Source organism: Gavia stellata, chromosome 23, assembly GCF_030936135.1.
Source record: "Gavia stellata isolate bGavSte3 chromosome 23, bGavSte3.hap2, whole genome shotgun sequence".
NCBI lineage: Eukaryota > Metazoa > Chordata > Aves > Gaviiformes > Gaviidae > Gavia > Gavia stellata.
In genome coordinates, this window is record NC_082616.1 from 8650881 (window position 1) to 8708182 (window position 57302).

The following is a 57302-nucleotide window of genomic DNA, read 5'->3' on the forward strand; positions in this document are numbered from 1 at the left end:
GCACAACAGCAGCTGCCGACTCTTCAGTTTAAGCAGTCTAGACTGCCCTCTTTCTTCCTTGGGCATCGCAGCTTTGGGCAAGTGCTAAAAGCAAACCTGAAAAAACAGTGCTGGGGAACACGTCGCTTTTTCCCCAACTGCCAGGCCCTGAGGTTCAGCTGAGGAGGCCACACATACTAGCATGTCTTTCCCTCTCCCGCAGATGTTACAGCGTTTCTGAATAAATAGGAAGCTGACTACCCAGCAGTGGAAGGAATTACTTCAGAGGATGCCAAGACTCATGGGACTTTCACACTTCCCAATATAAACTTTCATTTTGCTATTTTTATTGAAAAGGGGGTGCTCAGCAAAGGGGGTAGTGCTTCCTCCTTACACTTCCTATTGCTGTATGCAATATTAATACTTTAACCTTATAATTAAGGGTGGTCATATTTTGTGGAACCTGAGGTTTTGCAGACCTCTTGAACTTCGGGGGCGGGGGGGAGTAGGAAAGGGAAGTTACAAAGCATGAAGCTCACCACATCTTTCCTTATAAGCCTGTGACTTTCTTTTCCCCTGTAAAAGTAGATACAGGTTTTTTCTTTTTAGCCATCATATTTTTCTGCTTAAAGACCTATCTCCAACACTTGATCTAGATATACTTCTGAGGCCAAGTCCGAAATTGCTGCAAACTGTCAGTGTGCCTGACACCAGTGCTACCAGTCTATACCAGCCATCAGCCCCGGTGTGCCTGCTCCGTGCTTGGCAGGGTACGGGGAAGATCAGTCTGCACTGATGGATTCACCCATCATTCTGCAGAGATCAACAACTACTTCTTAAAAAAAAAAAGCAAACAATTGGCTTTGGCAGCGTTCAGGAGGCATCTGGCCACAAAATCCCAAAAGAGAACTAATCCATCAGAAGAGCAACATCCAGTCAGTTATACTCCTTATTTAAAAGCGGATTCCATGCAAATTAAAAAAATGGCATCACAGCTGAGAAACTTAGGTTTCCTGACTTAACCAACAACTGAAATCAAAACCCAAAGCCACATCCTCAGCTAATATAAATATGGTGCAACTGAAGCTGATAGAGCAAGGCCTGTCAAACACATCCCAGTCCTGCTGTAATCCTTTTTAACAGTCTTGAGGCAGAACAACTTTCCTAAAGTACAAGAGAAGGGAACAGTATTTCTCTGTTTGCATGCTTGGGATAGGAGGCCACAGTTTGGGGTTTGCAGTGGCATCAGGGCATTTTCATCCAAGTACTCATTAGAAGCAAAGTAATAGCCGATGGTAGGCTGTGCTAGAAGTGCTGAAGGAGAAGCAGGACAAAGAATATGTTCGTTGGCTCGCTATCAAAGAGTTGAATCCTCCCTGTTGGCCCAATGGTCTCAGAAGTCAAAAAACGTTTCAGCTGAAGTCAGCTTAAAACCTTCCCTCCCATCTTACCTTTAAAACTTAACACTGAATTAAAGGATTGTTCTACTATAGTGAACACTAGAAACATTTTTAAAGCATCAAGTATTTAGCTTTCCCATTACTTTTATTTAGCAAATAATTTAACAAAATTGAGGTGAAATCTCAAAAAAAAAAAAAAAAAAAAAATCGCTAAATGTCTACTTTTGCCCTCAGAGTGGGGTGGGATTTTTTAGGTTGGCTTGTTTGGTTTTGGCAAACAAGATATTTATGCTCTTCAGGAGTCTTCTAAATTATGGGGCCCACCTCCTACAGAAGACACTTGACTGGACATACACTCTCAGTTCAGGGTACAGCTAATTGCACATAAACAAGGATGCTTTCCAGGTTCCTCAACACCTCGGAGCACCTACCCTGTTACGTACATGACTTAAAGCTGCTCTGTGTCTGCAGGGACTCCCATTTCTCTTGTTGGCCCAATAAAGATTGCTTTATATAAATAGGCTGATTTTTTTCTCAATTGTTCTTCAGCCCCCACCTCCACACCAGCTAACAGGGAATGGCTGAACAAACACAATTTTTCCCCCCCTGAACTTTCTGTGGCAGCATTAGCCCACTGCTGCCATCGAGAGGTACCCTTGCACAAGGCACTTACAAATTCACTCTTCTCAAAGCCATCAGTTTTAAATCCCTCCTTAATGTCAACCTCTGCCATGACACCTGCTTATCCCTCACATGCAGGTGAAGGTTTCACTAATAATAGATGCACAATGTTTCCCTAGATTTCAATTCCTCCTGCTGATTGCTTATCCGACACACGTAATCTTTGCAGTACTGGTGCCAATCAACGGCACTTCTATAAGCAGTGCTTTACTGGCTGAAAACTGGCATGACAAAAAGCACTCTGCTTTCAGGACCTGGGAGATAGTTCAGTTGCAGTTTGTTTTCTAAAGTCTCAGAAGTCTTCACTCTTCAACAAGAATGAGCTCTTTCCTAAGTGTAAGAAATTGTCCAAGTATATCAAAACTCTATGAACCATCAGGCTAAAGATCCACAGCAAATGCCACATGACATTCTCTTGGAGAAATTCATTGAACAACAATGTCCTCTGCTGGCAGGAACTAGACTCAGCTTATAAGGCTGAATTGCAGTAGCTTCCCCATGATTCTGGGGACATCATCATGAATACGTCATTAAATGGTCTGAACAGGAAGCCAAGAACAGAACAAAATCAACACTACGATAAAGTCCTATTTGGATAGTCTTGTCTGGTTTACCTCAGATGAGGACAGAGGTCAGGGTATATGCAACGCATAAGCCTCTGATGATAGGAAATAAATTTGAATATTACTCAAGATTAGACTATGTGACTTCATGCCCCGGTGAACAGGGCAGCAATATGAAAATGGAATCCAGATTCTCCTCTCAACCTTACCACTTGTCCTCCACATGTCTTCAGGCAAATCAGGTCTCTTCCATCTATTTAGATTTTGAAAGCGTCAGAACAGTGAAGACATTATTTGTCCAACTAGACCTTACCACAAAAAGGAGCTGAGGTACTTTCAAGAGCAGATAAATGACATAGCAGTCTGGGATTTGTGTTACACATGTACTGAAGACTAGATTTTCAGAGTACTCGGGTTCCAAAAGAGGCATACAGGCCCTTACCTGACCTGGGTGCTCCCAGGAACTCTGGTAACAACCTAACTCCCGTTCATCCTCTTCAAACACAGCAGAGTTGACAGCTGCTTTGTCGGGTTCCTCCACGTCCCTAAGTGCCGATTCTGAAGAGCGTATGTTTTGGTAACACTTCCCTAAATACCTGCTCCAATTCTTGAAATAAAAACCAGCGTAGCTGAAACCCAAGTTTAGGTCTACCGCACCAGATTGTTTCTGCGAACAGATTAAAAAGCAGCTAAAAGGGAAATCCTCCATTTTCATTCTTGGCAGGCAGCTGTCTGGTGTTCCTCATCCTCCTTCCATGCCTCAGAGGGGCAGCTGCACAATCATACGTGAAAAAAGCTCACGTATCCCAATTATCAAAAACAAGCATTGTTATAGTTCTAGTTAATTCTAGGACCTAACCATAAACCTAAAAGCACAATGACATGCTTTTCCCATCCACAGAGCTTGAAAGTTCTGTTGAAATTCAGGAAGGTTCTGTTGAAATTCAGGAAGGTAAACAAGAATTATCCAACATATTTAGAAAGACCGAACAAACTCTTGGGCTCAGATTCACTTTATCGGATCCCTTGAGGTTCTGAGTTTGTTTGCTCTTTCCAACTACACAAGCTGGTCTAAGAAAAGCCATTACCTCTCCCAATAAACTTTGTTTCCTTGATATCCTTAGAGTTCTGCAGCTACACCACCACTACAACAAGAGTTTTTCCAACTTTCTTCAGCAGCCAATAGAAGTCGTCAGTGGAAGAAACCTCCAACACCTGCAAAATGACTACATTGTTGCTTAAGAAAGCAGAAGCTGGGCTCAGGATAAGAGGATTGTGAATCAGCGCAACGGCTCAGAATTGGCAGATTTTAAGTGTCACAATGACGGTATTTTGGCGAGAAACAGTGAAAACCGCACTGTAAGGTTGTATGAGACAAGGTGATCAAAATAAAGCGAGCAGATTTAATGGTGGAAAAAAAGCGGAACTATTTCTAATGATCCTTTAGCTTAGTCACCAATTCTATTTATATGTTTTAAGGGACCATAAATATTTTTATCTGCGCTCAGGACACAAGGAGAGTTTTCCAGTTTCTATATAAAGAAATCATTTTGGACAGATCAAAACAATGAAGGCCCAGGACTCCTGGATGACAGATGCCAGGATGTTAGTAACCATAAATGGTTTTCAAATATGGCCCCATCACCATCCCCCACAGTAGCCCTTTCAAGTGGGAATTACAAATTGCTTACTTGGAGAGGAAATTTCAAACAGGCCACTTATCAAAAAGTGCCAAATAAACCTGTCATTGGGATAGAAGTTACAAACCATTCCTAAACTCTGCAGACATTTCCTGAGCCTGTGAACTCTGATCTTGGCTTCTAATAAACATGACATCAGCTCCCCAGTACTGCAGACACAAGACACATGACCCACCACTATGTTATCGCTTCCTCTGCAGTTTCTTCTAGGATCTGTTCTAAAGCACAACATCAATGCAAGACTTTCCGCTTATTTCAAAATTGGTTTTGGATCAGGTCCTTAAAGGGAGGTCAGAACAAGCACAGCATGGTATCAGCGTGTGAGCTACAAATATTATTGCAAGTATCCACTTAAAAGCAATACTGAATCCGAGACCTTTGAGGAGTTTTCCAGGTATGGAATTAGTAAGTGGGTTAAGACAAGACTCCTGTTGCTGTCAAAGACTTATTAACTGCTAACCTCTCATCCTAGAAACGTAACTGAGCCTTTAAAAACTCTGATTAAACATGTGTATACTGGATGGCTACTGAATAACATCTCCAAACATGTTAAGAATGATTACAATGGGCTAGAAGACTTCAAACACTGGAATGACAGTCACCTTAATTTCCAGAGAAATTCTAGGGAAAGATTAAGACAGCTAAAGCTCTACGGTTTGCTTTTTCCATGTAGGCACTTCCTTTGCAGCTAAGTTTTTTTGTTTTGAAGCTAAAGTTGGAAAAGTGGATTTAAAAGAAAAGTTCCCGTTCATCTCTGGGCTGGAAATTTGACCAAGAACCCTACCTGATACACCAGACCAAATGGGCCATCAACTCAATAAGCTAAGATATCAACAAGCACAGAACTAGGGCTCTGGGGAAAGTAACTCAAAAAACATTATCAAAATAAGGTATTTATAAAGATTATGGAATATTCACCTAGAAATGGAGCCTCTACCCCTGCCTGAAGGACAGGCATTTCCTTCATACTTGGATATTCCCAAAACAATTCCAGATCAAACACGGGTCAGAGCTGGCAGGTTACGATATGCAATGAGTAAGAAATTTTGTTTAAAAGCTTCACGATTAACACATGAATCTTGCTGGAAAGGACATCTCCAAAAGCCACCATAAATCCTCACAGATGGTAAGTTATAGCAGATGCAGATCTAGAAAGCTGTCCAGAGTCCTGGGAGCATGACTGCCCGTTTTTCATTTCTGTGTTTCCCTCTTCCATCCTCAGCAGTTCAGAACCTGCAATTTGTAAAACCAGGAAAGTCCTGTTGGACCGTATAGGTCAGAAAGGAGAGCTAGCTGCTCCACGGTGAAAACTGACCACCGACATCTCTAGTCTAGTTTAAAGCAGTTGCACATAAATAGCATTCTAGCACAAAGCTGCTAAGACATCCTCAAGTCACGGCAGCCTTGGCACGTGGCTAGCCTGGCAGCTATAATGCAAACGTTTCACCCTCCTCATGGCAGGATACCACCTGCAGTTCACTGGGATAGGAAGAGAAGGTCGCTCTGTGGAACAGATACTCAAGGAGACAAACATATTTACCACTATCACAAGATTGAGCTGGTCCTTGGGAACCTGCAAAGCTCAAAGCCCCTCCATGCCCTGCTGCGGGGAAGGGGAAACGCCTCCGTGCTCCTGAAAGGGACAAGAAATGCACGAGTTTCACTTGGTGGATTTCCCTCCCAAGGACTTTTCTTCAGAAGGGAAAAGAAACTCACAGAAGGCAGGAGATCCCTGGCCTGTGTACCTGATGATCAAAAGGAGTTACCCAGTTTACATCATCTGATTATTTAGCCTTCTAGTTTCAGAGCTGTAAAAACACATAGATGTCCCCAGTACTAAAAAGGACCAGCTATTCCATACCAACATCACAAATCCACAGCACTTTAGCAGGAACGCAAAGAGCAAATGGTGAAACCGGACTGCCAGGGAGGGGACTGCACGGGGAGGCAGCTTACTGGAGTCAGGGGTTAGTCAGAATAGCCAGGCAAAGCCACGCTCTTGCTAGGGGAGCCAAGTGATCTTTAATGACCAGGAAAAAGTCAGTGCTTCGGACTGAATGACTCACGGAGCAGCGCAGTACCTCCTACCAACGTGCTGTGGCATTCATACCCAGAAGGAAGTGTGTCAGCTACTGAGTCATGCAGCTCTGAAGGATTGGCTCTCGCCAATCTAAATACAAACTGTGCCCAGCCCTGTTCAGTCCTGACATTACCGTAGCCCAAGGTTAAGCTCATCTCCCAAGAGCTTTCGAAAATAAAAACCTTTCTGGTTATAAACAAAGTATAATTTCCAAACCCAGGCTACCGGGACCGTGCTTGAAAGCCCAGCAATTTCCCTGCACACACATTTAGCCTTCTAACATCAAAGCGCCTGCAACGCAACCTGCCAAAGGGACTGGAAGCAAAACTGATGGGCCACTTAGGAGCAAATTTTAATATAGGAGTGGGACTTGTGTTTTTACACTACTGACCTACATTTGCAAATCCCTGGAGGTAATTTTGTCCAGCCTATAAAAAGGAAGAGCTATAAAGCCAGCTATATTAAGTTGTTATGCAATAGAAAGCACAGCTGCGCTGAACAAAAACAGCCTACGACAAGAGAAGCAAACAAAAGCCATGAAGTTCCACGTAGGAAAAACTAATACATTTCAGCTAACAAAAGAAGAGACTTTTAATTAACTTCTTCTCATTGAGCGCAGACATAATTAAATTACAGAAACAACCACATTAGTGTAATCAGTTTAGAAGAACCCACATACAGAGACAAAGGATTTTTCAAGATCCATCTATTAAAAAAAGAAGCTCCATTTAAACTGCTTTCACTCTTCCTTTGTTAAACGCATTCATGTGCTTTCTTTTAGAAGAAAAGAGATCCTAACGCCAATTCAGTTTAATCAAATCCTTGAAGGACCACCACAACTTCTGATCCAATTCTTCAGGTATTTTGTATTTTTAAGATTATTTCTTTCTTCTATTCACACAGTTACTCAGGAATCTCACCTTCCACTTCATCAAGGTGTATCTTTCTTCCTTCCTTTCAGCTGCTCAGTGAAGACCGACAATATGACATGCATGCATCATAAGGGCTCAAAATGACAAATAAAAAGTGACAAAAAAATGAAACTGGGCAGAGCTAGTTTGATAAAGCCAAAATATTAGGGTGGGATTTAATTTTTGGGAAGGTGCAGCTCACGACTTGAGACCTTCAAGGCTTGATAATGGAAGCTTGCTTAATTGCTTTGAAAGTGAGTGTATTTGTTAGGATGAGCGTACCTGTATCAAATCATGAAGGATCTGCACTGCTTGAACTGCAGTATTCCTTAGCCAAAACAACAGCCCACCTGGTCCAGTGCCAGCCACAGTAAGAGTCACTCATGATTTGATCCCGAAGGTCCAGCAAAGAGTTCATACCAGGCCAAGGCACAAAGGAACTCCTTCAACCGGACTGTTCATATCCTGAAGTTAAGCATCTGCTGAAGCGCTTTGCAGAACTGATCCAGAATACATAATCTTACCCTTAGGAAAAAGGGCTCATGTTAAGATGAACTCGGGCTAGGAAAAGAGCATCCACGGATGGTGTGCTGCTTGAGGTCTACCCAAGCGTGTTACAGGTGCTCAGAGCAGAGCTCCTCTAAGAGCAGCCACAAAACCCCTGCCCACACCTGCCTGCTCGGGATGGTAAGATGCGACAGGAAGGAGGCATGTTCCATCTGAAGCAAATTGGCTGGAATAGCATCTGCAAGCTTGGAATACCCCAACTAGAGATCGGTACAACAGCCAACTCCTTTTGCCCTTAATAAATTCCACACGAAAGTATGAATGACGTAGACCCAACCCCACCACATCCTCAAGTTCTCCTGCCATCTGTACAGTACAGCTGCACTGGTTCTAATCCCAGACACCCTCACCGCAGCATCTTCTCCTAGCAATTCAAGGCCTCTTATAGGGATATGTTTTGTATGAGCAGCAAGTTCTACACCTTGGCTTAAGAGATACTTTTTAAATGGATAATGCTTCAGGCAGACTTTATAGTCAGCTGAGTTAAAAATATATATTTATATACACACAAAAATTAGAACTACAGAAGAAGCTGTATGGCTTCCACTATTTGCTTTTCTTTTAAAAAAAAAGAAAACATGTATATAAAAATATTATCATAACCTATTTTTTTATTTAATAACATTTCAATAGAAGATCTTTTCTCCCAAATATCATCTTTCTACTTAAAAAAAAAAAAGCCAAATACAGGTGGCTCACACTATTTCATGAACATGCAATAGTCAGTGTTTATCAAATCCTGAATGTGATGCCAAGCACATCTACCATGGCAGAAACCTTCAGTGCCTGCTGGGGCCAAAGCAATGGTAACTTGGAAAGAAATATAAATTGCACTTCTTGGTGCAGGGGCAGAGATACCATCACGGATCTCACTTCTATCATAAGACAAGGGCAAGCAGGAAACTCAGGACTCTGGAAAGCTCGCTTTTCCTGTCTAAATAGGAAGTGTGTCATTTGCCCTAAGAATTAAGCATGCAGACGTGTACTTAAGGTGTGTTTACCCCATGTCTATCCTGTACACCCCTAGCATCGGGTGGTGTGGCACACGCTATCATCAGCTAACCTCATCGAGAAGACCACCAGATACCCCCTTCCCACGCCGCAGTTATATTGGGTTATAGTCGTGTTCCGGTGGCCCCCATTAATAAGGCTGCAGTGGCATCTACTGGTCACAGCCAGTGAGGCAGACAGTATTTTTGCCATCTTCAAGAGTTTCTCACATGACAGAAGAGCTTTTCAGACTTCTTGCACAATTTTTTTTTTTCTCCACTGCTATTCTTTATTGTTGTCATTTATTATTGTTGCTGTTAAGTTGCATTGGAGATGTTACGGCAACAGATATATTACAGCTGGGTGTCATTAATGGAGAGAAGTAAAAACCTCAGGATACTAACCCATAGTTAGGCTGTATCCTACCAGCAGTACAACAAAAAGTCAGTGCCATTTTATGCCTAGATTAGCTGGGTTTCTGAGCAGGCCTACAAGGCCAATTATTTCCATTGACTGAGCTGGGACACTTGGGCCTCCCTTGATATTTCTGTTTACCACATCATGCAATATTTCTATTTCTTCAGGTACTCCAAAGGATCTGCATGGGTGAGAGACAGGATGCGATTCAGTTACAAGCAGAGAAAAAAAAGCTGAACTCAGACTGGCACGAATGATTAAATGAGACTTGTGTACATGCGTGTGTGTCAGTGCAACAGATTAGTTTGCCATTACAGAGCTTCTCTTTTATCAGTGCTCAGCTTTAACTGCAAAGCAAAACTAAACGAGGGCCAAGTTTTAAGAATGCCGTTAAGCATCGTAGTATAGCTCTCAGTTTGTGGAAATTCAAGTATCCAACACTCACTTGATCTTACAAAGAAATCAAAGTTTTCTTCTGTCACAGGGAATAAAATAATAACTGGTCCAACCCCAAGTGCAAGCACAGGCAAGAAGCCCAACATTGGGCCAGGGCCAGAAAAAGAGATGCAAGTAACCCCACTATTATGACAACTGCTGTTTTAGTCTTCTTCAAAGATGAGTCCTTTTTAAAGAAATATTTAAAGCAGTACTTCAGGCTTGAAAACTTTGCCAGTTTTCAAAGAGCCATGCCCTGATGAGATTTTTTTCTTCCTTAAATTAGTTTTTAAATAAGCAATACTTGCTAAATCGCTTTGGAACATACTTGAATCATAGTCTCAAATTTTCTTCACTGTTCTCAAAGTCTAGCCTTGCTCTTAGAGGTGAAGCTCTGAGAAACATGAGTTAACACGAGAGTAACAATAAAATCATGAGAGTTGGTAATCCAGCCAGAGACTGGAGGGGGGAGCACAGGGAGGAGGGGGAAAGAAAAACCTGCCCTTAGGCACATGAATCCACAACATGATTTTTCAGAGTGTTAACTATGCTACAGCTTTCACTGGTCAGTCACAACCCTCACGGGGAACTCCAGGTGCTGCTCCGCCCTTTGGAAAATGCTGACGCTGATTTAGGTGCCAGAATAGAGACAGGGAAGTCTTAAACTTTCTATTTTTAAAAGGCTCGGTTAAAAAAAAAAAAAAAAAAAAAAAAAAGAGTTGCATGTTTGGATGACAGACCCAAGTTTAGCAACACAGCATTTGCATTGCTTTCATCAGAAATTATTCATTCAGTGAGCTGCACAACTCACTTTTGCAGAAGCATCATTTAAAAAAAAAGTCTGCCAATGCATTGCTTCATAGACAGATGTAGCCTTCCATTCCACACCAAGCTGTATGGACCAGGGAAGATCTCTTCACTTGAGGTCTTCTAACTCAGGCCCATGAGCCTAATCCAGCCAACAGGGCACAGTTACGTGACCCCCACAGGGGTAGAGCTGTTGCAGCTCTGCTCTCCCTAGGACTGTGGCCCAAAGGCCAGGAAACAGGCAGAAGCAGCTCACAGGGCAGGAGCTCCTTGGAAGCCAGCACAGATCCCACCACCACCACGAGTCCTCTGTGAGCCTCAGGGCTGACTGCCCAAACCCAGCCCATGAAGCAGCAGCACTTGGCTCCTGCCAGCACGACCCAGAGCTGGGGGCTCTGCAAGACCTCCCAAACTGGAGCGGGGGAAACACCTGTACAACTCTGCCTCCACCACTTGTGGCTCAGAAACACCCGATTTGCAACTGAACCACTTTGCAACCTCCAGTCATTCTTTTTGTGCGAATGGAATAAGGACACTGTTACCCTGAGGTCCCCTTCTTGCAGCTCCGGTCTCCTTGGGGGAAAAGACTGTCTTCAGTCAATCTGCACAGATGTATAACATTCAGTTTCATTTAGATCTTGTAGGTACAGCTGTAATATGTGTCTAAAAAGGATGAAGAATGACTTAGGGTAGTATTAATATGAACAATTTTAAACTGAAAAGGTCAAACAAAGGTGAGTCTATTTATCTTAAAAGCTTCCATCCAAATAGCCCCAGTCCAGCTTCAGATAATATCTCAGAATGTCAGTCCAACTGAGAAATAGTATCCTAAGGAAAACAGTTATAATAAGAGCATGTAATCAAACAATTATTTTGAACACAGTCTTTTGCATTCCAGTTTTGGAAGGAATAGTACCAAATCCTATGTTTGCCTTTGGGACTTTTTCTTCACCTGTTCCTACAGCTAAGAGTACAACTGCAAGGCATCCCCATCAAACACGATCCAGTACCTTAATAAGAGACACAGTCCAGCACACCACAGGATAACACTGTATCGTTTTGCTCACTTCAGAGATCTCAGAATAAATTTTTAAACATAAAGGAACACTATTATGAAAATTTGCAGGATGGAAAACAGAGGCTCAGTTATTTGTTTGGTAAGCAGCAGGCTCCAGATCAGCATGTGTAAGCCAAACCCATGCACAGTTCTGTAAGATGCAGCTACTTTTTATTGCTAATAAGTTGTCCTATTACCAAAAGGCTGTTACAAACAAAAGATCTTCAAGTATGAGTTTTACATACAAGAAGTACAATGTGCATGGCCTTCCAGCTAAAGCTCCAGACTTGATGTCAGGATTTTAGCCTTAGTTCCATTCTCTGAAAGGCGTGTAACTTTGCACACACCTGTAGCCACTCCAGTCCCTGTGTTTCCTACTTGCAGAATGAGAACTGCTACTTCTTTTCTCACATCTGCAACAAAGCTGTCATGAACACATTAAACTTTGACTTGGGATCTACAAGAAACACAACACTATGAGTGCAGACTAGCTCCACTGGCCAACATTTTATATAATGCTCTATCTGGTAGGCTGTAACTTTTATGTACACAGTCAGGCATAATAACTTTTAACTCATAACTTTTACAAGTCCACAGCAGGTGTTTGGACTGCAAGGGTGGAGAAGGAAAAGGTATTTCTTTTAATTAACCATGCACATACGTATTTAAGGGCAGAATTTTCAAAATTGGCCAACATTCACTTGGTACCACCCCCCTGCAGCCCTGACTTGACAGGAGCACAGAAAGGGTAACACCAAGAATTTCTGGAAGCCTTATACCATCTAGCACAATTGACAACCAAGACATAATTTTTATCTTTTTTTTTTAAAAAAAGTCTGAAAGACAGTCCAAACCACCATATTTTTCCTCTGTGTTGCAATCACTGGACTGAAGGAAGGTAAAAGGCTGAATGGTAGGATGAGTTCATCCTTGGTCATGAAAAAGCAGTTCTGCTTGCAACTGAAGCTTTGCAGAGCTTTGTTGCTTCAGCTGAAAGCAGTATGACAGAGGTCTGAGTCATTAAATCAGCTGTCTGGGGAACATACGCATTGTTGTGGTCCATTTTGGGCACTATTGTTCTTGGTCTGTTCTGTGTAACAAGACCTCTCCCACTCACCCTTCTCTGTTCTTCATATTGAGGGGGTTTCTGATAACACTGTTCAATGACTCAGACTTTGCGCTAGACATGTCAGTGTTTCATCATGAGCTGCTTTTCAAGCATGAGACAGCCAGCAACAGAGGGTCAACTTTCAAAATCCTCCAGAAGCACCTGTGCCCGGAGGGTAGATACACTCTTGGCAAGCTTGACTCATTTATGGATCATTGCTGTCTGCTCTGCACTGGAGGAAACCCAGTCACATCAACATCAGACCCCAGTCCAGATCTGCAATAGAAGCTCGAACTCTCCTAAACCAAGAGTAAGATTGGGGGATTTATTTATTGATCCTCTTAATCTGAGTACCGCTTACAGGACTTAGATTCAGAGCTGAATTTTTCAGCTTCAAATATTTAGACCATGGCTACTGGCTTCATCAACTAGCAGTACAGCCAAGGGGTACCAAAAGATAAAGTATTACCACCTCTCATCTTGGCCATTTATTACCGAGTAGATTTTTAAACACGGAGACCTACAGATCCACTGTGGTAAAGATCAGCTTTTCTCAACAGCTTTGTCAGTATTGCCTGCTACTCATTCCAGGGTTTGCATTGATTTCTTTTTGTCAGTAATGGGGGGATACAAGAGATACATGCATTACTTCTTTGCCTAGAGGAAGTGCACAATACTTTTATTTAGCACAACAAAAATCATCTGCCTACCCAGTGTGTCTCAAAGGCAGACTTCAGAAAGCACATTACAAAATAACACAAATTCTCCACGGGGAAAGAAGGCACCATTCTTTTACATCTCTGCGCTTTGGTCTTGATGCTGTTATGTGAAGAACAGGTTTCCGATGACCAGCTATAGGTCATGGGGACATGACACTGACATTCTCTTCTCAGCTTTATCAGATTCTTCACCTGGAATCTAAGCCAAGATACTCAGTGCAGTAACTTCTTACCTTCAAGGCTTTAGTAAATCCAAAGATGCCAGATACTTGCAGGGGCTTCTGCAAGTATTTTACAAATGTTTTTATGTAACTTGCACCTCAAAGGCTACACTCAGAGCTCACCTACTGCCCTCCAAACTCAGGGCACTCTCATGAGTCGCTACTTGGAAAAGCTGAAGTGAGTAAGTGTCTAAAGAGAATTGGGGGAAATACAGCACTTACAACAAGTTGATACTGTCCCCCACCCCTCCTGCGGTTCTGTTCCAGATCCGCTTGTGACACAGCCTGACACACCCCAAGTGGGAAAGCCCGCTTACGGAGAAGGAGGAAGAATCACATCTGTTGCATGGAGGATGTGAAGAGACTCTAAGTAAGGCAGGCTGGATAGGAATGGGAATCTGGAAAAGACACATCCGCAAACAGAACTGACCCCAACAGTACTTGAAGTTTAATACTGAGCAATTCCCGCCCCCCCCCCCCCCCCCCCCAGTTAAGGTAAGATCATAACAGATATACAGAAGCCTACCAAGAAAAAAGATGACCTTTTTTCCACACCTCGTGTTTGTTAATAGGAGCATAAACACATGAAACAATAGAGCCAGTCTCACATGCCCAATTGGTGATAATTTAAAACTGGCCTAGTAAAAGTACAGAGGAGCTATAAAAAGTGTATTGGAAGAAGAAATACATCTTTTACAAAAAATTGAGTATTCTGTCTTGGTCATGTTACATTCTCATGCCCTCAAAATATACATTTGTAGACTCTTAGCTATAGGCACTTAGTAGACCCTATAGGAAAAGGAATCAAACTCTAAACAGATCACGTTGAGTCTTAGCTGACTAACTTCAAGAATGAAGTCATATGTTACTATATCCAGTAAGGCTCATTCTTGATTAGAGGAGGGTTTTAGCATATAAACTGATTAAGAAGGTGCAAATGGAGGTTTCCAACCCTTTTCCATGGGAACTCTGGCAGAGGAAAATTGTTGCTCAATTACGGTTTTCCCCACTCCCCATCTCAAAGAATGAGAGAACTACAGGTCCCCGAATCTGATTGCCCCAGCCTCCCGCCAAATGGCTGAAAATGAGCATGCTGCCTCCAAAACATACCTTAACTTTGCAAGTCTTCCGAAGTAAACCATCACTGCCTTTAATGCTGTAGGTATGGTCAATGCTGACTGAAAATCCACCCATTTCCTGACACCTACACCTTGTAACAGTTTATGCTAGATTCAGAGAGAACTTACCCAAACTTCTTTGTCTTCTGGCTTTTTTCCAGATCTTTTCCTCTTCATCCAGCTCCTCTGGCATACAGCAAGTGCATTCCCCTCTCAAAGGGATCTGGCAGATGGGTAACAGAAGAGAGTTTTCTCCAGCAGTCCCAGAGCAGTTCGGAAGCAACGCACGCCATAGCCCTCCTGGCACAGGAGAACAAGGCTGACATCAAACTCCACAGTCTCTTCCTTCAAGGGCAACTGGGGGAAAAAAAAAAATAGCACTTGCACTCAGAAGTCGTCAAGACTTGGACCAACCTTGCGATAAGAGTCAATGTTTATTAATACTTCTGGCCTAGCAGCCACCTTTGCTTGCATCTATTATCTCCCGAGCATCTTTTTTGCCCAATTTAATCAAGGGTCTGCAGTTTTGCCCACAGGAGGGATGCTTTATTTGTCTAAACAACAGAACACAAGGATTTGTTTCTGAGCTGAGCAGCAGCAGGCTTGGCTGTTTACAAGCTTCCCTAGACCTCTGCATCATGTCTCTGCTTAGGCTGAATGGAGCACCAGGAAAAGCTGCTTAGTTTTGTGTCCTAGCCACACAGGTAAGGCATAACAAGCTCACATAGCCAGGAAGAACACACACCAGAATATTCTGGCCCAAGAACAACCTTTTAAGTTTTTCTAAGTGCTTTTCCAACTATTGAAAGTAACTCAGACATGAATTTCATATTACCCTACAGCCTTTTCCATGAAAAGTTATTTGCTCATCTGCATACACACCCATATTAAAAAAAGCAACCAAACAAAACAAAAACAAATAGGTGGCTTACCAAGCTCTCCTACAAAGATCTAAAAGCCATTGAGTTAAGGAAGTGCCAAGGAGCAGCAAACACAGAGCTGCTCCAGACAAAGGGATGAGCCAGGACTGGAGGGTGACCCCTTCAGTGCTCCCACCACCCAAGGCAGCCACAGCATCCTTCAAGCAAGGACTGAAGACCTTAGCCTGAGCTTAACTAGAGCTCCTGGAATTGGTCCCAGGTGAGTCTGGTTGGGGCAATGAAAGGCCTATCTGTGCCCTCAGGTGACCGAGAGCCCTGAAAGGCATGAGCTCTCCGGTTCCTGCCTCAAAGGATGCCCGATACTGACACAATCTTGGCGCACGCACAGTCTGCAGAGATGAGTGTGGCCAGAGCAGCTCAGTGACTGAGTCTAGGACACCGATAAGGGGAGCAAATATCCTGTCATTTATCTGTGGTTTGGCAACTTTGCATCTGATCTGTTCTAATGAAAGTAACTGTTTGTTGTCCATGGAGTGTCAAAGATGCATCCTTTATACCTCTACAGCCTCTGGGGGCTCTTTTTGCCAGATATGAGTTTAATCTGAAAGAACTTTTTCCTTTATTTTCTCTATTTCTCTTTCCTGTTGTTGTTGGTTTGGGGTTTTTTAGTCACTATACCACCAAGCAAGTCAAAAGTTTAAGACAAGAAAGGCTTTCTGTGGGAATCCACCACCTGCCTGGTTCCAGTCATTTCACCCCGCTTTTATTCTGTGCATCGTAACACATGCCTACGTCACAAACACACCTTTCTATTCTTTGGCATTGCACCCTCAGAACTGAACTTATTTTCCCCGACTAGTCTCAAATCTCTCAACAACTGCAGCCTAAAAGCAACAACCCCTCGTACACCCAATGTGGCTCCATGGCCTCGGAGTTATGGTGTTGCAGTTAAATATAAATGAGGTGGCGTTCCCCCCACAAGCCCTCCTCGCTGCAGCATGCCTGAGTGCGGCTCCAGCGGCCGCTTCGCTGTCACTTCTATGGTTTCAACCCGACATCCAGGGTCAGACAGGAGGGCTTTCAGGACAGAAGGAGGAAACCTTTTAGCCGTGGTCGCTACAGAGTGGCTTATGTCTACCTAGCTGCGTTTTCAAACACTAATCTGTCTTAAAGCAGTCTCATATATATGTGAAACTTGCCCTAAAGTTAATATTTAACTTTTAAGTCATATTTCTGGCATCTTTGTGGCAGTTCTCACCTCCTGAAAGGGCGATAGGGAAGTATTTCAGATACGGCTTTGCCACTCTTCCTTCTCGAGGGCAGCTATCGCTCCCCCGGCAGCCTTCACCCGTGGCCCAGCCACCTCCACCAGAAAGAGCTTTTTCACCGGCTGCTCCAGCCGCACGAGCAGCGCCGTGCCTGCGGCGGCCACTCCCGCGGCAAACCCCGCCGGCGGGTCAGCAAGCTTGGCCGCGCCTGCCGCAGGGGCACGGCGGGGAAGGGCGCGGGCGGCGGGGCCCGGCAGCCCGCGGGCGGAGGGCGCCCGGCGGGGACAGGGGCGGGCAGCGCTCCCCGCCGGCTTCTCCCTACCTGCCGGCGCGGCGGTGCCCGCCGAGGGAGCGGGGCGGAGGGAAGCGAAGGGAAGGGAAGCGAAGGGAAGCGAAGGGAAGGGAAGGGAAGGGCCGCCTCCCCCGGGGGCGCCGGCGGTAGGGCCGGGCCGGGCCGGGCGCCGCTCCTCCCCTCCCCGTCGCTCAGACGCCAGGTGGAGGCGGCGGGAGCGGAGGCCGGGCAGGGAGGCCGGGCAGGGAGGCCGGGCAGGGCGCTGCCACCGGAGACCGCAAGTGAGTGAAGGAGCGGGCGCGGGGAAGGGCCGTCCGCCGGCGGCGGGCAGCGCGGGGCGGTGCGGGAGCGTGCGTCCCCCCGGCCCGGCGCAGGCACGGCGGCGGCCCTGCTGCCTGCCCCGCGGCGCCCGGCGTGTGGGGACCCGCCGAGGGGCCGGAGGAGGAATGCGGGGCGACCAGACTATCTTTATTTAGCCTTTAGCGACTTTGGGGCGCTGGTAACCGCTGCGGTTCGGTCCGATCCCGGCGCCCCGCGCGGCACCGCCTCCCCGGGGTCAGTGCAGCCGCGGCAGCCTGGCACTTCCCCCGGCGCTGCCGCGGAGCCGGGCGGGAGGGAGCGCGGGCTGGCGCCTGCCCGCCCCTCTGCCCCAGCAGTTACCTCCCGAAAGATGCCAGGGACTGCCTGTCTCCGAAACACTCAGGGAGACACCGTACTCCGGGTTTCCCCCCGTCACCTTCCAGTGGACCCTCTCCCGCTCTGGTACGACTAACACCCTCCCGGATCGCCACACAAAGTTTGAAGTCCGGGGCTGTAAGGACCAAAATTTGCCAAGAGCTTGATCTGTAGAGTAATTGCTGCTTTTTTCATAGCTGCGTTGGCTAAAATGCTCTGTAGAAACACTGAGGAGAGTCAGCAGTAGCCTGAAGACATGTTTCTGGCCCTTTTGATCTCCCTGTGCCATACAGGCCATACAGCTGCAGCCCACGTGGAGCCCGGGAATTGGGGCGCCTTCCCGGAGCAGATCCAGTCGTGACCTGAAGGTCTTAAGGCAGGGAGCGTGCACAGCCTGCCCCGGCAGTTCGCGTTGGGTTGGGTTTTAATACAATACTTAGTTGTCCTTGCTGCTTAGCTTGCCTCTTTTTTGAGAGTGGACTTTCTTTGTGCTGCGTTCTGTGATAGATTTACTAGTGTTTGTGTTTTCTAACCATCAAACCTCCTGGTTTGAAGAGGAAACGGGGAAGAGAGCAGCTTTAGGGAATGGTGGAGTGCCAGGATTAGCTGCGCTGAGGCCATGGTTTTCCAAGCCAGGTGAATGAAAGCAAGAGTTGCACCCACCCCTTGGGCTGCTCATTTTCACCCGTGTCAGCACAAGCATTTGTATGCAGAATTAGCCTGGGAAGCTAAACCAAATTTAAAAAGAAAAAAAAAAAAAATCCAGATCAGCTCCCAAATGTTTTGGCTGGCACAAGAGGGCAGATGAGATGGCTTCTTTTCAGTAACAATACTGGCTTATAGTGGACTGTAGCGTAGGCAAAAGTATAGTTGCCCTGCCAGATTTCATACCCACGCTCCTGAAATGAAAGCACGTCGTTCTCATGCTTAGGCCGGTTGTAGATTTATGTATTTTTAATGCTGTTACTGATGCTTAGGAGAGCGACTAGTGGCATTTTGACTTTTCTAAAGGCAGGATTTTTGTTTTGCTGTGAATACAGTGCAACGATAACTGTTCTCTACACCTTGCACTGCCCTTGTGCTGAAAGCCTCATCTGCCTGGGAGACCATCTCAGGAGCTGTCTCTTGGACATTGTGCCCTCAGGAGAGGCACAGCCCTTCCCCTCCACCGCGTCCCCCCTGGTCCGGTGCGCACCTAAGCTAGTACATCCACGTGGCACACAGCAGCACAAATTCAAAATCCCAGCTCTATCCCTGAGGCAGGAGAGCCATAGTGTTTTCCAGCCTCCAACACAATGTCTTTATTTACCAAGGCAAAACAAACAAACTTCTTGGATAAATATCAACCTTTGTTGGTTTAGTAACTGTTTGGTGAAAAGGTGTAGGCTGGCACATCCAAGAACATAATTAACAACAGCATTTTTTCCTCAGTGTAAATTAGCCTCTTGGAGTCATATGATTATGAAGCTGCAGTTTTCTGAGCTAGGGCTGTCTATAAGTTTCATGATTTTAGAATTTCAGGGCAGACTCCCAGCACTGTTCTAGTGAAACTCCTTGGTAAGGTGAATTTCCCCTAAAAGGATGGTTTTGAGCCGGACAGATTGTTTTGTTTGTATTGTCATTCATTGGGGGGGGGGGGGGCAATCTAATCTTTAACAGATACACTTTCATTGCCTTTACCTTTGGAATCACTTTTCCTTACTAGTAGAATTTGTCATTACCACCACGTTTCTATCATCCCTTTGATACCAAATTTTCTATCAGTAGGGTTGACACCAGGCGTGGGCTAGGCCCGAAGGAGTTCAAGGAACCAAGTCTACAACATGAATATTCTGAGAATGGATTTTAAAAGAACTTCACTGAAACAGTTAGACGTCTGTGATTTATGCCGTACTCTGTAATACAAATACTGCATGATACGTAATTTAACAAAATATCTAAAGTCTTCCTGTTGAAATTCTTAAACCGTCGGATGTTAAGAAACATGAATAACACCTGGAAGTCTGGGGAAGGTTAAGCTGTAACAGGCTGGCTGTTGAGTTGCAAAACCCTCCTTGCACCTCTGGAAGGGAACCTCCAGATGAACATTGAACTGGGCTCTGCCCTGATGTAGTATCTTTTGGCACTGAAAACCCCTTTTATTATCTAATTGGTAACATAAACCTTTGCTATTATAAATTCTTAATTTTCACCCTGTTTCCAGGCACGCTTTATTTAACCTTTAGCTTAATTTTACATTAGTGTAACCTAAGCTAGTCTGGTCTTGTCCTGCAGTCAGTCCTGGAAAAGGTCGTTCCTTCTCTCACTCCTCACCTGTGACAACAGTTCTTGATTTTTCTGGTTTTGACCTAACTTTTAGGGTTTTAACTTACTAAATACTTCTTTTTAAAAAGATCGACAGAAATCTGTTAATATTGTTACATCCCTTCTAGCCTTCTTCGTAAACAAATCCTAGTTATCTTTTATGTTAGAAGCAGTCTGTGTATGGCACCTTTAACAGTCTGTCTGTGACTTGGGTTCTCAGGTATTGCTGAAAGTCTGCAAGAAATGGAAGTCATCCGCTTTACTGCCTAAGCTTCAACTGCAAAGGCTTGTTTCTTAGGGTGCAGTTTAACAGGACACTGAACTGAGTGCTAATCTGGTATCTTCTCACTGGTTAAATATCCCAAATCATTCCTGCAGCATCACCTTATACCTACAAGCTCTTTCTTCAGTAATTAGCAGAACTCTGCTGATGACAACCACAGCTTCTACTTTGAGCATCTTCTCTAGTTTGGCTTGGCATGGTTACTGTTTACCTGTCCTGGCAGGAGGCTGGTGGGATCTCAAGACGATTCACCCCGCTGAGACAGAATACATGCCTACACCTCTGTGCAAGCAGGCAATCAGCAGAAACTGCAGTTCTGTGCCTGGATACTGCTGGCAGAGAGCCATTAAAGTTATTTGCCTCCCCTCACATCTACCCAAATAGGTAAAACTACTCTCTGCAGTGGGACCAAGCTGGCACAACTGCAAGTGTAAACTTTCATTTGCATGAAAATTACAGCTGTAAGTGTACAAGTCAACGAAATTCCTTTGTTCACTGGACAGATTGCCAGAACAGATCCCACCCACAACTGCAGGCTTTAGGTGTCCGGACTGGCAGATTAGCATTGTATAGTGGGGAAAACCAGGTAAAACTGGGCTATCTTTACCCAGCTGGAGATACTTGAGTTGGGAGGGGGGGGAATTAGAATAAAACCAAAAAATTCCACATGCCTATCTTGCAAGAGTAATCACAAGAGCAGAGTCTAGTTCAGAGGTAACAAGGTAACACATCTGAAGTTCCAGCCAAGGCCACTGCAAAGTCTTGACAGCATGGAGGTATTCTGAGACTGTGGAGAGATGCATTTGTTTCAGAGTGTGGAGGGAAAATATCCTTTTTGCTTGTTTGTTTTGTTTTTGCAGAGCTTACATAGACCTTTCCAAAATGATTTCCTCAAGTGAATACGGGTCTCATTCCTGGGAGCTCTTGGTGACAGTTGATCATCACTACGAAGAGGTACAAAAGGAATTTTTACTACGGGTCACAGGGGACCTTCATATTGGAGGAGTGATGCTGAAATTAGTAGAACAAATCAGTGAGTAAAGACCTGTTTAATTTACACAGTGTTATTAAAATAATACATGCAGCTTTCCTTCTACAAAAAGAGGCTCCCGCGCATTTTGAAATGGCACTGTCTCACTTACTTCTTCATAGCGGTACACCGAGTGTGTAGGTGCTGCAGGCTCTGGGTTTTTATGTGGCCAGAACCCCTCTCTGGCTGTGACTAAAGCCTCTGTACTATCACAGTGCAAACAAAACTTTGTTTTTGTCTTCCCGTTAGATAAATATAGTTGGACTAGACTAACTATTCAACTCCCTTTCCAGATAGACTTTATAGGTGGCTTGTCTGAGGGGCGATAAAGGTAGCTGATACCCTCTTTATCCATCTGTAGCAGTCAAAGAGACAGGATTAGTTGTAACAAAGGCATTTCAGAAGTTACTGTTTCCTGTGCTATAGTAGCATTCTAGCCAAAATCTGAGCCACGTTATCCATTGCATATATCCAGTAGGGAACAGCTGTGAAGAGCAGAGACCGGCTGAGTCAAAGTTAGGAGATGAAAGGTGAAATACCCTGTGTACAGCCACAGCAAGTCAGCGCTACAGGCAATAAGAGAATCTAGGTTTCTTTAACTCAAAGCCATCAAATGGAGCTGCCTCCCAAAATAATTATTGTACTCTGAGGCTACAGAATGATAGATACAGACAAGGGAGTATGGTATTTGATCGTTCTATCAATGCCACGGGGTTTTCATAAGCAACTCATTCTTCAAATATTGTTCTTTTTCCTGGGATTCTTAAATCTAGAAGTCTTCAGTCACTGACTTCACACAAAAAGGAACCTGTCTGCTAGAATAAACTCACCAAGTGGGAACACCATGAGCTTTGCATTTCTGTGCATTGCTCTAGAAATACAAGATTTGTGTCAACAAAACAAAAGTAAAAAAAATTTCCTGGAAACTTCAGTCTTTTTTACATAGCTTGACTTCAGACAAACAAGAAGAGAAAAACTGAACTATAACAAAACGCTTCAGCAAAATAGTGTCAAGAAATTTAAAATTGGCAACTTAATTTCAGAGTTCTTACTGCCAAATGAATGGTTTTATTTTCAAACAAGGGTTTTGAAGGAAACAAAGGGGAGATGCACGAGATATCCTTTCCAGAAAAGGCTCCCATTCAATGGAAAGACATTTTTACACGAAAACCCTTTGTGATGGAAAAGCTGTACTTGGAGATAGTGATTTTATCAGGGAGTCCCTTTTCCAGCATTAAAGCAGGTAGCATATCTGTGATTCATTTCTACCAACTTTTGTGTATACTTGCACACAAAATTCAGCCAGCAAACCAGTGGTAGCTGGAGTTCTCACTGGGTCAGAAGATTAATTTTTCTCAGTATTTTTGTAACTGGTACTCAACTAGTGCAAAAAGCTTTCTATATTAAATAATATTTAAAGCAAATCTGTAACTAAGTGATTTTTGTCAGCAGCTCTCTTGAGATGCAATTTTTTACCAAGAAACTCCAAAATAGGACAGGGCTCTACTGTGCTATAGACACGCTGAGGAATATCTTCTATCTGGCAGAGCTGGTGAGGAGGAACGAGAAATTATGCAGAAGACTGAAACAACTTGGCCAAGATCACACAGAAACTTTGCCTGCTACTACACATCACTGGCACCTGGGAAGTCATCTAATCTTGGAATTCCCCATGGAACTGAGAGGAGCAATGCTTCATCTCTTTCCTTACGCATGTGCTTCTCATGCTGACCTACTCAAGGTTTTGACACCTTTCAGGTCAGGATAGCTTACTGCTCAAGAGTAATCAGAGAAAAGCCACTGTTCTCCCCCTCCAAACCTCTTAATATAAGTCATGAACAAAGTCTTCTATCTGTACTGGATTCAGCAAGCCTTACTTTAGCTGTATGTTTTCAAAGTACAAAATACACAAACATTTTTTGCTGAAGCACAACACGGGCAGGTCCATATTAGTGAAACAAGACAGTCATCTCTTGGCAGGCCTGTCTTCTCTGAGAAGTTTTTGTAGGCAGCCCTTGTCAATCCCTGGTCTGTCACACCAGCCTGCCCTCCTGCACAGACTAATAAAAGATTTAATTGTACCTTATCACACCATGCCCATTCTACCTCCCTTGCAAGTTTCTACCTCTCTTATGAGTTTCTGCATCCTGTGTGGTAGAGAAGGTCATCTTACTTGTTAGAGAGGTTGTTAACTCTTTCCTGATTGTCACAGGGCTTACTCCCAAAATAATAATTCTTTTCCCTGATTAAAGAACGTTGCCACCGTAAAGTTGTCATAAGTGGGCTGCACTCAGGAGAGCATCCTTATTAGTCTGTGCAGCCACAGAGAAGAGCTGAGAATAGCCCTTAGCAGTGTGTCACCAAGGCTTCAAGGGTCTTATTGCTGGTTCTTAACAGTATAGAGATGAGCTGTTCCCAGGAGATCATGAAAGAACTTGTGCCCATCTGGGTGCACACAAGGCTTTGTGGGAGGATTTTCAGCTTGCACTATCAAGTTGCAAAGTGGGTACCCTTGTTATTGGTCCATATCCCAGCACAATCCAAGCAGCATTGGACCATGTATAGCACCAGATTCAGGAGGTGCACTTTCCCTGTGGACATCTGCAAGATTAAGGCAGTGCCACAGTCAGCACCTAGGTTAACTTTTCAGGGAAAACAAAGTTAGTTCCCAGTGACCACCACAAGTATTCAGCAAATGGGGTCTAGGTCTCAGGAACTGTAGTTGCTACTTTAATGTAAATAAATTCTCCTGTTTGCAGAGCACTGTTTCCAAACAAAGTTTTTAAATATATTTGCTGCATAGTTTGCTAGTAACCATTTTGTATTCTCCTAGAAATACCACAAGATTGGTCGGATTATGCTCTTTGGTGGGAGCAAAAAAAATGTTGGCTTCTGAAAACCCACTGGACGCTCGATAAATGCGGGGTGCAGGCAGATGCTAAGCTGTTCTTTACTACTCAGCACAAAATGCTGCGGCTTCGCTTGCCAAACATGAAGACTGTGAGACTGAAAGTCAGCTTCTCTTCTGTGGTATTCAAAGCTGTCAGTGACATCTGCAAAATTCTCAGTAAGTAAAGCTAAATCCCCTCTGGCAGCTAAGTTGGAGCATTTTATCAGGTGACTTTGGTTTGATGTGAAGTCCTTACTCACAAAACTGTCTAGCTCAAGGAGAAATCTGATTGAGTTGACCCAAGATCAAAAGACAGATTTTTTGGTTTTTAGTATCCAGTGCATGTCAATGGTTCTCGGTTTTTGTGATAACTGAGGCAAACAGTGTCAGAAATGTGTCCCATGAGCTGCAGGAGTACTGGATAGTCAAAGTCCTGTTGATGGTTGTGTAGGGATCCTTGTCCTCCTTGAGCGAGGCTCAGTCCTGCTTATTCTATGCCACTGACTAAGAGCTTGAGCTTATCAAGCTCTTATACCAGCTTTCACTGTAGGCAATTTTACTGGTGTCAGCTGATTTATCACCTACTTTCACTAGCATTAATGATATTCAACTTGGCCTGTTGGTTATATGTATTTACTTCAGAAGGAGCATGTTTTAAACATTCAAAACTTTTATATGCCCCAACCTCTTCAGGTCAGGGCATGCCCAACTACCCCACACGAGCCCATGAATGTGTTGCAGCACTGAGTCCCCATGTCTCTGCTCTTTCCAGTAATGGAGCACCTCCAAGCAGAGATAAGGTTTTGGAGCATGCCAGATCTGTGTGCTTGTGATCCACAGGGATAAGTCGAGTCTGCAGACAGTCTTCAGAATCCCTTAGTTTTAGGGATTCTTTAATTTAGATCTTCAAAGCTTAGGCCAATAACAGATTCATCTTCAGAAGGAATTTACCACCTCATATTGACCACAATGTAGCTTTCAATTTCATCGTTTAGCACTGGATTGTGAAAGGGATAGTATGTCTTTATTGCATTTAACAGCTCTGATAAAATGATGCCATAATTGTTCAACTGACATTTGGCCGAAATAAGTATTTCTACCCACATTTTTCTTCCAGATTGAGTCAGTACAGGAACCCTGTAACTCTTCTCATGAGTGAATACTGTCAAAAATGTCTTTGCTTACCCCAGGATAAAAGTGTTTTTCAGAAACAGAGTGTCAGGTTTGCAACTGGCAATACATGTCTGAATCAGTAGTACATTAGGGAATAGTGTATAGCCAAGACAGAATCTTGTATGTGAAATATAAAATTCTTAAGCGAATAATAGAAGGCTTGAACTTCAAATGTAGTGGTTCCATTTCTGTTCTTGCTTATTCATAACCTCAGACATTGAGGTTATTATGCTCAAAGGTGATTGCAGAGCCATTAGGGAGAAAGAGTTTTTCCCTGGTGTTCTAAAATGCAGTTATGCTTGCTACAAAAGCAGGCTTAAATCCTGTCAAAACTCACTCTCACAGCCCAAAGTCTTTGGTGTTGTTATTGAATTACTGGATTTTCCATGGCTACTGCTTTCAACCTGCTAAAAACAAAATTCAGATTGCAACACAGAGCTTCCCCAAATACTATTACCAACCGTGGGCTTTTTTTGGATGTAAGCTGCTAAGTTTCAAATGCCTCATCTTGCTTCACTTCCCAAATTGCCATTGTAGATATTAGAAGGTCAGAAGAACTCTCTTTGTTGAAGCAATCAGAAGATGCACTCAAAAAGAAAAAGAAAAAAGACAAGAACAGCAAAGAAGCAGTTACAGAAGATATTTTAAACCTGTGCGACTCTCCAGTGAGTTCTGGATTATCAGGTAATGGAAAACCAATATGATTTTGTTCTTCTGACTGAAAATCAAAAAGAGGAAGAAATCCTTTGCTAAACAATTAAAATCAGGGAGACCAGTTTAGTGTAGGATGGTGGTCAGAGAGATGCAGCTGGCCTGAAATAAGTGGCTTCAAGAAGTTACTGAAATCTCCAATGTATCAATATTTTTCTGTTGTCTTTTTAAATGTTTTCCTTTCCATTGATATGAGAAAGGCCATACCAGAAAACAGGTGATCAGCTGTACACAGGATGTGCTGCTCCTCTTTGAAAATGTGAGACCACTCTTAAAATAGTCAACAATTTTGGCAACCTGCAAGGAAAAGGAGAAATAAAGGCTTGAAAGTATGTGTTTCCTATCTCCTACACAACTGAGATATTTCACAGAACAAGGAAGAGCACTTCTGTCCCGGAGGTCACTTCACCTGTGAAAGGACAAGGCCTGCTGTAAACAGCAGAGATAGGAGAGTGTCTTGAAAAAAAGGGGTTAGTCTTCTACGGTGGGAAGTGGTAGACTACCTAAGTCTGAAGGCCGTTTTCCCTGGCATAATACATTACTCTTTTAACTTGCAGGCAGTCCAGGTTTATATAGTAAAACCATGACACCCATTTATGATCCCATCAGTGGGACACCAGCTTCTTCTACCATTACTTGGTTCAGCGACAGTCCCTTGACTGAGCAGAACTGCAGCATCCTCGCCTTCAGTCATCCCAACTGCTCTCCAGAAACACTAGCAGAGATGTACCAGCCTCGGACTTTAGCTGACAGAGCCAAACTCAGTGCAGGGTAAGATGCCTCTCTTTGAGATCTTTGTTTGCTGGCTTAACAAGGGTAGCATTAATCCAGCTTTCTAAGTGTAAAGCAGAATTTGAAAACAAACCCCTGATATATGGATATATTGATACTTAAAAACATGCTTTGATCTAGGTTTTGTTTCAGAAATACTTACTCTTTTTAATCTTTTTTCCTTATTCAACATTCTTGCTTAGGCTATTTTGTTTTAAAGTGGTGAATGATGTGATGGTGCAGGCTCTGGACTAAATTCTGTTGTTAGAGGAAGGCAAATCCAGTTTAGCGTTGTGGGCACAGCTAAAGGACAGTTTGGATAGCAAACTCTAAGGCAAACTCTAAAGGCTTTAAACTGACAGTGGAAATGCACGTGGATAAATTCAGTGAAGCTCTAATGCATTACAAATAGGTGACTTACTGAATTATGCACAAGCAAACATAGCTTATCGTACACCATAGAAGAATACAGAGCACTAGGGGGTTTAGTGGTGCAAGTGTTTAAGAGGACTGTCTCTCTAGCATTAAAATATGGATTGTCATTTTTAGATCTGTGGAGCATGTAACAATGTCTTTGATATTTTCATTGGATTTCACTGGAGAACAGAAGTAGGTAGAATTATAAAACAGCAAATACTGAAATGAAAAGCAGGAGTTCTAAATATTACAGGCAGACTTTTGCCTGACTTAAATGAACCTCCCATTTCTGGAAATCAAGAAAAAAGAATCTTATTGGCATAGGTCACCCCATAACTAGTTACCGCTCAGTTTCTGGCATCTACTCCTGATGTTTTGAATAGTGCTGGAGAAAAAAATAGGAAGATTGTAGGTATTGTGTTTATACAATGAAAGTTGGAAATCCATATGAATGTCCACCTTCTCCAGTTCTGTGAATTTTCCCCAGACTTGCAGGAATTAGAGCTGTTTGTTCCCACTTTTGTTTCACAAGTACATTGGAGCTCTGCAGGTGTGATAGTTTTTCCTGTACAGATGAATCTGTGGGTTGTTTTCTTCCGCAGCTGGCTAGATTCATCTCGATCACTTATGGAACAAGGCATTCTGGAGGACGATCAACTTCTTTTACGCTTTAAATATTACACTTTCTTTGATTTGAATCCAAAAGTAAGAGCTTTGTTTTTATTGCTATTCATTGTTTGCCTGCTTTCATGTCAAGGAGCTATAGCACAAGGATACCGAATTTTAGCTAGGATTTGTTACAGGCCCTTCAGAGATCAAATTCAACTTCTTCCCCTCAGCTAAGGCTGCACTTTTCCCCTCTGCACACTGAATCACTGTTCCTCACATGAAATAAGATCTTAAGTATAAAGATGAGATCTGAAGAGCACCAGAAACAATATCCAGATTTCCAGAGGGCCTGGTTTACTTTCTGCCTCTCTTTTAACAAGAAAAATTACAGGGAAAACTAAACCAACAGTATCCTAAAAGATGTAAAGGTATAAGCCCTATTTTTTAAAATTGCCTTAAAAGTGACATTTATGTTCCACTGCCCTTCACTGAATATTCAGTTTTTCTGGGCTGAAGCCCTCAGAAGCACTCAGGCACTTAAATCAAGTTTGTTTCAATGTAACTGGGCAATTAAATACCTTTGGAAAGTTCAGCAAAAGTGTTTAAGTCCCATTTGAAAAGAAGACTTAGTCTTCAAAAATCACTTAAACGTTTTTCGCAAGTTGCCTCTAGTTTGCCTTTATTTCCACTAAAAGTCAGTCACAGTGGTTGTGTTAAGCCAGTGTTTTTAAGGCTTGGGTGATACATTTAGTGAAATTAAAGCATGATCATTGACCACTGTAAATCAACAAGAGTTCAAATGTGAATTTGAGAGGATTCGGCCTTCACATTGTTATTTTCTGTAAATTCTGTAAAACTCTTTCATTTCAGGCACCTCAGATAAACAGAAGGGCTCTTTCTAGTTCAGGTGACATGGTTTGGGGTGAAATGCCATCCCCACTAAAATTCAAGTACGTGTCTCAACGTCAGCAGCCCAAACATTTCCCTTCTTTGCCCCAGCCAGCCATGGAGCCGTAGGATGAAATAACCCAAAACAGCTTCAGGCAACTTAATAGCTCACCACTACTGGGAGAGGTCACGCTCTAAGGTTTACCCTCCCATCACCTACCTTTCACCAGCTCTGGGGCTTGAATATTTCTGTGAGTCACTTCAGCTTATTAACCAAGTAGATAATCAGAAACAATCAGTATCCAAAAAATGGATAGTGAATTAAAGCAGTTCACAGCAGGATCTGACAGATGTCAAGCCAGTGCAAAGACAGAGCCAGAACCGAAAAAGCCAAGAGCAGAAGAGGGGAAGTGAGGAATAAGAGTTTCTGTCTTTTGGCAGTAGCAAGCTGTTGAACGTCACATTCATATCAGCCGTGTCACATTATTTTCACACTCATAGTGTGGTTTCACATTTCAGTTAAGCCAGTCCAAGGCCTGCTAGCACAAAAGGGGATGTCTTAATCTCCCTTTCTGCTTCAGCCAAGGATTCCTGATTAATTTTCTGTTGGATCAGCAAGCCCCTGTGACCCTAGACACAATCACACGAGCTAGTACAGGGAAGGATGGGAACACACAGCAGGGCAGAGGTGGGGGGAGGAAGGAAACAACATTTATGGCTTCAGCCCAATGTTAGATCAGTTGCAGCTGATCATGAATCTATATCCTGATGGTCATTAATGACCAATGTTGTTCTTTTTTGCTACAGTATGATGCAGTGCGAATAAACCAAATATATGAACAAGCCCGCTGGGCCATTCTGTTAGAAGAAATTGACTGCACAGAGGAAGAAATGCTGATCTTCGCGGCACTACAGGCACGTACTTGATCCAAGTTGCAAAACCCGTTTCCTCGGGAGGCAGGCACAAGCTAGGACAAGACTAGGATAGAGCCCAGGCCAATAGCTCTGCTTGGATTGGGGGTCTGCTGTTTGAGTGAGAAACAATAAGCAGCACCCATCAACTAAACCAACTAATTCAGTAGCAGCACACCATTATTCAAACTGACGCATACAATTATGGAACCATTTACTAACATTATCTAAAGCAAACCATACCCAGGATGTAACTTTGATACCAGTCTGTTCTGAAGGGGACTACTATGAAGTGTTGCTTCCCATACCAGCTACTGCCCCACCCGTTCACACAGTCTTCCTGAAAATTTCTCTAATACATAAATACATATGTTCACAACAGACTGAAGAAAAGCTGTAGCACAATGTGAAGATAGAGACACTATGGATACACAGAAATTTAACATGGCCTAGTGTGGCTTAGTCCCTGACTGTAGGTAATAAGGCACAAATGTTTATTAATAATGAATTCCTTCCTTTTAAATGTAAACAGAGCTGCCAAAAAATTCACGGCCTGCCACTGCGGAACACCACAGAAGTTCGCTGCCAAGTTTCCACCTGGTGTGGATGGCACTTACAGCTGGCAGTACTAGGATGGAAATGTTAGCATTGAGTCAGCCTCACAGAACAGCATGATTACACAGTGAAGGAATACAAACACCGGCAGTTAAAATAGGAAACTGTTATGTGTAATTGCACTGGAGATCATGGTGGACTTACCTGTTTCCTTGTGAAAAAAACCAGGGTTCTGTGCTGCAGAACTTTACGCAGTTGTCCAAGACCCAGAAGACCAAATGGCCTATTTTCATATGCTGTGACTGTGTGTTGCTAACATTGACGATTTGATATTGATGTTTTATTTTAGTATCATGTAAGCAAGTTATCATTATCATCAGAGGCACAAGATTTTACCTGTGAATCAGAAGTAGATGAAGTAGAAGCTGCACTTTCTAATCTGGAAGTGACACTGGAAGGTGGAAACGCAAGTAACGTTTTGGTATGTCCTTTCGGATTCCAGAATGGCTTCAAATTAATCAAATGCATTGGTTCTGATGAGCCTACCTGGTTCCTGATTTTTTAACAGACTTAACAGGCGGTTACAAAGTGCACTGTACTAAAATTATTCCTAATTATTCCTGATAGGAGGACATCACAGACATCCCGAAACTTGCTGATAATCTCAGGCTAGTTAGGTGAGTTATTAAAACTAATAATAAAACATACAAAACAAAAAGCTTAACCCTACAAGAGTTCTCTTGAGTTTTTCATTCTAATCTAATGGTAGATCCTACAGTTATATATTAACAAATACACCAGATAGTTCTAACTAGCCTAATATCATCCTCTTCAAATCTTTCTCTTACTGCTTCTGAGCAAGATTCTCAGCAAATCGTTCTAGCTTTTGGGGTGCTGGGGTAGCTATACTTATGCTTATTAAAAGACCAGGTTCTTTATATTTCCTAGTGCTCATCAATCATCATGTCTAAACAAGAGAGTCTACAATTTTGTTTTCAATCACATTTTACTGGGTTTTGCCAGTGAAAAACTAGAAAAAACATTCAGCTCTCCCTGAGAAGAATTTCTGAAAGCAACCCTGGGGATTTATTTATTTTTTTAAACAAAAGAAACAAACAAATTACCCCTTTCTGACCAAACATGGAGTCTGTTTTTTTCTAATATCAACAGGAGTTTGTGCGATCCCACTATGATATCTTGATTTATGGGTTATTTAAATTACTGCAGTGACCTCAAGTCTGTAATGCCTTTTATCACTAAACAGTCCTTGTGTTTTAGAAAGGTAAAGATTTCTGTTGCACAAATATTCATCATTCTGTTGACAAATCATATTTGTAGTCAGTGAACTGAAAACTGCACCTGAAAATTTTCAACTGTTGTTAACTGTTAAGAATTGTTAATTATTAATTTCCAATTAGGAATTGTATTTGACAGTCAAATTACTAAGGTGGCTTAAGATGAAAGGGAATTTAAGCCTTTTAAGTTCTGTCAGTTACTCGCCTCTAACAATGGACTGTTTATTTTTCCCCAGCAGTAGAGCAGTTTGCTTTTAAAAGCACTCAGCGGTTATTTTTCATCATGAACAAATTCCTATATACATGATGAATCACTTACTAAACCTAAGACATTGTAGAAACTAGGTAAGGTGTAAAACATTTCTTTAAAGGAACAACAGCATGTTGTTACTATAATTATTTCCTTAATTGTAATTGTAAATGCAAAGCTCTGCATGTCGTGCTGCTAGGTCTATTCACATAGTGAACTTTTATTCACATTTATTCACAGTATGCACCACATTAGCACGCTAGTAAATACTGCTTTCAGGTGGGTGACAATATGGTGGAGAATTACAGTATTTTTTCCAAAAACAACAACAAAAAAGCTTTCAAAAATGTTTTCAGCAACTTTTTTGGATAGAAAAAGAATTTTGTTAGTCTAAAAAAATTATAGTTCATTATTTTTGAAGAATGTCACTGTATTGGAAAATTAAAAGCCAAAATATTTGGCAGTTCTGAAAAGGCAAGTTATTTTTTTAATTTAAACATAAAAATCGCCATTTTCTAGAAAGGATTCTAACCTAGGATTTCTAGAAAGGCTCTGGAGAAGGCAAGAGTGGGTATAATAAATCACTGTTTTCCAGTTAGCTGTATACACTTTGTACCATCATCTTAGATTTAAAGGGAAGTACTAAATAGACAGTGGAATGTTTTTTTCTTTTTTCTTCTTTATAACTTCATTGTTGACCTTCGTAGCTAGTTGTGAAGTATTTCTCTACTAAAATAGTGCTAATACCTCTGGGTTTCTCCTGATATATATTGAACCTAGGATTTTATCCCCCTCCCTCGACATGGCTTTGTTAGTGCATTCTCAGTAGAATTAATTATTATTTTTATCTCTTACTGAAGAGAAGTGGGGTGGGCACAATGATTTTGTTTGACCATTAGTATCTGTCAGTTAATTCTCAATTCCAAAGTAGGTATTTTTAAATTTACTCTATGAAAGAAATCAGTTTGCATTAGCAAAGTATTGAAATTAAGTAAAATAATTAAAATGCAGATTATATCCATCTATATACATGGGTGAGGAGCTGGAGTAACACTGCCCTAGTGGAAGAAGATGGTTTAAACTATTACCTTTTCTTGGAGTGCTGCAGAACCTCCATAAACTTAGTGAAGGAATAGAATTTTGTTGTGCTAGATACTATTCAGAAAAGCCAAAAAGATGGTCTCTATTCCCTTGCAGTTTAATGAATTCAAGTTAGTTTTATGGGTGCAAATCTTCTAGATAAGGAGCTATGAAAAACTGAAGCTAATTCTAGTGCATGTGAACAAACTAGCGTGTTACATTAGCGTTACTGAGTTCACGTAAAAACAGAATTAGTCTGTTAGAAGGGAATGGCTTTGATTAGGAGTGGAAGAAAAAAATGTAAGAAAAAACACATAAAGAGAAAGAAAAACAAGAGAAATCACAGATGGGATTCAGCTAGAATCTGGAGTAAAAAACACATCCATACCCGGGATAACTTGAGTGCACTGTTGGTTCCAGGCGTTTGCCATCCCCCTCATTGACACAAGTATGAGTAACCCAACTGAAGCCACGTGTATGACCTCAAAGCAATTTGAGATCTACAGTAATGTTTGTGAGTAACATAGCAATTTTTACGTTTCAATAAAAACAAATGTGATTTCTTTTTTTCTTTTAGGCCCAGGAAGCTGTCACTCAGAACTATCAAGCCATATTGGTTTGTCTTTAAAGACACTTCAGTATCTTACTTTAAAAACAAGGAATCCGCACAGGGAGAACCTATTGAGAAACTAAACCTAAAAGGTAGGAATTTTCTTTTCATTTCTTCCCTTTCTCTATTGCATTCGTGAAGTGAATAAATCAAGGAATCCCTGCGAGACTCAGGAAGGCAAGCACAGTAGCATTTAGTCTTGGAACTTTCTCAGTTACTGACACTCCTAAGCAGGCAGAGTGCATTTGCAGAAGAGGCCTAAACAAAAAGGATTCAATAGCTTAGCCCAAACCAAGATTATCTGGACCTGGCTTGTAAAATGCCATGTACTGCTGAATTCACTTAAAAGATGAGTCAGGTAGAGAATGTGATCTGTGTGACACATTCATTTCCAAATTTTTTTACTCTATGTTAAATGGTAGTACTCACCTCTGTCCTTGGCAAATGCACACTGGTAGCAGAGGATTATGGATGATGCAGTGGACAAGAATGCCATAGGTTGCACCTATGTACTGCTGTGCAGGGACAACTCCAAGACCTTCTCTGTTTGTTTCATGCATGGGGATTTCCATAGCTACAACCAGCTGTAGGTACTTCTGGAGGAGAAACCCCAGGTTTAAACACACGGCAAACACCAGCATCACATATAGCCTCCATCTAGATCTACTCCTGCAGGGACATCATTTGTTCAGCGTCAGGGAACCAGTGATGCCCAGGATTCATCCTAGAAGAAAACTTCTAAATAGAAAGAAGATTGACCCCTGTGAACAAATGGCTCTGCATGCCAATCTGCATACCCTCAGAAGGTCAGATAAATGTATGGTAAAACTAGCCAGGGTGACTGGAACCTCACCAAGTGGCCCACAGCCTTGGTGTCCCTTGGCATCCTCGACTCCAGCTGAATCCAGAAGGCCAGTAATAGAACCATCAACATGAAATACCAGGTCCCCAGAGTTCTCTGGGATCCCTGAATTGGCCAGCCCTGTTATAGATGTCATCTACATCCCATTGTCAGTTCTAAGTTGCTTCTGAAAATACAGTCCAGGCCTTCAAGTCACTTAGGCACTTTTGGAAATTTTACCCTATCATCTTATCAGTTTCTCTCCATTTTAAGTGTTGAGTGTTTCCTAAGATCAGGCTGAGGTTTTGAGGGCACTTGGATCCTTTCTCTTCCACATTGACTAACATGCTCTTCAAGCTCAGAGCGTTCATCACCCTGGCAAGCCAGACCAGGCAGTTAACTAGAACAGAAACATTTCATTACCTTCGAAAGTCTTGGCCCTTGATCTTAAAGAAAAACAGCCATTAAGTACTGTTCTTTAGACTTAATCAGTACTTAGTGGTGTAGTAATTAAATAAATCCATTTCTTCCTGATTCTCTGTGATCTAGGATGTGAAGTTGTACCAGATGTAAATGTTGCAGCGAAGAAGTTTGGAATCAAATTACTAATTCCTGTTGCTGATGGCATGAATGAAGTCTATTTAAGATGCGAAAGCGTGAGTAATAAAACAAGGGAAAGTTTGTATTCCAGATTGTCTAGAAGACCAATTGTCCTGTTCTAGAATTTGTTTAGAAAAATAAGGATGCTGCAGAGGGTGTATTATCTACGTGTTTAGTAAAATTTAAGAATGATGTGGTGGTCTAACAAATGCTTTATGGTTGAGGGGACAAAAGGACAGTAATTCTATGTTTATCATCAGTTTCCAAGTAAAGCTGCTGGAAAGAAAAAAGAACATCCTATCAAAAAAGTAAAAAGAAATTACAATACTTTGCTTCAGTGTTTTCAGAGGACTGGGGTTTGGGTTTTGTTCTCTTCTTTTTTCTTAATTAGAACTCCCCCCATTGAGACAAGGGTAGTGTGATAAGGATCTTAACATTTGCTTTCAATTTCAGTTTATTTCATTTGTATTGAAATGTATCAATCCCAATGGTGTAAAAATGTTCATTAGGTGGAAAACAGTCATGCAATAAAATTTCCAAGAGAATCTGTTCCAAAGTATTGTATTTCTTTGAAAATTTAAAACTTAACTAAAGGCAGTCCTGTAGGTGGAGCTAGCCCAATCAGGGAAGAACAACAGTACTATGGTAACTATACATCCACGCAAATTAAGCGGAGTAACTCCAGAGTGGTTTTATCACACGGTGAAGGATGTGTGAGCAGTAGCCACCTTCATAAATGGTTTGTCCGAAAATATCAAACAATTGTCTTTGTTGCAGGAGAATCAATACGCTCGGTGGATGGCTGCTTGCGTTTTAGCCTCGAAAGGCAAAACAATGGCCGATAGCTCTTACCATCCTGAGGTCCACAAGATCCTTTCGTTTCTGAAGATGAAGAACTGGACCATGTCTCCCCAGGCTGTCTCTGATCCAGAAAGCATAGATATGAAACCAGAATGTTTCGTCTCACTACGTTATACCAAAAAATACAAGTCCAAGCAGGTATCCTGAGCATGGCTTGATGGTTGGGGATGGGTAGTTCCAATGATTGCTTAGGGGTGAGGCTGGATCGAAGCAGCATTTGGAAACCATACAGTAGAATCATCTTGCAGTACTCATTTGTCCCTTTGATATTTAGCAAGAGGCCTTTTCTTTAAAATGAACACACAGACAGGTCTCTCGGCACTTCTTCCAAGTCTTCCTCTGACATCCAAACAGCCTCCTAAGTCACTCTTCATGTCCTCCTCCTGATAACGCTGTCCCTGAAAGTCTCTTCAGAGTAAGAAAGGAAGGTTTTTAAGGACAGGGAGTTACAGTCTACATCTTAAATAACAGTGTCTTCCTGTCCTCGCCTGGATGCCTCTCCTTCCTCTCCACCTAATTCCTTGTCCACTGCTTTTGCTGCAAAAGAGTTCAGCCTACCCACCCTCAGGACACAGTCTCCAGAGCAGTATGCTGGAGCTAGACCCAGCACAGCACAAACCCAGACACTGAGACCTTCCCGCATTGTTCTGCCCTTGTAGCTCAGGACCCATCCCCAAGTGCTCTCTGTAGTACATCTGCATGAACAGTAACAACTAAGTGTCTGAACATGGCATCAGAGCTAATGCTGTTTGATTTAGTGAAAGCAAGGGTATTTTTGTTCTCCAGTCAACTGAAACCTTTCTCTCTTCCTGTGCTCCCCAGTTGGCTGCTCGTATTCTGGAAGCCCACCAAAACGTATCCCAGATGTCCCTAGTGGAGGCCAAGCTGCGTTTTATTCAAGCATGGCAGTCACTCCCCGAGTTTGGCTTATCCTACTACATTGTAAGGTAATCACACTGTTACAGCAATGTCAAGCTGCCGTAACGTGTTCATGGTCCGTGGTTTGCAGGAAGTTCTTTAACTCCCTGTTCTGGAAACATGCTCTATTTTTTTCCCCCACAGACCTTTTTTAATTCTCGTAACTTCCATACTGCTGGTTTTTTCTATAGCAGTAGCACTCAGTAGCTCCATTCCTGAAGTGAGACTCTCCATTATGTCTGCCTTCATACAGACCTGTTGGGTTTTGCCTGAAGGTAACATAGCACTAGGATTAAACCCTTATTGACATACACTCACTAAAATGTAAAAAAATGCATGTCTTGTTGGTGTTCTCAGGTTAGCCATATATCTGTTCACTCCAACTCTTGCTCATTGGAATATGATAAAATGCTAATTTCTTTGGCATTTCATTAAGAAAATGGCAAATGATCCCTTTTTTAGGTTAACCTGGAAGCACAGTCAGCACAAGAAAGGTCCTGTTGTGTTCACAGCAGTTTCCCTGGACACTTACCTTGAATATGGCTGAAACTGAAGAAGAAACTGAAAAGTACTGACACAACCATACTTGGAGGCATCTTCCTTAATTTGTGCTTAACACCTCTTCCAGGGCTACTTAGGAATCATCTGCAGTATAAATTGAACCAGCTGGGAACCGTTCTCTGGCACAGGGGCCAGCTGGCACAGAACAGCCCGCATCTGTACTATTAAACTCTCTGACTTCCCAAAACCCATTAGCCTCATGTGAACTACCAGATCCCGCTGGTCCCTGGATGTTCCAGCCCCTGAGCTGTACCTGGGAGTCATTTGAGAGAGCGCTGTTTGGTTGCAGCCAGAATTCTGCCTGGGACTCTTCTAGCAATTGAACAGAACAGGAGTTCAGTGCCCGGGAATGTTCCCTGTCACTATTTAATTCACAAACATAGATATAGATGTTCTGCCCCATCTGTCACCACTAATTCTGTTAAACAAACAAACAAACCCAACACCTAAACTGCATTTTGTTGTGTGAGGAAAACATCTTGTGGTGAATTTCTACAAACTGATGGGCAGTATCTCAGGGCGGGGGGGGGAGTTAAGTAAGGCACAAACTGTAGTCTAGGTCACATTCTTTCCCCAAGTGCCAGCTTCATCGAAGGAGAGAAGGTTCAGAAACAGGATCAAAAATACTGAAAATATTAACAGCAGTCAGATGAGATTTCTCCCAGCTTTCAGCATGAAGGTATAGGAAGGTAATTTCTTTACCAGAGTGATCTTTTCCTAGCTAGTCCCAACTCAGAAATTTGTGTCCCCCCGAAGTTCTGATACTTTTGTATTTATTTTTAATTAGAAGAAAGTTGAAATGTTAAAATGTCTCAATATTTTTGTAATGTGATTTACACTCAGAAACATGCATATATTGCTAACAGTTGTTTTGATAATGGTGATATATAAAATATTAAATCTATTTTGATAGGCTTATATAATTTAGGTGAATATAACTAGAAGAACATCTTTCAGCATTAATGAAATGAAGCAAGGAAAATTATTGTTGACACTTTTCCAGTAAAAATATAATCAAATTCATGCAGTTTGGCAGAACAGTATTTTTTAGCAGAAGACAATTAATTGGAAAGATTTCAGCCAGATCTACCTGCCTGATTATTGTCCATCTTATACCATGGTTCATCAGCTTACATTTTTGCTTTATAACAAATACTGTTCTAAAGAAGGGTCCAAGCTCTCCTCAATCCCAGGCTTTTGGGGTTTTTTTTTTCAGGTTTAAAGGAAGCAAGAAGTATGATGTGCTTGGGGTGTCCTATAACAGGCTGATACGAATGGATATAGCCACAGGAGATCCTATCACAACATGGAGGTTCTCCAACATGAAGCAGTGGAATGTGAACTGGGAAATACGCCAGGTAAAACTGGAATGGCTCTCTGCATTCAGTCATTACATTTCAGACATTGGAGGATGCTTTCAGAAAACCTTTTTAAACCTCAGAGTGAAAAGATTTTGAATGTGTTGTGACATGTTATTAAATAAGCTGTCTAAAATTTTTATTAACAGAGTCTGTAGTCAAAATTCAGAAACTAAAAGATCTCCAGTTTAAAAGTTCCTACCAAGCTTATTCTTTGTAAGTTGCCCTTGATTTTGATGGGGTGAAATACAGAGACTCAAAGGTAAATTCCAACACATTGTGTTTCTCGCTCTGTCACAGTAAAACTCTCTGTATAGTCTAGTTCATGCATCATCCTCCAAATTGTGGTGATTCAGTCTCTATTACAGGCTGAGGATAGCGGAACCCTGTTTGTCTTTCCAATCCCAAACTGAGATTTTGCAAGGCCAGGGTGCAAGCTCCTCTGCGTCAGTATGCGGTCCCGAGAAAGAAGCTCCGCTGTGTGATTTATACCCAGGTGCTCCTGACCCTGGTGAAGGCTGCTCAGCGGGGCCAGCTGTTGCCCAGCAGTCCACTGGAGAGTTTGGGTTTGAAAGCTTGAAGCCAGCTTTGTAAATTGTAGATTTCTGGGGTGAAACTAGTGTGACCTGATGTAATTCAAGCAGCCTGAAAACTCTTCCTTCTTAAACAGTTTTCAGCATCCATTTGTAGGAACCAGGAGAGACCAGATACAATCCCTAGTACTCTCCTGCAGTACTCCCTGTGCCACAGCCTGTAATCCTGGGTAAAACTGTTGGGTTTGCTTTAAATCTCTCTCAAAAAAGGCAGAATCCACAGTCAGCAACTAACCTCAGTTTGCTGGATTTTAGAACTGACAGTATTTGGAAATCAAAACCTGGACCCTAAAAACAGGTTTAAGGTCAGCACATAAAAATGGACAATATTGAACATTATTGGTGAAGTGTACAAAGAGTCAGGAGTGCCATGCCTGCTCTTCTCAGTGTTCACTTTATACGTCATTAGAACAACTAGTTAAAAGCATCTTTTTGTTGCCTGCCTAAACAAGCAACAAGATTTTGACCACAAGAGGGCCCTGGCATAGCAGAAAACTAAGAAACAAGCAGCCAAACACTCCACGTCCTGCAGACCCAGAAATCTTTACAGCTCTTGGTTAGCAGAGACAGGTGCTGCTTTATCACAGTATTTGTGGTCCAGCTGTGCTCTCACACTTGCTCTTTTTCCCCAGCTGCAGTGTATCACTGTTCCTGATTTTGCCCTATGTATTTTCTTTAGGTTGCGATCGAGTTTGATCAGAATGTATCTATCGCTTTCACGTGCCTGAGCGCAGACTGCAAAATCATCCATGAGTATATTGGGGGCTACATCTTCTTGTCAACCCGCTCCAAAGACCAGAATGAAACACTGGATGAAGATCTGTTTCATAAGTTAACTGGAGGTCAGGAATGAGGTGAAGTAAACTCTCTTCCCTCTACCTGCTTCTCCCCACAGCTAAGAAGACCAGAAATTAAAAAAAAGAATCTGATTGTTAAATGCTGTCTAATAAATATTGTACATGTCAATCTATCTTGTAATATGACTGGACTATTTACAGTTTTTGTTAAATACTGAAGCCGAGGTCACTGGATACAGTATGGCAACTCCATCATCAACACTAGGAAAATTAAATCGTCTTTGTTTTCCTTTTGTACCACTGGAAGTTTTTAAATAAACAGTGTCTAGCCACTGGGCATTTTTGAATCTAGTATTTTTTAATTTCAACAATCTGCTTAAGCATCCAGAACAAGTAACTTGAGGATATAGTACAGCAAAGTTTCTTCTCTGGTACAGCCATGCAACTCCCACTGTTAAACTGGCCATTGTTGAAAAGGCCAGCATTTAACAGAACTAAAGCTGAATAAATACGTATTTTAAAGGTGCATTACTTGTCTAACACTTGTACTGGGAACAGAAAACATTCCATCAGTGTTCCAAAGTCCTGCAGACTGAGCTATCACAACCCAAGTACTGATTACACCATTGTTCAAAAATGTAGCACCCGTGTCTACCTTCATCCACTTAAGTAGTTCCCTTAAAGCCAGAGGAGCTACCAGACACCAAAACCAAAGCATTAATCTTGGCAAAACTGGATTCAATACGTTGATCTTTTGAGGAACTTTGTTAATTTCCAGGTTGAAAAAAATGCTTTATGTACTATTTGAAATTATTTGCTTGTTAAAAAGGCCTCTGAGTGTAGGCCTTCCTATTTTCTGTCCCTGTTACTCTGTTTTACTGTGACATCTGACTAAACTAAACTTGTTCATGAGTTAGGAGCTGAAATGCCTGCAGAAATGATCTTACTGATGTATGTAATGCAGAATGCAAAGAGATGACTCGGTGGTACTGTGCCTGAGGAACCAGATCTGTAGCAGCCAGCTCTGCCTGCTGGAGGGAGCCACACGCATCCAGGGAGCTGAAAGAAATTTGGTTCTGCCCTGCAATGCATAGTGGTCAGTAAAGCAAGGAGAGAATGAAGCTAGGAGGATGCATGAAACTGCTGGACAAACCAAAACTGGTTTCACATATCTAAAGAAATAAAATGGACAGGTGGTGTCATATCACCAAGAGATGTTGCAGAAATCACTGCATAATTCTTAACCATCACTGGGACTGGATAGCCCTGATTTTTCTGTCATGTCCTCTGCTTTTCTCCAGTGCCTGTCAGTACGCTGCAGTAGAATCACTCCCGAATTGTGCCAGTTTAAACAAACTATAGCTTTACATTTTGCAAAAGAAAGAGCTGATCCAGCCTGCTTCCCAGCCCTCTGTACTTCTCTCTCCTCAGCACTTTTTACACAGAGGCTGAGGGACCATCCAGTTTTCCTTCAGTAGAGGACTTAATCTCACTTGCTTGACACAGGCCAAGTATTTTCCTCAGCGTGTGAGAACCACCTATAAGGGATAGTCCAAGTCCAAACACTTGCAATATTTAAAACCTGCCCAAGGGTGCTGTGGGAGAGCTGGATGCACACCTTGGTGCCAGCACTTCTTCCACTGGCAGCCCTCTTCCAGACTCAGACTCCACTTTGGCTACTGAGTTGCAGTCAGGATCGTGCCCATGCCCGCATTAGAGCCCCTCATTTGGCAATGACAGACTCCCTTAAATTGTTCATTGGGCAGCACAGCCCTGTGCTTGCCGCTCTCGGAGCAGAGCTTGTCACACGACCGTTGCAGGGAAGCCCTGTAGCTGCTACCCGTTGTCTAAATGATCTGAACACATCCACGCAGAGATACGGGAACTTTGAATGTAGTTCTCATTAGCAGAGTGTGTGGCGCATTTTACTGCTAAGCAAACACACCTACTTGCAGTCCAAATGTCGGGGCTGGGATTTCAGAGAAACTATCAAATATTTCCTTTTTCTTTCCTGCCCCTCCCTCAGTCTCACTCCATGTGTCACTGCCTTTCGAGTAAAGATTTCCCGCTGCTCTACAGGGAGGAGCTCTGCCAGCTCATCCCGGCCGGCTGCAAGCCCCACCCTTGCCATTTTAGCTTTAAGGGAACGATGCCTTGCTGCTGTCCTGTCTTCATGTTTCTCTAGATCATCAGCTATCTCTCCTTGCTCCACTCACTTTGCAAGGTTTTTCCACGACAGGTAAGGAACACTTAGGAAAGGAGTCTGGTTTTATCCAGCTGCTTTCAGTGCTGCATGGGGGCAATGACTGTAGCTCTGCTTCCTCCAGGCAGCCCCTGGAGAGGTGGGAGCCGGAAGGCATGACCCAGGGCACTCCTGCACCTCCGTAATTCCAGGGTGGACACAGTGAGCAGCTCCTGAGAGGAGGCCTGCACCCGCCTGCTCTGCCTGGCACGGGCGCCAGCCCAGCTCGGGGCCAGCCACAGCCGGGAGTCATCTTTCATCCCACCCCGTATCACGGAGCGTGTCCCAGCCAGACTCCAGCCATTCCCCTTAATGCGCACGGGGTACCACACCCTCCCTTACGCATGCAATGACCCGGTTAGACTTGGCTTTCGCTTGTTCGTCCCACCTGATTTATACATAGGGTTAAAGACCATAGGCTCAGTGGTCTGTAGTAACCAAGTTACCAATTGCACAGTGCCAGATGTGTGAGGTGTTTTACAGAAAGAGTGAAAGCAGGACAAGGGCGTCTGCCCTGAAATTTCGCAATGCAGAGACAAAATCCTGGACAGGAATGTTGTTTAGATGAAAACAAAATCCTTTAGGAAACTAATACCTCAGCTCAGCTGCAACCCTATTCTGTACGTGGTGCTTAATTAAACCAAAGTCAGGTCAGGGTAAAACACTACCCATGTCAGATGGCAGCTGTCTGTTCTCACTCACAACAAATTCCATAGGGGATTTCACCGCTGCCTTCAGAATGCATTACTGCAGCGGACAACGCACACACCCCATCGTTTTCTGAAACCTCAGGCTAAATAATCCTGTTCTTGCAGTCTCTCCCTGTTCTCTGTGGGAAAATGTCTTCCCTGAGTTTGTTCTGTGAACTGACCTGCAAAAGTCTTCCTTTCTTTTGTTGGCCTTAAAAGCCATTCTCCAGATTTTTTCAGGATAGTTTCATTCTTCATCAGTTGGATCACGGCCAGCAAGAAACATTCATCTCTTAAACTTTACAGCCTGGTACCATCCTCGCCTTCTCCTGTGCTCCCCATGCTTCCGCTTATCTCCGTGTCACTAAGGAATGCAGAGCTCATCCCAAGCATTCCTGCAGGCAGAGGGGTTTTGTGCAGCACTGAATCAGCCCCGGGGAGGGGGCGTCTGGTTCAGCTCTTTGTGCATCATCCATGTGAAAAGGCTGACAAAAATGCCTGCCTTTACTAAACGATCCCCCAGGTTGCCACTGAAACTCTTAGAAAAGTAGGAAAAAGAAGAATAACCTGAAGAAACACAGCAACATGAGAACAGGCCAAAGTGATTCACGAAGGGGAAATCTCTGCCTGCTGCTACCAGATGATTTCAAAGAAACTAGTGAAAGAGGGCTGCTGTGCGCCCTGGGAAACCTTCACCGATACCTGGGCAGCTCTTTGAGACGTAGTACCATGGCAGTAGTATTCCAGATGATGAGTTTGCAGCTAGGCAAAGAGATGGGAAAATAAAATGCCTGCCTCAAAAACTGGGCATCCAAAAAGCAGAAACAAAGGTGGAAAATAAAGATTAAAAAAGCTTATTTTCCAAGGGGGCTCTGCTTCTTGCAAGAGGTTCTCTGTATCACTCTGAAATCAAGCGCCTCTGGGCAAAGAATCCACCTCCCTTCCACCTTCCCTGAAATGAGCGGCCCACTTGCTGGGCCACTTTTCCAGCCTTACAAGACTGCTTGTCTCAGTCTCCAAAATGAAGTCAGTAAGGCTGAACACATTAAAAGTAAGGCAGCATTTGGCTCACCAGGTTTCATGGAGCAGTTTTTTAAAGGATTAAAAACAATAAAATAACCAATGAAAATTTACTGTCTGTAAATCCTGAGCTAACGGCAGCAAACCCAACCCAGGTACTTGGTAGCCCAAGGCAAAGTAAGGCCACGTCCCTGCTCCCCAGCTTCTCAGAGAGGAGCTTGGTAGCCAGCAGGTCTGCAAAGCCACCGGCCTGGCAGGGGCTGGACTTTCCTCCTACTATACCAAATTCTTCAGATTTTTTTAACCTGCTCCAATTTGCCCTCTGAACCTAGCAGAGTGCAGATCTCTGAAGCTACCTGTTGGTGCGCACGTGCCTGGCCTGCACGCTGCCCGAAGCGCAGGCCTGCGAGCTGCTCCAGCTGGGTTAATCTGTGGGATTAGCCCCTCATTTGGGAAACTATTTATCTTGCCTTAGAGCCATTCCACACGGGAACAATATGTACATCTCGCCCAGCCTCCAAGGGAACACCAACGGCTCCAGAGAGTCCTACTAAAAGACAGTATCTTGCTCTGTGGATGTTCTGGTGTTTTTCAAGGCTCTTTCCCCACCAAGATAATGAATGACACTGACACGGTCAATAGATAAGGTCTGCGTACATGCAGACTCAAGGTTTTTGGGTAAGCAAGACCTTTATCTGCACTTTAGCACCAAAGCATACAGGTCTGTGTTGCCTTCATGTCATGGATCTGTTTTGTTGTCCTGATAAATGAAAAGCACTGACTACCGTTCTCCCTGGAAATTTTAATCGTTAATTGTCTTATAGTAGCAACTGAACAACCACCCTTTTACTTTTACTTTGGAACAATCTCTATCAATTCATCCCTTTCCAGTTCCTGGCTTTACTTGCAGCTCTTGAGCAGCCTAATTATTATTTGAATTGTGGGAATGCTGAGAAACCCAGCTCAGGGCAGGTCCCTTGGTGGGAGAAGTTTTACATTGGCAGTCTTACTTATCCAGCAAAGGATGAGAGACAGAGCGGGAAGGGAATTCTCCCAAGCCACGCAGTACAGCAGATGCAGAACGGAGATCACAACCCACGCACAGTGGGACTGGGAGAGGCCTCCCATATCCGTCACGCACAGCGTGAGATGCCACAGGCCCTCTCCATCGGCCGAGAGAATTCGTCTCTGCAGAAGCGGCAGGTGAGAGCTTCGCTTTTGACATTTCCTAAGGGCCTCCTTAGAAAAGTCATTTGTCCTGCGTGACTATTTCCAGGACTTACTCCCAAGTGCAAGAGCCTTAGAGAGAAATAAAAACACTTGAAGCCTTTTATTGGCACCTAGAGAGCGACCAAAGCCCATGTCAGCAGAGAGAGCCTTAGCTTTACATCACCGTGACCTGTCAGCAAAGAAACACAATAATTCCCCTCCCTTCCCCCCTGTCAGTGGAAGACGGGAGAGTTGGGACTACAGCCACTGATCTTTTCCTTTTACCCCCCTCTGCTTAGACAAAGACAGACGGAGCAGCCCTGCTTGAGTGTTGGGAAATAAGAGCCCTCCCACCCTCCTCCCGCTAGCGCCAAGGGAGCGGGAAAGCTGCCTGGAGCCACCCCCTCTCCAGGCAGGGGAAAGCTGGATGCGGGGGAGCGAGCCTGAAACAAACCTCGCCTGTGCTTGTGGGCAGAGCCGTGAGCAGGGAAAGCTGGGAACAGAGAAGAGGCATTTCACGCTCTCGGCTGAGTCACCGAAGTGTATAAAATCAAGGCCAGGCAATCGGAGCCACGCAGAGCGGAGGCACGAGGCATCAGGACTTCTGGACAGGTACGTGCAAGCGGATGCGGTTTAGAGCCAGAGACTAAGATTAAATCTAAAATCGGGATCCAGCACTCCAATTCCTCCCATCCTCTCCCTGCCATGTGCTGGGAATCCAGCAGCTCCGGTGACCAGGAAGCCCTGAGGCCGCTCAGCTCTTGCCCGGTTCCAGATGACAAAAGGGACACAGGCAACCAAATTATACTATTTTGCTGGCCCCTGCTTAAAACCTGGCATGGTAGCAACAGCTGACGGTCTGGGCAAGACCTGGCACCATTCAGGGAACAGCAAGTAGCTATAAAGGTTTAGAATAAGTCTGAGATATTTCATACTACATAGGGCTTCAGTCACCCCCCTACACTGTAATATATTTTTGGATGAAGAATGATCATTATGATGCCTGGCAGCACAAAAGACAGCTCAGTACGAAAAGCACTAGTTTTGGGCTGTGGTTAATTCCCTCCTCTGACACAGATTACCTGCACAGCCTTAGACAAGTAATTTAGGATTTCTTTCTTTCTTTTTTTAAATGACAACGACAAAGCTAGGATGGGACCAGGAGGGAGCACAGAGGGAACTGTAACACTGAGTAACATGCTTCTTGGTACCTAGGCCTTTGGGGCCTGGATCCAGGAGCATCCTCTTAGTTTCTGACCACTTTCACGGAAATGTGGTTCAGGAGCTGCATTTTCAGCAGATCCTTTCCCCAAGAGCTGTAGTGTGCACCATGTGTGTGGCACCCACCTGCAGCAGGGCCCCAGCCCTGCCACCGCCTGGCAGACAGGCTCCGGGGCACTGCCAGCGGGTCAGGAGCAGCGGAGGGGGGCGAATCTCAAAGTGCAGCTCTGCTGCAGCTTGTCCAGTAGCAGGAGGAGCGGGGAGCCCACCTCCTGTGCTGCTGCTTTTCTGGGTGCCAGAGTGGTACTGAGGGGACTGGCGTGGGAACCAGACACGTGATACAACCTGGTTGCTTTCTGCATGAAAAACTGTAGGTATGCCTAGACTAAGATCGCTTGATACTTCTGTCCCCGAGGGTTGATGTTTACTTAGGCTTAATTACAGAAGAGACATTAATTATCACTTCCGCTGTCTGAATGCAATAGGAAAGGACTTCACTTCTAGATAGCTTGTAGCTGCCTGGAGGGATTTAACTTAGCTCTTAATGCTGATGTTTTGTTTTCCCCTCCCTGAAACAAAAACCAAACAGATCTTGCAAGTTAATTGCAAGCCACTTAGGAGAAGGATGTTTTCACGCTTGCTCATCCTCTCTCTGCTGGTGGGGAACACGGTGTCGGGCCCGGTGAGCAGAGCAGAGCCTGCAGCATCCAGGGACGTCACCACCTTTTTCCAGCTGACTCAGGAAGACTCTTGGGAGAACGTTAATCTCACCAGCATGTCCTGTGAGGATCGGAAGAACAGGACCTGGATCACCCTGCAGCTGACCAACAGCAGCCTGACAGCTTTCCCCGTCTGCCTTCCAGAGGCCCTGGAGACCTTGGATCTCAGCAACAACCTCTTAGAAGAGGTGAATGGCACGGAGATAGCAAGCCTCCCACGGCTGCGCTTGCTCTCGCTGAGGCAGAACCATCTCCAGGCAGTTAGATGGGGATCTGAAGCCCTCAGCAGTCTCCTCTCCCTGGACTTGAGCTTTAATAAGCTGTCGTCTGTGCCATCATGCCACAGCTCTGCCCTGCCTAACTTGAGGTGGCTGTCCCTGGCTGGAAATCCACTGATTGAAATCCAGCCGCTGGCTTTTTCTTGTTACCCTCAGCTACAGTTCCTGAACCTCTCTGCAACGCTGCTCGGGCAGGATGACAGCAGAGGAATTAGGGAATCTGCTTTTGCCATCAGCACATCTCCCAGTGAGGCCGCGAACAGGCCTGGAAATACTATCAACATGCTTGATCTAAGCAGGACCTTTCTTGAGAAAAGTAAGTTTCTGGATTTCCCACTGTAAACACAGGGCTTGGTCAGGCCAGGGGGAACAGAAGCCTTGCTGGGATGATGGCTCCCATCCTGGCCGAGCCCGGGGTGGAGGGGGAACACCCCACGCTGAAAGCAGCCAACAGCTGGTCCAGGCATGCAAGGCACTCTCCAGCCGGTCACGTAACTGCTGGGGGGAAACCCTCACGCAGACCAGCCTCCTGAAGGAAGGGCAGAGAACGGACACCACCAAACAGGACCCTTTGTCCCACTGTAGTCCCCCATCTCCATCATAATTCCACTGTCAGCTACTGACAGTCATCCTGCTGTCAGCTCTGGGATTAGTTTTGGGACACGCAGGAGGAAGTTTATTTCTCTTTCCAGACACACTGCTGAAATCTTTCTTTGTTTATCCCCGCAGTTACACTCTGCTTTATACCGCTGTATTGAAGTAGCACAGAGAGAGGCTTTCTGTGTCAACCACAACTGGCCCATACTTCCGCACAGTGAGACAATCCCTGCCCTGAGCGATTTACAGCATGATTTTTTTCTTTTGTCTGCCTCCTCCGCCAGCCTCAGTGCTGAGGCAGAGAGCTGTTAGATGGTTGCCCAGCTGCTCTCAGCCTGGGGCACAGCCAGGACTTTAGGTTTCACCTCAACTCGCATTTAAGAGATACACCACCAAATTTCCTCCATGAATTTGCCTAATCCCTCTTGTGGTAGTGAGTTACACAATTCAGTCATGGGATGGAAAGGCACTTTTGCATAAGACCTATTCTTTCAGTTTCATGCCTCTCAGCTCTTTTTCCTATGCTAGGAGAAATAAGAAGTTACTTTCCTTTCTCACATCAGTCAGGACTCTGTAGACCTCTCAAATATCGCCCCACCCATCGCTTCTACGAGCAGAGAAATCCTTGTTCATTTAATCTCACCTAATAGGAAAGCGATTCTTCCATATCTCTGACCAGCTTTATTGCCCTCCTGTCTTCCCTTCTTTTCCTCTGCCCTATGACAGTATGACCAGGCCTGCAGGTAATACTACGAAAATGGGATTGCAACGGTGTTTATACACTGGTATATTGATTTTTGTTCTATTCCTTTCCCAAACAGAATAGCTGCAGAAGATCACAGAGATATTTTATATCTCTATGAATTCAAACCTTTTTTTAGGCAGAAATCTACAGGAATGCACTATTTAGGCAACAGGTATAAATCTTTTTTCTGCTTCAGTTCAACCAGAGTGGACCAGAGACTTGACCAACCTCAGATCACTTCACCTGACAAAGATGTCACGACTAAGAAGCCTCGATACTGACTTCTTCAAGTCCATGCCTAATCTCCGAGAGCTGAACTGTCAAGACTCCCACTCACTGGGTTTCGTGAGGACAGAGATATTTGACAGTGCTCCTCATCTGAGCCATCTCTCGTTTGAGAAGTGAGTTATTGTCTTTTTTGTTCTTCCTTACCTAACGTTGCCTTTGCCTCACAGCACCATGATGCCTGGGAGCTGATTTTTATGCAAAGTGGGAGCTGATTTTTATGCAAAGTTTGCTTGTTATCAAATATTTAGGAAGGAGGTATGGGCTTGCGTGCTATGGAGAAACACACTGTCTCATACTCAAACATGCCATGTAAAGCCTGTGATGTAGATCTGATACAGCAGAAGAGCTGATACAGCCCAAAGAGGTGGCATGAGACTCAGAGCAACAGCATAGTTACTGTTCGCTTGAGATCGCATCCATCGTGCTCTCTCCCGCTCGTCTGCCTCATCTCCCAGTGCACTGGATGAATTCATCTAGCACTGTTAAGATTAGCATAGACCCACTGAGGCCCACTTGCAATAACAGACTATGCTTCCAACATCTACAACAGCAATGTCTCAGCAGAGGAGAAGCGGGTCACTGAGGATTCCTTGCTTTACAGAGGATGAAAGCTGACAGTTTCCTAAAATCTGCACCTTGGAAACAGTCAAAAATCCTGTCCCTCCCACTTTCAGCGCGAGAGATTTATTGTTCAGCATTAGTAAAAGCAATGGTTTAGTCCTTATTGTAGAGGTAACACATCAGTGTGACTTACTTGGTATGTCACACACCTGTTGAAATATTAAGGGAAACAAAAGTCTGAAGGTGATTTATCAAAATGAGAGTAGGTAAACTGCACACAGAACAATCAGCATAAATAAAAAGATTTGGAGAACACCTTGAAAGTTTTCTATAATACAGGCCCAGATTATAAGCGTTCAGAAAACAAATTCCTTTGCTCTAGGAAACAGTTTCAGGAAAATAAACCCCTTTAAGGAAAAAATCAGAATCCATCGCCCAACTAGATTGCCACACCAAATTTACACAGCACTTTACAATACCTGCGGGAATACCAGTTCAAAGTGCTAAAAATCATGACCCAAACTTAAAAAACAAAGGAGGAGCAGTTAAAGTCATAGACAAAAGAGAGCATCCTCTGAGCATTCACACTGCAGGGAGGTCACATTATCACACTCTTTCTGCAGCCAGGACAGCTTAACAATAAAGGCAAGCAAGGTCTTCCTGTATTAGTCATTTGACTTTAGTAGGTGAGAGTCTATATTATGAAAGAGGCAATTAATATTAAGAGGATGATTGGCATAAAGCCAAGCCATTACAAGCAGACTGAGAAAGAAGCTAGAGAAATGGTATAGTAGAAAAGAAAAGTGTAGCTGAATGCACGATGGCAGAGAGGGGATCATTTTTCACCGGAGACACTTGCCAAATGCTAGGTCCTTTCCCTTCCAGCTGCCATCTCTAAATGTGTTATCCCCTTACAATGCTTTTGTTATGCTTTAACACACAGCAGCTACGCTGTGCAGATTAGAGAGATGGGCAGGTATTAGCCTGGACTTTAAAGCGCAGAATGGTGGTGTTGATAACTGGCTGCTTTCAAGGTAACTGGGAATATTGCTTTGTGTCTTACACATGCTGGGATACTAAGCACACTCCAGCTTTTGGAAGGTAGCTCAGCGCTTGCTAATTATTGCATTTGTCATCTTGTAGCTGTAACCTGAGTTCCTTTAATCCTTGGAATATCAATTCATCAGATGGCATCATCATCAACTTGTACGGAAATCCTCTCTTATGCGACTGCCAGCTCTCCTGGCTGCTCTCCAAGCCCAAGAAAGTTGTGCTGCAAAAGTAAGTGAGTTCAAGGAGATAAAGTAATGCTCTTCAGACACAACTTAAATGTGTAAGTTATTTGGGAACCAAACATTCACTGTCATCTAAGTTATTCAAATTCCTGGTGTGTTCTTCCCTTCCACAAGAGGTAGAAATGCAAAATAAAGTCCCTTTCAGGGACAAAGCATGGCTGAATTATACTTGAATGTGGAAAAATGCGATGGGCACATGTAGAACAGTATAAAGTGTTATTAGCTGTGGATTCTACTTTAAGGTGAGAAAAGCTTATTTTCTTTATTTCATATTTCTCTATTAGCTGGAGATAAAAAATGAGCTGGCTTGGTGGCCTTGATGGGCCACCACTGGGAGCAGGAACTGGAAGACTTTGCAAGATATTTAGCAAATTGTTTCCTCTTTGTCCTTGCATTCCCAAAGCCTAGATCAGCACAGGCAGCCAACAAAACCCCTTGCAAATAGCCCCCTTTGTCACCTATTGTTTCCATGCTTTCCTACAGTTTTACAGACTAATTAAAATAAGCTGTAGTTAAAAGAAGTGCTTTGCATATGTATGATCTGTCTTCCTTTTGAAAGGCCACCAAGAATATTTGTCATACGTAGTGGAGGGAGCAGGGAAGTAGATTGTTAAAATTAGATTGTTTCTCATCAGGATGGGCTTAGCAGTTACATTCTTTACAAAAACATGCAGTGTCTGAGTAAAGAAAGAACTCAAGCTGGTCATTTAAAAGCACATCCTGTGTCAGCACAGCTCCAGCTGCCTAAACGAGCTGACTTAAGGATTTTGGGGACCCTGTTACATCTCTCTGCATGCGGTCCCTTCCTAGTGTGGCATTGAAGTCTGACCCTTTATGACAAGTTGCCTTGAACCTTGACACTCCTGCTACGGTCCACAGGCCTTGTAGCAAAGGATGCTTCTTCTCAGGCAAAAGATATTCCTGCACCTTACAAAACCAAAAAGCCAGTCAGCTAAGTTCCCAGTGCTGCATAAAGCCATTTGCCAAGCACAGGACTATCGTTAAGACAACCTAGCTTTGGTTTAGGTTTCATGTCTTCCGTTTTGGGACAGCAGGTTGCCAGTTCCCATCCAAGGAGCCTTACAGGAACCTGTAATGTTCTTGTGGATCTTGTCTATTCTAACTTGTCCCTTCTGCAGGGCTTGGGAGACTTTTTGCAACACATCCCAGGAAGATTGGGGCAGACCTTCAACATCTTTTTCACTGCTAGAGCTCTACAGTAAATGCCAGTCTGAGAGAAACGTTACGCTGCCCGATTCAAACACACCCTCTCCCGAACACGATGCTTTCAGCCTTACCAGTTATGATGCCACTACTGTAGTAACAACAACAGACTCTGCTCTGCTAACCAAAGACACTTACACCAGCACCTTAATTCAGAGGAATGTAATGAGCACGACGGCAGCCAACCCAACTGAGCCAATGCTCACAAAGGCCAACAGTTCCTCCCGTGAAGAGGAGGCAGTTTCCGAATCCACAAGCCACCCCCCTTCCTTCACGTCCGTAACCACCTCAACAGGTTTTCTCAAAGAGCTCTATAGTCATTCCTTGGATTATGGCTCCACAAGTCAAACTGAAACAGATCAGCTAAAGGGAGAGCTCAGAACAACCGATGCGACGTTTCCCCAGGAAGGCCCATTCAACCAGCCCACTAGTGATTATTCTACTAGAGCAACAGGAAACCCCAGTGCCACTGACCATTATATCCACTCCTTTGCCACCCACGCTGGGGAAGGTACACCACAAACGAGCCTACCACAGCTGAACTCCACGAGGACCAATGCTCGGTCAGAGCCTGCATCCACCAGATCACTGATACACTATGTAGATGACTATGATTACAATGAACACTCAACGGAAACCCCAGTGCAACTGGTGTACACCTCCTGTGACTACAATCCTTGCAGGCACCTTCAGAAGCCGTGCAGTGAACTTCAGAGTGCATCCCTATGTTTATGTCCTGGCATGTCAAGGGAAGATGAGGTTCCAGATCCACCGAGCCTCAGAGAGGTGTCGGAAGTTACAGACAGCTCTGCACAGATACGCTGGTGCGCCCCAAATTCAGTTGTTCAGACCTATGAGTTGACGCTTCATGCCCAAGGCAACGAGGACAGACAGTTTGTCCTGGACAATATTTATTCCACAGCAAGGCAGTACACTCTGTATAATCTATTACCATACACCACTTACCACATTTGCGTGACTGCTTCGAACAAAGCAGGGTCAAGCCAGACAGCAAGTCAGGGAATTCCAGGTAATTCGTGCACCAGATTTAAAACAAAACCCAGCTACAAGTCCGTCTTTGCTGCTCTGTCTGCAGCAAGCGGACTCTTTCTCATTTCCACAATCGTTTTGTCTGTATGTCTGTGTAAGGCATGTAAAAAGCCTCAGAGTGAGCAATATGGTACACACTTAGTCTCTTATAAGAACCCGGCATTTGATTATCCGTTAAAACTACAAACCACTAATTAGCTCTAGGTGATTGTTCTACACATTCAAAGCTCACTGTCTCTATCACCTTGGTATTTTTCCTGAGACTCTCAAAATGTCCTTCAGCAAAACTATGAAACATTAGACTTCATAGCCCTTATGTTTCTAAGGGAGAGAAAAACACACATAAAAAAAGAAAATAATAATAATGAAGGTAGCCAAACAGAAAAAAGCCTTTGGACCCTTGTTCATGTGCTAAGAAGCAGCAAACCTGGACACTAACCTTGAAAAGTTGTTTTTATAGTCACCTACAAATACACTAGCGTACATTTCACACCATGCGAGGTTGCCTTGCCAGCTGCCTGCCTCCAGTATCTCTCATGAACACAGTCCACTAAGAGGCATGATCCAAGACACATCTAGCTGAGCAAGACAGACACTGTTTTTATTCATATAAGTGAAGCTGGGTTTTCAATTTCTTCTAATGTCCGTATAAAGGCATTATCCAAAAAGAGAGTATTACTAGAAGGAGTGAGAGAAAGGTCTCCTTGGGCTCAGTGGCAAGGTGCTGTGCAGATAACTCCACTAGATAACTCCGATGACTGTAACTGCTCAGCACAACTTCAGATCAGGAAAAAGAAACATGAAGAATAATTGTAAAAAGGGAGGGTAAGACACTGCAGGATCCTTATGGCAGGGATAATTGTTTTGTTCTGACTTTGCATGTTGTTTTCCACAGCTGAAGCTCCCAAGTGTTACACCAATACCAATTTACAGGCAGTGACGAGTTTGCAGTACAACAGTAACCCACAGATGGGGGGAGCACATTAGTGTTTGCTTACAACTGATTTTAAGCAGAGATGATTGCTCAGTCCCATCTACAGGTTTAGCAGGCTGATAATTCACCTCATACAGAGGCACACAGTCAAGTAATGAAACAAATTTAATGCGTATGTTGCTGAGACTTGAAAAACTGAAATCCCGTCCACTAGCTGCAGACATTTATGCAGACATTTTTCAAATGTACTTTGGGATGCTAATTTCTGCTATAAAATAGTAACAGATACTGAGAATCCCAGCTCTTCAGCGGCTTTGAGCTTGCCCTTAAAATTCAAAGAGATGTTTTTGTAAGAGGAGGCAGTAGTCCCAAATACTTCCTATTCAGAGACCCACAGGTGTATGTTCCAATAGCTGCGTGTTTCTGCTGCTGTATAGATACAATATGTAAAATCCCCCCAGATCTCAGAGAATGAAAGGTGCTATGCAGTGTAAAAGAGTCTCTGTTCTGTCCATTTTTTTTTAATGCTTCCAGTATTAATGGAAATAAAAGCTACAGAGTTGAGTTCTGGTTCTTTGTTAAAGACCTAGCTTTTTGTGTTGTCTTCACCATCTACAACGTTTAGCCCAAGAAATTAATTCAAACATTTTGTTGTTTTGGAACAAACTTTCAGCATATAGTAATGTTTTTTTAATGGTAAATTTGTGTTGTCTGATGTCATAAGAGCTTTCATTTTGTATGTGTATAAGGTGGGCCGTGCCATCCTCACGGCTATGGGCTTGCAGCCCTTTCCTGCAAGTCTGTCCTTTCCCCTACACCAGTGCTGGGGATGACACCGTCGTCAGACAGATTCTCCTTGCAAATTCCTGCCGTGCCCGTCCTGAGCTTGGCTGAGCCCCATGACTCAAAACTCACTAGAGAGGCGAACTGCAAATGAAAAAGCTGGAATGGCATCACCTATCACTTTGAAAATCTCTTATTTTCACATCCTGGTAATTCAGAACTTTCTTAGTTTTCATATTTATTTCTGGCCTGTTTTTTCCTGCATTTTCTGGAAGGTCTAGTGAACAGGCACAGATGATATTTTGATTTCATTTGAAGTGAACAGGAACCTTCAGTCTTTGACTCATTATTCCAAACTGGGGCAGAGATCATATACTCCCTTGTGTTTGTACAACATAGCTCTAAGAGACCTTGACTGGGGTCTTTGGTATTACCAGAAACAGAAATAAGGTGGAGCAAAATAAGAAGATTTATGAATAGCAATTTATATAGTCTTGAAGATTAGCTCTAGAGGAGGAGGACAAAAAAGATACTGCAACTGAAAATAAAGATTGTTCCAGCTTAACTATGAGTCAGTCCAAAGCAACAGGACACTATTTAAAATGAGATTTTGAGACGATAAGTCTAACTACCCTTTACAACATTGCAGCTCATCATCACTGCAACACCCAACTAGAAAGCCACAAAGCTCAGCAGAAGATCTACCGGTAGCAGGATTTGACTTTCCTGAGGGTCAGTGACCAGGGGACACTCCAGCCTTGACACTACCTGGAAGCGCAACCTCATACCAACCTCAGTCTTCAACCTTTCCCCACTGGGAGATGCACGCACTGATTTCTCCAACCAATTCTCATTTCAGCCTCTCCTGACTTTTCACAGGTCTTCACTCCCTTCAAGCCAAGGCAACAGTCAGAGCCTCCCATCCTTTAAAAGTGCCCTTCCTGGGAGCCAAACAAATATATAAGTCCCACTCCCACGTCCCCCACTTTCTCCAACTTAAGGTAACCCTCAACAGCCCAGTTTCATTTGGGCTGAGGAACCGTCCCGAAGCACAGAGCCCCCAGCCAGGGGTAGTGCCTCTCTCTTGCCCAACCACACTCTCCCCTTTCACAAGTAGGATGTAAGAGATTTAGCAGCAGCATTCAAAACATGGGTTTTTTTATTTATCGACAGCTATGGTAAGTATCAGTGCTTCAGGTGCAGAAGTTTTTTGGTTTTTTTTTTTCCCCCCACTACCACTTTATAGTTTCACCAGAGTTTATTTTAGTAATGACCAACTTTACTCTGTTGTCTTTTTTCCCTGTATTTGAATCAGTGCTTCTCTTACTTCACTTTTTCCTGATATTCGTGCTAAGCTACAACCACTCTTCCTTGGATGTGTTATATATATACACACTCTGAAATAATTTTCAAGTTACGAAAGCTAATGGCTTTATTCATACGTCAAAAATTCCAGCTTGGATTAAAAAGTCCTCCCCCTGTATTCCCACCCAGAACTCATGTGTCTTGTAAACAGCTGCTGCAGCCCAAGAACATGTAAAATTACAACTATTCAAAAGGGCAACTTTCATTTGAGCAACTCACAGTCTTTTCAAAGTAAGTATTCAGTATAAAACCTTTCGTTGAAAGCACTGCCTATTGCTAGTTCTTAAAACCAATGTATACTTCTAGAAAAACTGAATCACCACATTATACCCTCTAGATTTTTTTATTGTAGCTGCACCTACCCTAAAAAACAAGCAATATTTTAATCAATAGGGTAAGATTATCTTGAAGCCCATTTTCTGGCTTCCACATAATCCAAGTATAACTGCAGAAGAAAATTCATGTCATCCCCATTCCCCAACCTCAAAACCCAGAGCTGTCATTCTTGTAAACACAACTAATAACCAGTTTGGACGTTTCCTGTGTTTTCTTTACTGTCGATTGACACAAGCAGCGGAGCCAGCTCTCACAGCACTGCTTGGGACTGGGGCAGTGAGGAGAGCAACCAGGGAGCTAAACGGAAACTTTCCCACCCACACGTAAAGCCATGTTAGAAAGTTGCCCAGCTCTGCTCCGCCTGGTTGTTCCTCCCCCTCTTCTGTTTGCAGCCAACAGCGAATCCTGTTTGTACCTCCAACTCCAAAGATAGAAACCTTTGGCAGCGTGACTGGGATACCCACACATCTCTGAGACAATTTTAAAAGCTAACAAAAGCCAACCCATTTAAAAAAATGTAACTAGTAATCCACTTACTGTTTCACAGTTCAACTTGTCCTGTCTCTGTGA

At 43.4% G+C, this 57302-nt stretch overlaps 2 protein-coding genes across 2 annotated transcripts; both read left to right on the forward strand.

Annotated features, from left to right (window-relative positions):
* Positions 1-21323: 21323 nt before the first annotated feature.
* FERMT1 (FERM domain containing kindlin 1) lies at positions 21324-40295 on the forward strand. Its single transcript, XM_009822030.2, has 14 exons — positions 21324-21489; positions 24320-24553; positions 26087-26233; positions 26818-27031; positions 28051-28153; positions 29753-29860; positions 30762-30893; positions 31040-31089; positions 33615-33739; positions 35038-35144; positions 35866-36087; positions 36772-36896; positions 38645-38786; positions 40059-40295. Exons 1-14 carry the CDS (start codon positions 21339-21341, stop codon positions 40230-40232), a joined length of 2034 nt encoding a protein of 677 aa, XP_009820332.1. The 5' UTR covers positions 21324-21338; the 3' UTR covers positions 40233-40295.
* Positions 40296-45867: 5572 nt separating this feature from the next.
* Positions 45868-54812, forward strand: LRRN4 (leucine rich repeat neuronal 4). The gene is made up of 5 exons (XM_009822028.2): positions 45868-45948; positions 47147-47870; positions 49093-49297; positions 50889-51026; positions 52180-54812. Exons 2-5 carry the CDS (start codon positions 47183-47185, stop codon positions 53510-53512), a joined length of 2364 nt encoding a protein of 787 aa, XP_009820330.2. The 5' UTR covers positions 45868-45948; positions 47147-47182; the 3' UTR covers positions 53513-54812.
* The last annotated feature ends 2490 nt before the right edge of the window (positions 54813-57302 follow it).

Excerpts from the sequence above, each read along its gene's own strand:
- FERMT1 (XM_009822030.2), top strand. The coding sequence starts at position 21,339 with ATGATTTCCTCAAGTGAATACGGGTCTCATTCCTGGGAGCTCTTGGTG. Across the intron at positions 30,894-31,039 it reads GAAACGCAAGTAACGTTTTG|GAGGACATCACAGACATCCC; the intron begins GTATGTCCTTTC and ends TATTCCTGATAG. Across the intron at positions 33,740-35,037 it reads TGAGAAACTAAACCTAAAAG|GATGTGAAGTTGTACCAGAT; the intron begins GTAGGAATTTTC and ends TCTGTGATCTAG.
- LRRN4 (XM_009822028.2), top strand. The coding sequence starts at position 47,183 with ATGTTTTCACGCTTGCTCATCCTCTCTCTGCTGGTGGGGAACACGGTG. Across the intron at positions 47,871-49,092 it reads CAGGACCTTTCTTGAGAAAA|TTCAACCAGAGTGGACCAGA; the intron begins GTAAGTTTCTGG and ends TTTCTGCTTCAG. Across the intron at positions 51,027-52,179 it reads AAGAAAGTTGTGCTGCAAAA|GGCTTGGGAGACTTTTTGCA; the intron begins GTAAGTGAGTTC and ends TCCCTTCTGCAG.